This window comes from Arvicola amphibius, chromosome 9 (genome assembly GCF_903992535.2).
Source record: "Arvicola amphibius chromosome 9, mArvAmp1.2, whole genome shotgun sequence".
NCBI classification, from domain to species: domain Eukaryota; kingdom Metazoa; phylum Chordata; class Mammalia; order Rodentia; family Cricetidae; genus Arvicola; species Arvicola amphibius.
The window spans coordinates 91,198,870-91,270,958 of record NC_052055.2 but is presented as its reverse complement, the minus strand read 5'-3'; the positions used below and the strand labels follow the sequence as shown (position 1 = coordinate 91,270,958).

The window sequence follows — 72,089 nt, the reverse complement described above, 5'->3', positions numbered from 1 at the left end:
CACACACACACACACACACACGGTATTGGTTTGGGTGCACAATACACCCTTGGTGGGTCATTCCATCACCTGGACATCTTTAAGATGGGATCACCATGAAATATTCCAGAAATATTCCAGTATTTCCTACCAGCTGCAGAGACACCACTGAAGGTGGACTGGAAAAGGAGTCCTGTTCAGACCTTCCTTAGACTTGGGGCCATGTTGGCCCAGGGTCATGTATAGTTCTCACCAACAGGCTTGGGGAACTGCAGGAGAGAGGGCTTCGCGTAAATGCTGGTTCCAGGCATTTTTCTCAAGGTGCCTCTGTCTTCTGGGGTCCTGATAAGCAATGGTCTTAGGTGCTCTTCCTCCTTGCCACCTCACATTGGCTTTGCTGACTCATGGCTGCCAGTCAACTCCTAGCACATGACAGGTAGTGAATACTGCTGTACAGCTTATGACGCTTCTGCAAATCCTGTCACGAGATTCCACAAAGGTGCTATGGGACCCCTTGAGAGGAAGAAGGAGGCATGTGGGGGGGGGGTGTCAAAGGTTAACCTTAGGTGTTGTTCCTCAGCTACTATCTACATTTTTTTTGACAGGTCTCTCATTGGCCTGGATCCCTCTGGAACTGCAGGCCCAATAAACTCCTTCCCTGAATTGCTTTTTGCCACAGCAGTAGAAATAAAGCTAGGACACATGGTAAAACAATTATTGATTTTGTCTTAATATGATTTACACATGTAATTTAATTCTTAACCATGGCCGCATTGAACAACTAACTCGTATGTTCCTGGAAATTTAGTAGTCAGCTCTTTTGAGGCAAGTGTGAGCCAGCTAACACACTGACCACTGGGTTTAAGATGAGGTAGACTGTGGCTTTAGGTGTTTGTTGTCATGGCTGATCTTGTCTTTAGTCTTTGGGAAGTGCCAGACCGTCACATGCCTTCCCCTATGTCTTACAGCCCTTGGCACTGTGAAAAGCAGAGCCCCGGAGTTCAGCTATAGAACTGCCAGAAGCTGACTTTCTCAGAGAGCTGTTACCCCTACCCTATCCCGTCTATCAGGAGGCATTTGTCTAAGACATAGTCTGCTGCTCTCCCTGAGCTTCTGTCTGCGGCCTGAAAGATGTGAACTTCTAGGGACCACCTCCAAGAGCTAGCAGATGGGAACCATACAGGTCTGGCATGAGGCCAAGCCTTGTAGAGTCAGTGTGGGCAGCCCAGTCCGGTGAGGGGACCCTTGTGAACACAAAAGGAGGAACGCGTTTATGTGGCTATGGGGAAGCCATCATCCATGCTGGATGGAGATTGTCCAGTAAGCCTGCCTACTGTAAAGGTCATGGAGTCTTTTGACCTGACTCAGTGATCTTTGCAAATAAGAGGTCAGAGGGTCACATGCTAAGTCAAGAATGCAAGGAAAGGAGCTAAGGGCAGGCCGGTGGAATCTGAAAACATGACCGAGTGCTACCCGTTGTACAAAAACTTTCTCTGGGAAGATGCAAGACATCTACTTCTTCTTCTACTTCTTCCTTACAAGGCCTCAACAACAAATCAAAATATGAATTTACCAAAAACCAACTTGGGGAATCAGTTTATTGGGCTGACTTATGGACCATGGATGAGAACTTACAGGAGTAAGCAGCCATCCTGGAAAATCTCCATCCAGCATGGACGATGGTTTCCCCATAACCACACCAATGGAATTCCTCCTTCAGTTAACCTTCCCCAGCCTCTATACTCCAGTACCTCCTGAGACACACATGAAATTAGGGTGGAACTATGTACAAATGGCTGTGAGATACAGGAAGGGGCAGTTAATGACTGCTCCACCTTCTACGGGACTATCAGCAGCCAAGAAGCTAGACTGGAGGGGTTTCTTGCAAGTATTCTGATAAGGTGGTGGCTGGTTTGCCAGAACACCTCTCATGTCCTCAGTGTTCCCCTCCATCTTTTTTTGGTCTCTGCTCACTTGGTGCCATCAGTAACACTGATCACTACTGAATTATATCTGCTCCACCCGGTCCTGTGCTGTTCTTCTCCATACATCCCATTTTGTAGCGCTAAGCTTTTTTTTCTTAGGTTTGCCAGTCCCCTGAAACACACGGACTTGGTTTGCCTATGAAAGACGCAGGCACCATAAACTGAGCAAAGGAAAGGTTAAGATCTGGAGGAGCAGTGTACATTACAAATACGTTTCTCACAAGCTATGTGACTTTGGGTCACAACTAACCTCTGTGTGACTTGGTTTCCCTGTTTGCAAAATAGGGGAACAACAGAACCCAAGTCCCAGTTTGTTGGGAAGCTGAGAGAAGGGGTCAGGGAGATGGCTCAGAGGGTGAAGGGCTGACTGTGAAAACCTGATGACTGGAGTTAGTCCCTCAGCCACACGCAGTGTAGACATCCCAGCACCCCTAGGGTAAGACGAGAGGTAGAGACAGGAGGATCAATGGGAAGCCTACAGGTCAATTAGTCTAGGACACACGGAACAGCAGGCACAAGAGTGGCCCTGCCTCAGATTTGTAAAATAAATAAATAAATAGATGGATTGGTTTCCCATCTGCCCTATTCCATACATATACATCCACCTACCACCAGCCCCACTGGGAACAGTGTTTTTTACTGGCTTGGTAAAAACTGAAAGTCATTCTTATATAATGCCAGCAATGTTGCATTATTATTTTAAGGGGAACTGTGGAAGTTGTCACTGGCCGTTCAGGTGTGCTTGCCATTGGCCCACTCCCAGAAGTTCTAAGAATGTGTTGATGTGATGAATACGCACAAGTGTCTCAGCCTGGTGTCGCCCAGAGTAACAGACAAGCAAGTGCAGGACCTTGTGTGTACAGGCACACAGATGCCACAGCACATGTGTGTGGCAGTCAGAGGACAGCCCTGGCTATTGTCCTCACTCTCGATATTGTTTGAGTCAGGGTCTCTTGTTCACCACTTCCCACACTAGGCTTCCTGGATCATAATCCTGTCTCTGCCTCTCACCTTGCTGTGGGGGTCTCAGGATTATGGATGTGTGTTACTGTGTCTGGCTTGACCTAAGTTCTGGGGACATCAACCTAGGTCCTCACACTTTGGTGGCAAGCCCTTCACCCACTGAGTTTTCAACTCAACCTCTTTTCCTTCCTTCTGTCCCCTCTCTGCCTTTCCTTTTGTTTGTCCTGCCCGTCAAGCCCTCTTCTGACTCACTTGTATATCCAGCCTTGTCTCAGACACTCCAGGGGTGTGAACAGATTCACTTTTGAGCTGCACCTCTGTGGACATTCTTAATTCTGTCATCCCAGCCATAGTCAGCATTTCCAGGACAGACTCACCTGCACATTCAGCCGTCATTGGCGCCCCAGACCTCTGCCAAAGATCCTGATCTGCAGCCACCGTGGTGAATCTAGAGGGGGCCACCAGTAGCATCTCCTTTGTCACATGCCACACACCTCATCTTCAGGGTCGGATCCTGGACCAAGTGAAACCTACCTCACTCAGGCCTTTCATTAGGCAATTCCAAACTCAACTTTGAGAGAGAGTTGTAGGCCTTCAAGGTGACAGATCTTTGAAGCTCCTGTCTCAAGCAGTGGTCAGTATGTCTTCATCCTTGTTCTGGTTGGCTAGGCTCCCTGAGCACACATTCAGGGCCTAAATATTGATACAAATTTAAGGCTATTTTTGTTATGCTGTATATATGATTCTACTCTTGTTTAAGGCTATTGCACTTATACAGCTCATTTAACAATGTAATGTAAATGTCTAGTCCTGGAAAGTTATTACTGTTAACTATTTAGTATAATTAAGAAATGCAGATTAACAGTCATCTAACAATCAAATTTATGGCCATGTTAGGTATGTTTTCGAGGTCAACAGAGCTATATTTTAGATAAATATATGGTCTTTAAACACTTCAGAGATCTACAGAATATGACATTTAAGGTGTTTCAGTAACATAAGTCTTTTCATGACAATGTGACACATCTGCTCCTGGCATCACCAGTTTACTTCAAAAAAGGATGATGGGCATTGGAGAACATTCATATGGCATTTGCTTTTATTTGTGGCAAAGCTAGCCACTGGGCAAGACACTGCCTTTCTCTTGTCAGCTGACAACATGCTGTCCAATTTGGACAAGGAGAACACATTTTTTTTTTCTTTTGGTTTTTCTAGATAGGGTTTCTCTGTAGCTTTGGAGTCTGTCCTGGAACTATCTCTTTGTAGACCATGCTGGTCTCAAAGTCACAGACATCCACCTGCCTCTGTCTCCTGAGTGCTGGGATTAAAGGCATGCACCACCACTGCCTGGCTAGAACACAAAACTTATCTTGCCAAAATTTGCCAAAACAAAGTAGTACAGTCCTTCAAAAATCCTGCTTCATAGAAAAGTCTGTCAGACATTCTAGGCCTGTAGGTTGAAGATGGATGCCTCAATGTTGCAGAGGATACTTGGGTGACCGTCCAGGTAGCCAGATGTCTCTGTTGTTTCTATAGTTTTGGAAGTTGTTTTCTCTGCACTTTCTGTTTACTCAGGTAATATTAAATCCTTGTTGGGTCTCTGATGGGGTTGAAGAATAGACAGCTATACTGTTTTCTTTGTTACCAAATTCAGAAAAGAAACTTACAAAAGAGATGTAAAGTTTATAAGGCTAAGAAACATAAAAGTAACTTGTTTATCTAAGAAAATGTTTTAAGGTCTAAAAAGATATTTTTTACATACAAGTTATCATAGAAAGTGGTTTAGGTACAAAACTTTAGACTCACTAAGATAGGATAGATAATAGAAGAACTTCTCCAAAATTGCCAAATGCAAATGGACTAGACATTGTGAATGCAATTCTTACCTGGTAATTGCTCTTATTGTATATAGTTTTACCATGTTATAGTTAAAACCTTTCCTTTTTTATTTGAACAAAAGGGGGAAATGTTGCAGAATATTTGTTTACACTGTGTGAAAATGTGCCATTGTGACTGGCATAATAAAGAGTTGAATGGGCAATAGCTAGGCAGGAGAGAATAGGCAGGACTTCCAGGGGAGAGCGGACTCTGGGAAAAAGAGAGGGGAGATGCCCATGAGATATTGGAGAAGTTGGACATAAGGTTCTGAGAAGTAACCAAGCCATGTAGCAGAATGTAGATTAATAGTGTTATGAATACAGCATGGGGTGGGATTGCAGATCCCATGGTGGGGGACAAACATGCCAGCAGACAGAGGAATGATGTTTATTGGAGGCAAGGTTGTATGTGTGTGTGTGGGAGAGAGAGAGAGAGAAAGAGAGAGAGAGAGAGAGAGAGAGAGAGAGAGAGAGAGAGAGAGCTGCCTCCTTAGAGAAAGGGCAGAAAGAAGAAAGCAGGAGTGGGCAGAGCTTGTCTCTCTCTTTTTTTTTTGGTTTTTCGAGACAGGGTTTCCCTGTAGTTTCTAGAGCCTGTCCTGGAACTAGCTCTTGTAGACCAGGCTGGCCTCGAACTCAGAGATCCGCCTGCCTCTGCCTCCCGAGTGCTGGGATTAAAGGCGTGCGCCACCACCGCCCGGCCCAGAGCTTGTCTCTTAAAGGGACCTTTGCACCTGCATAGAGTCAGGGTCCTGCTTGCCATGTGCAGAGGAGTGACACACTGTTTCAGGTTCCCAATGTGCAGGGCCAAAGTGTGCTTGGATGCTAACATTTCTCAAGTTGGGCATGGTAGGTTAAGGGAATGAGGACGTTGAGTTCACAAGACTGTTTCTTGCTGACCTGGAAGGTATTAAGCATTTTTGGGAGGACCTAAGAAAGCTGAGATGCTAGCCACATCGTAAAGTAGCTTATTATTTCACTTTACTGTCCAGGCTCTATGGAACTCTCTGGAACCTCTTGGGCCTGGTAAAATGTTGGCAGAGCAGAGGACAAGCTTAAGTTTAAGAATTTTTTTCCTTAGGTCTTAGCAATTGAGGAAGGGGGGGTGTGAAGATCAGGAAAAGGTGGAGAGGCTTAGGCTGTTAGGGTCCAATAACTGAGGGAGGGTGCATCTGACCTGTTTGAGGTGAATCCTCCAAGTCGGCTGCCTGGAACTTACAAGAATTCTTGGAGTCTGTGAAAATGTAAGTTTTAGACACATTAACATTACCACTGTGTATAGTCTGCATTGAAATTTACATTGTAGGAACAGCAGTATATTCATGCCAGAAATGACTGTGACAGATGTTTTTTTGCACAATGGAAAAATATCTTTGGGGCCTATGGTTAGGAAACCACCAAAGGGAATTTAAAATTTTCAGCTTGTGGCTCTGATGATAGTGATATAGTGTCATGTGTAGTACTCCCTCAGAGTTGGATTAGTTGAAATAACAAGCTACCCTACGATGTGGCTAGCATCCCAACTTTCTCAGGTACCCCCAAAAAATGCTTACTAGAACTTTATTGATTAACGTTAAGACTATGAACAGTAGCATAAAGAGAGAGGAATCTGGTAACTTGCATTTGTACACCTTTAAGTCACTTTCTTCTACCCTGAAACAGTCTCAGATCCTCACATATTAAGCTGTGTATCTTAAAACACCTTTTCTTTAAACACAGGAATGGTAAGAAGTTATGCTGACATGTGTTTTGTGAGTTTGTCTCTTTTAAATTGGCCAACCTGCCGTCTGTCAAACTGCATCAGAATTCTTGAGAATGATAAGTTCTACTTGAGTTATTGATTAAAAAATGACAGAGACTTATTTGGTGGCTACCTAGACAGCCACCCTGGGGTTCTCCATGGTCATTGAGGGCAGGTCTTAGGACAATGTCCATCTTTTGGCAGGCAGAGGTAGGCCTGCAAGGCCCCAGAAGATCCCACAGGCTTCTGTGGAATAAGGACCCATGGGAGGACTTTATCTTTGTCTTTGGCAGCTCAGGCAGTTGGTTCCCAGTGTCCTGTTGTCCAAGGTCTGAAGAGGGTCTTTGCAGCAGCTGAGGTGAAAGGCAGGTTTGGTCAGTGGCTAGCGCTGCCACTTGTGAAGTGAGTTCTGGGTGGACATTCTTCTGTTCCCATCCATCTTTTTTTTTGGAGGAAATGGGGGTGGTGCCAGGAGCTAATCGGTCTCTCTGTTGTGAAAAGCTTTTTAAATAAACATTTTAAATGCCATATTTTCTGTATCTCTGAGCATATGAGGGCTGTCTATGGGGTATATATAAGCAGACAAACTTTGTCTTTAGTTACTTGTCTTAAGCACACAGGTGGCTAGTTAAGGCTTTCTCTCTGGAATTAATTGCATCAGTACTCAGCATGGTTATTTATAAGATGACTCTTAACTTGTATTCCTCAACAGTCTACAATAGGTTGGCAACTTCCTTAAGATTAGGACTTTACATTACATTCCTGTCAGGTTTAGCCTTAAAAACAATGATTTTGAACAGAAGCTAAAGGATTAGTGTCAAAATAAAACCTTTTAATGAGCTTAGGAAAGAAATCAAGATAACCATTTCATGGGTATCAAACATATTGTTGTTACTTATTTAAATTCTCTAGAAGCTCGGTGTTGAACTCTTGGCAAAGACATGAGTATTTGGCTTTATAACCTTTAATTTTTATGAATATATAGAATATATTTTAAAGCAGAGTTGTACCACATATACAGTAGGTTATAACAGATCTAGATATATATTTTTTATCATCATTTAAAATTACATACCAATTTAAAGTATTTAAGAATTGTTTTCTTAGTTTAGAAGGAAGTACAGTGAACAGAGCTCAATAGGACTGTTTAAAACATCTTCTTAAACAATAATTCTATGAACATATATGCATAATTGAATCTAAGTTGCATACACACATATACACACAAAGAGTTAAAGCTAGCTTATATTCACACATAAAGTTAAATCAACAGTCACATGAATGCTGAGCAAGAGGAAACTGACTTTTCCATCTCTGACTTGCACTTTGTAACAGGCAGACAGGGCATTTAAAGAAAAAGAGAGTAGACAGACACGCATAGGTCTTTCGAGCAAAGAAAAGAGTGGAGAATCAAAGCTGCTTCCTTGTTCACTGGCAGCTTTGATTCTCCACTCTTTTCTTTGTTCAGTCATTGGAGGCAACACCAGCAACATCTCAGCTAACCTTCACAGTCCCTGGGGTGGGGGCAGCAGTGCTAGCCTATAGAAGAAGGAGCAAGGATCCAGTGTACAGCACTTCAGGTGGAGTCAGGTGGGCCTCTGGGAGCATGGCCCGCATCCCTAGACTCTACTCATACCCATGCCTGTGGATAGAAACTAGAGGTCAATACACTGTAATCTTGTAATGACCGAGATAGGTGTCAACTCAAGCTATTTGATGTGAGATTTGTACTCCTAAAACACCTCAGGCTGCTGGAGAAAGACTTCAAGCTTCTGGAGGTGTGTTATGGTTTGAACAGAAATGGACCCATAGGCTCATATATTTGAATGCTTGGTCATTAGGGAGAGGTGCTACTTCAGAGGGATTAGGAGGTGTAGCCTTGTTGGAGCAGTGTAAATGGAGACTGTGTGTTTGTTTCCTGGCCTCCCAAACCCAAATAATCACACAGAAACCATATTAATTAGAAGACTGTTTGTCCAATGGCTCAAGTGTATTCCTAGCTAGCTCTTACATCTTAAATTAACCCATTTCTATTTATCTGTGTATTGCCACAAGGCTGTGACTTACTGGTAAGGTTCTAGCATCCTACTCCTTCAGCAGCTACAAGGCATCTCCCTGACTCTGCCTTCTCCCTCCCTCTATCTTTGTTTGAATATCCTGCCTAACTATATGCTGTCCTGCCATAGGCCAAAGCAGCTTCTTTATTAACCAATGGTAGTAAAACATATTCACAGTCTACAGAGGGGAATCCCACATCAGAGCAGGTGTGACCTTGTTGGAGGAAGTGTGTCATGTGGGGGTGGGCTTTGGGGTCTCTCTCTTCCTGCTGCCTGTGGGTCTGGATGTAGGACTCTCAGCTTTTTCTCCTGCACCAAGTCTGCCTGCACGCTGCTATGATGATGGTGAGCTAAACCTCTGCAACTGTAAGCCAGCCCCAATTAAATGATTTCCTTAGTAAGAGTTACATGGTCACGGTGCTTCTTTCCAGCAATAGAATACTGACTGAGACAGGGTGGCTAGATTTGTAGCTGTGCACTTATAGCTGGTAAAGTGAAAAGGCCCCTGCCAGCCATGGTTTCCCCACTTAGAGAATGAAGGTGGTGCTATGATCTGCAGAGTTGCAGGCCACAGGGCTGACGGTGGAGGTCCCTGTCATTAGTCACCGGTATTGATCTCAACAGATGGACTTTTCTGCAGCAGCAGTTGCTGCTGCCGCTACCTCGGCTTAGCTCGCTTGTCTGAAAAATGCTAGCCCAGACCTAGCTGGCTTGGAGTGGGTTGATTCCCAGCTAAAGTGGAGCCTATGATCTCAGCCTCAGATGTCAACATTGGCAGACTTTTCTGTGCTCATGGAAAGAATATGTGGAAGCTCCTGCCAAGAAGGGGGAAAAACGGATTTGCCCACATGCACCCAGCCCACTGATCTGTCTTCAGAGACAGAATGAGGAAACTACCTCTTTGATCCAAAGCTATTTTTGTCTGCCTCTGAGCAGTGCTTATGCTGCATTAAGAGCATTGTGGGGAAAGGGACCACCAGCAGGCTAAAATGATGATTATCATTGGCTCAGCCCTATAAATGGCATGTTTTGTCTTTGTGGATGGTGCTGGAGGGTCCAGATTTAGGCCACTTGCTAATGGAGGTCGACTGATGGCGTCCCTCCTCATGTGCCATGCATAGGCACTGTCTAGGTTGGGAAGGAGGCTATGATCGTTTGTATTAGCTGTCAACCTGACAAATCTAGACTCACTTGTGAGTTGGCCTCTGAGAATGTCTATGAAAGATTATCTTAATTACATTAATTGATGTGAGAAGACCCACTCACTGTGGATGGAGCCATCTCTCTGGGTTGGTTATACACAATTATACAAAAATGGAGGAAATGAAGTTATGAACTGAGCTCTGGCATTCATGCCTTCACTTATTGCTCTCTGCTCTTGACTATGGGTGTCACATGACCAGTTGTTTCAAGCCCCTGATGCATTCCCTACTATGATGGACTGGACTAATCTGGAATTGAGAACACTAACAACTCGGCTGCTCTGTCCAACACCCTGGTTCTTAGTGTGTATGGGCCTCATCCGATCAGCCAAAGGACTGAATAGAATTGAACAACAGGTACAGACTTGTCCTGCTGCCTGACTGCCTTGATCTCAACACTGGCCTGCCTGGCTGGACTCAGATGTTAGCTTCTCCTGGATCTTGTGCTTGCTAGCTTTGGGCTAACAGTATTGGCTCTCTGTGCTTCATACCTTTAGACAAGGATAGGATTCACACCAGCTGCTGTCCTGGCTTGCCAGCTTGCCAGCTGAAGACCATGGGACTTGTGGGCCTTTATAATCATGTGAACTATCGATCTTCATATATTTTCTTTCACTCTCAAATTATGCAGTACACATATTGCACACACACATGTATTAATATGCACATAGGTGTGCATGGATTCTTTTCCTTTGGAGAATCTCCACTAGTAATATACTTGTTTTGTCTATGACTCCATACTCTTAAAATTCAAAGCAGAGACACAGACTAGAAAGACTTGGGATCTAATAGTGAAGGTAGGTTACCTTTCTATTCCTGTATATGCATGCTCATGTGCACACATAAGCTGGACAGGACTGACAGCATGAAATGGGTTTTGGTGACTGTGTGTGTGTGTGTCTGTGTACATGTGTGTGTCTGTGTTGGGAATGAGGAAAGCAGACATGCTTGTCTGTTCTTGAGGAGAGGATAGACTGAACACTGAGTCTAATTTTTTATTCAATTGCAAATGTTTACATTCTACATTTTTTTTATCTAAGGCTAAGACAGTTAACCTTGTCAAGTTGTTACATAAAAACCAATGGGCTAGAGATAAAGCTCCATTACTAGAATGTTTGCCTATCATGTGTGAGCCTAAAAGTTAGATTCCCAGTTTGCCAAAAGATATTTATTTATACAATTTTCTTCATTCATTCACTATACTCTGTCTCAAGTTATGCCAGTAGGGGCTGTTTCACATGGTGACCTGCTACCAACACACACACACACACACACACACACACACACACACACACACACACACACACACACCATGGTTGACAAGAAAATTCAGCAGGTGAAGGTGCTTGCCTCCAAACCTGATAATCTGAGTTCCAACTCCAGGACCCTGCTGGAGTTGGTTGTCCTCTGACCACATGTATACCATAGCAAGCATACACACACACACACACACACACACACACACACACACACACACACACGTGAAAGTAACATGGAAAAATATATCAGTGTATCTAGGCATGTTTGCACACTTGTGTAATCCCAGAACTCAAGAGATTGGGACAGGAGACTAGCAAGTTCTAGCCAGCACAGGCTACTCTATTAGAGATGTACCTGTCTCAAGCAACAACAAAAGAAGAAAGGGCTGAGTGTAGATCAATAACAGAAGACTTTTCTATTCTGTTTAAGGCTCTGGGTTCAATCCCTAGAATGGAAAAATGAGATTATCTATTTTATCAGCATCTGTCTGTCTGTCTGTCTGTCTGTCTGTCTGTCTATCTATCATCTATATATCTATTATCTATCTACTTATCTATCTATCTATCTTCTATCTTATATAGCAGAGTTTTTCATCACAAGTAACAGACAAAACAGAGGTGAGGGTGGAGAGATAGATTAATTGGTAAAGTATTTGCAAGTAGGAGAACCTGAGTTTTGATTCCCAGTACCCACTGAAAAAATAAAAACCAATAAAAACTGGACATAGTGGTGCACACTTGCAATCCTAGTGCTGGGGAAACAGAGACAAGTAGATCCCTGTAGTGATACTTCATTTATATTTTACTAAATAAAGCTTGCCTGAAGACCAGAATGCAAAACAGCCACACTAGTCAGCTATACAGGTCCGGGAGTGGTGGCACACACCTTTAATCCCAGCAGCCATACTACATAGCTATAGAGGCCGAGAGGTGATGGTGCACGCCTTTAATCCCAGCACTAGAGAGGAATATAAGGCAGGATGAGACAGGAACTCACCCTCTTTCAGTTTGAAGATTTCATAGAGGTAAGAACTCTCTAGTGATTTGTCTGCTTTGCTTTTCCGATCTTCAGGTTGAACCCCAATATCTGTCTCTGGATTTTTATTATTTGGGCTACAGATCCCTGGTGCTCACTGGTCAGTAGGCCTACTCCACCTATTCCACTTAGGGAGCTATATCCTGCACAGGGGACAGAGGGCCACATGGGCTAGTTTATGGATAACTGGAATGGGCCGAGACGTCTAACACTGGACATCCTAGGGGGTATGAGTCAGAACAAAATAGTTATCACCAGATGTTTGGGAACCCGAAATGAAATAGTTCTGTAAAATATAGACAACTCTGACTGGTAGATGTCACTTGTATATGAGTTTTGTATAAATATGGCCTTCAGGCCCAGAGGCCTTAGCTTTTACTAGAGCCTTCTCCAGACTGCCTGTGTGTGTCTGTCTGTAACTCTGTGGGCCTAGCTCTATGCAGCCCGTGTGCGTGCCTGTGCCTGTGCCTGCCTGTGTATGTCTTGAGTGTGCTGCTGTGTGCTGGTGTCTACCTGCCAGTGGCCTTTGCCCAGAGTGAATGAGATATCTTCATTCACCCGTCTTTCCTCGCAGTATCTTCAATCTGTTGGCCTACAGTTCACCCTTTTCTCCTGCCTTGTACACTGGGCCTCACATCTGGCAGCGTCAGCCGGATCCTGAAGAGGTGGACTGGAGCCCTGAATCGCTGGAAACGGAACAGATAGAGCCCAAGAATGTTTCGACTGTGCTGAAAGCTGGCCTCGAAGACACTTGGCCGTGAGAGGCCGAAGTGCGAGTTGAGAGCCAAGGGAAAACCTCAGTGTGTGATTTAGAGCATTAAGTCCCTTTTATCAAATGGGAGGCAATGTAGACGGAGCCCCGGGGAGTCAGTCCTTGCCTGGTTTCTGAACCCCTGGGATAAGAGGGGAAGAATGTCTCGTTAACTGTGAAACAGATGGAGAAATTGACCTCTATCACCACCCATCCCTCTTTAAGGAAGTGCCTACAGGTCCCAAGGCCACAAAACTGGGGAGAACAGTTGCTAAGGAGCTGGCCGATAGCCAGAGTATGTCTGGTATGGACCAATACTGGCAAATTGCCAGAGACTGTGAGTAAATAAACCACCTACTTGTACTTAATACTGATAGTCTGATGGTATAAAAAAAATGCCAGGTTCACCAAATAGAACAGTTTCTCTTGGAGGAAGTGCTCTTGAGAGGGGAGGCTGCCCTGTTCCAGAAACTATGAGCCTCAGCATGGGGTTCTCTTCATGACTGAGGGCATTATAGGGGTGAAGCCAAGGTCCTCAGTTAGGGAGGACTCCAGATAACTGGATTCTTTAAGTTGATCTCACTATTCATTGACCCCTTCAACTAATGTACAAAGGGTGTTAACCCTTATTGACATTGGAGCTGACTGTACTTTGGTCTGTGGGAACCTAGACTGGGGCTGTACATGCACGACCAAGGCCTAATGAGTGACTATGACTGTCTGGCAACCCTAGTCGTATATATCAAAAAAAGAAGGTGGGCATCTGTGGTGGTTGGAAAGAAAATGGCCCCCAAAGGGAGTGGGGTATCATTAGGTACTATTAGGAGTGGCACTTGTTGGAGGAAGTGTCTCACTGTGGGGGTGGGCTTTGAAATTTTTTTTCTTAAACTTTCCTCAGTGTGACAGTCAGTTGACTTCCTGTTGTCTCTGAGTCAAAATGGAGTACTCTCAGCTCGAGCACCACATATTAGCCTGCCTGCCTGCCTGCTACAGTGCTGCCTGTCATGATGATAAGGGACTGAACCTTTGAAACTATAAGCCAGCCACCTCAATTAAATGTTTTCTTTCTAAGAGTTGCTGTGGTCATGGTGTCTGTTCACAGCAATAAAAACCCAAATAAAGACACCATCTGAGGAATGATTCTCAAGGCTGACCTTTGGCCTCCAAAGTCATAGTACGCATGTCCATTTCAATTTCATACATGAATCCATAGGTGTATATAACCACACAAACACACCATCCCATATAAACAGGGGAGGGGATAGAAGGAGAGAGAGAGAGAGAGAGAGAGAGAGAGAGAGAGAGAGAGAGAGAGAGAGAGAGAGAGAGAGAGAGAGAGAGTTTGCTTCTCTGCCCAGGGCAGCGTGGTGGTGTCAGGGCACTGTAATTGTTTTTAGGTTTTAAAGACATTCTCACTAATTACAACAGCAAACATTTGATAACTATTCTTGTTAAAAATTTAAAAGAGCAAATTAAGTAATTACTGCCCAATTCGATTCAGCAGAAAATGGAACATAGGGTCAAAGGGGATTAACTAATTTTAACACACACACACACACACACACACACACACACACACACACACAGATATGCATGATAAAACTCAACCTGACCCCTTGTTCCAACCTCAATAGTTCTGAAACTAGACCATCTCCCCAGAAAGCTGTAGGGTTGATGCTGTCTTACTTTCTTTACCTATTGCTGTGTTAAAATACTACAACAAGAGCAATTGATTTATACAGAATAACTTATCTTACACTTCCAAGTATAATATATTATTGCTGGGAAGTCACAGTGCTGGGAACTTGAGAGACCTGGTCACTTTATATCCACAGTCAAGAGCAGAGAGCAATGAACACTGAGTGCTAGTGCTTGGGTCGATGTTTCCACTCACGTTGGTCAGGATCCCTGCCTAGGGAATGGTGCTGCCCATAGTCACAACAGTTCACATAATCAAGACACCCCTCCAGGACATTCTCAGAGCCTAATGTTAATGGAGATAATCCCTCACAGGTCTACCTAGAGGCCTGCCTCCTGTGTGTTAGGTTGACAGATACTGCCCAGTATTATAACTAGTCAGGATCATGGGCACAGTGAGCCATTCATTACTTCCAGAGTGACCCAGGACAAGGGTCCACAGAGGATGCCTCCCCAAACACAATGGGGTCACCCTTGGTGCCTACAAAGTCATAAGCACCCTGGGGAGATGATAGTAGAAGGAGAATTCTTCCATTGTGGAGACAGCATGGGGATAATTTGAAGGCAAGGCATCAGCAAACATGAACACAAGATGGTTTTATTGGGGAACCTCATGTACATATCTGTATCGAACAGATATTATCCCATGGAAGAAGCAGGCCTCTTCCTTAGCATGCTCCGTTGGTGATTACATTCACACGCTATATGTCCAGAGACTGTGGACGAGAGAATTTAACATTATAATGAACAAGTTTACTTTAGGTCATGCAGAAGAAAGATCCCAGGATTTGGGCTCATTTAAATTCCCGTCCCCCTATGGTTTTCTGGGGAAGGACATCTCTGAAACCAAAAACCTATTTGAAGGGATATTAGGAGTCTTTTTTTTATTACTTTAAAGATAATACCAACGAAAATTCCCACTTCCTCCCCTCCTCCCACTTCCCTCCCACTCCCCCAACAAGATTCTTTTTAAGGGGCAGCAGCTTCTCCTCACAAAGCCTGGGATTTGCTTCTGAGGTCCTGTCTACAGGTAATAGCTTGACGCTATTACCCCAGAGCTGGCTGCAGAATTGCACTCATGGGTACACATCAGTGGGTGATTGCAGGTTGGCAGGATCAGCATGGCCCATCAGATGCCAGGGAGGATGGAAGGCACCTACCAGCAGCAGCCTGGGTCAGACAGACTTAGCAAAAGGGCCCTTTTAGTTCTTTCTCCAAAGCCTGCCTTGGTTTCTCAGTGTCTTGGCTTCCAGGAACCTGGAGCATTCTGGGGGAGGGGAATGGGTTTAATGTGGAAGCACTCAGGATGAAGCTTGTCGGGATTGATTGTGGTTCAGATTTCAGAGCACTGAGGGCAAGCAGAAGAGTCACCAAGTCTCTGAGGGACATTCAGATGAGGTGGCTGGGGTCGGATGCAACGGCCCAAGAATCGAGTGGTTGAAGAGTCTTGTAATTCAAAAGGCTCAAAGGAAGCAGCGATATCCTCAACATTCTGAAGGAAATCATGTTGATTTGGGAAACACTGCACTAGCCCTGTGGATTTTCTCAGCTGCCAGAGCCCCAGCCTCAGTCCCAGAAGCTTCAACCAAAGAACACACTTTCTCATGTCTGTGGGTGATGGAAGTCTGAGAACGGAGGATCAGCAACTTCGGTTTCTTCCTGGGCCTTTCTCCCTACTCAGAGGTGGCCTCTCCGACACCTATACTTATGTACATACTCATTATTTTCAAGGCCACTTTGCACTGTCTGTGCCCTAATTTCTTCTTTTTAACTTCTCTTTTTCTGTGTTGTATTTATGCATCGTATATGCATGTGTGTGTGCGTGCATGTGCATGCATGTGTGCATATCAGAGGAATACATTGAATATTTTCCTTTATTGCTCTCTACCTTATTCCTTTTGAGACAGAGTTTGTCATTTAGCCTGGTACTCATCATTCACTACTATTATTGTTGTTGCTATTATTATTATTAACATTATTATTGGCTTGGCTGCTTGACCAGCAAGGCCTGGAAATCTTCCCGCTTTTCCCCGCCCAGAATGCTGGTGTCATAGGCATGCATAGTCACATAGGGCTTTTAGATGGGTGTTGGGGATCCAAACTTGGGTCCTCTTCTGTGCATAGCAAGCTCTCTTACCCACAAACCCCAGCTCCTACTCGTCGTGCTGGATTAAAGCGCTACTAACAGAGTCATCTTACATTAATTACTTCTTCTAAGGCCATGTCTCCACATAAAAGTCAGAATCTGAGACGGTGGAGTTAGGACTTCAACAATGAATTTGCTGTAGACACAGCTGAGCCTATAACATCAGCTAACAATCACGAGTGGGAAAATAAGACATTTCCAGATGGGCACACGTCTCCAAAATATCACTGCCCAGGCTCTGGGAAACAGGGGTACAATGGGATGGAGAGCTAAAGAGGCTCCCCAGAAGCATGGTGAGGGGAAACCTCTCCCTGGCTGAGTGGATGGCGTGCTCAGGGGCATCCAGGGAGGTTTTGTAGAAAATGGAATCATGGATTAAGCTGATGTAGTGGAATAAAGTGGAAGGGATTTTACAAGCACAGGGAAGGGGTGCGAGGAGTGTGAGGATAATTTGGGGATAAGTACGGACAAAAATTGCCAGATCCAAAGGAAACTTACACTTCCCCAAATTCTGGCAGCTAGACAAAAGGCAGCATTCCTTGGGAATTACCAAAGGAACCAGTTCCCTTATCGCTGGCAGAGGGGACAAAGAAATGGCTGTCTGTCTGTGATGCCTATTAGCATGCCAAAGCTCATGCTGACTTCCGGGATCCCTCGGGATCACAAGTACCTGTTACACATTTCAGCGTCCACGCTGGCATCCTGGCTCTTCTCATCCCGCTCCTTACCCTAAACTCATGGTCTTCCCTGGTCCCAGCTTCTCATCTCTCCATACAACCCTGCTATTTCTGCCATGCTCGCTCTTTCTTTCATCTTCCTCACTTGGTCCGCTGTCTTCCTCTCTTGCTTTCTCCCCGTCTCTCTCCTCTCATTGCCCAGTCCAGTCTGCTGATCATGTTCCGTCTAGTGCTTTCTCTTCCTGCTCTGGACTCTTCCAGATGTCCCTGGCAATACCAAAAACCTTCCTCTTATCACACCTTGGAGTGAGTGGTCATGTCCTCAGTTTATACAAAAAGGAACAGATGTAGTGCAGAATAATTAGGCAGTTTGGTTAAAATGAGCAACAAAAGATGCCAAGCAGGAAAAGAAAACGAAGCAGACGAAAACCTCTAAGCAAACATTAACTATAGGAGAAATTAAAAAGTTGTGTATGAAAGGCTTGGGACTGAACACAATGTATACACTGAATGGTGACTTTATCAAGAACAAGGAGACCTTCTCTCAACTCTGAAATCAAAAGCAAAACTGGACCCACTGCTCCAAGCAAGCAGGACTCTGGTTCACGCTGTCTCCAGGAGGGAGGCGAACAGCGGGAGCGCAGATCCTCCAACCACTAAGGCTGGGGACAGAGGCAGTCTATTTCCCGATTGGCTGACTTTCACTCAGGCTTGATACTGATTGGTTGGCTGCAAAATATCTTCCCGGTGGCCATTGAAAAGGGTTAGCCCTGGTTCTGCTGCTGTGTTACCATGGCTACAACACAATAGGGCTTTTCCCAGGAGTGTGGGAACTTCTGCGTTCTCAGTCCCTCCAGAATTAGGATGTAACTGTGCTGTTGACAATGAGAGTTGGAAATTATGTAACTTGTGTGTGGTCCTTCTGACTGCTGGGGAGTAGATGCCTCCAGGAGAGAGAAAACCCTCCTTCCAGTGTGGGGATGAGGATCACACCCAAAAAGAGCAAAGTTAACCCTGTATGCCATTCCTTAAACTGCTAAATGTAACGTCTAACCAACGGTTTCCTCTGGGCAGTCACATATTATGGGGCCGATCAAGGGCATAGCTACTTGTCCAATTTGTATAGTTGTTGAATGCTTTAAACTTCAACGACTCATAATTTGAGACTATTGTGTATGTGTGAGTCTACATAAACTGCATATGCTTGTATGTGTGTACAGGGGCTCACATACATGTGTGCATGTATATGTGGAGGTCAGAGGTTGGCACTGGACTGCTTCCTCTATTAATCTCCATTTTAATTTTTGAGACACAGTATCTTATTCAGCCTGGAGCTCACGATTTGGCTAGACTGGCTGGCCAACAAGTCCAAGAGGCCGTGACACCTCCTCTGTATATAGGCGGGTTACAGGATCCCACCATTGTGCTACATGGTTCTTAAATGGTGCTGGGGTTTTGAACTCATTTCCATTCCTTTAGGCTTGCAAAACAAGTACTTTACCCATGGAACCCAGACCCTTTTGAGAGCATTTTTTAAAATTCAATTAACTTTTAGAAATTTTTACTTGAAAAATTTGAAAACACACATTGAAATGTTTTTTTATTATTTGAGTTTTGTTTTGATTTTGAGACAGGGTTTCTCTGTGAAACAGTCCTGGCTGTTCTGGAACTCACTCTGTAGACCAGGCTGGCCTCGAACTCACTGAGATCCACCTGCCTCTGCTTCCATGTGCTGGGATTAAAGGCGTGCGCTGCCGCCACCACCAGGCTCTTATTGAAATATTTTGTGATAAAGCACAGGAGCTTAGGCTCACATCCAGAAACAGTGGCTGGATTTCTGTAGTTCCCCTGTGAACTCTAAGGGAAAGGTTCCTCGGACCCAGCTATAGAAAACCTCTCTTAATGATTCCTCACGCTGCCGGGTTCCTCATGCTGCTGGAAAAGCTGAGAAGGGTGAACAGGTTGGCGCCGGGGGGGTGGGGTGGGGGGGTGGATGGGTGTCTGAAATCACAGTGCCCTGTGCTATACACACAGGCACCCAGTGTGGTTCCTCTAGTCAGAAAAAGGGGCACGGACTTCCACAGCCTAACTAAAAGTGGACCCAGCAGCCAGCCGACTGTGCCACCACACAGAAACAGGTAGAAGAGAGAAGGCAGTTGATGAGGTCTGCGGCAAAGAACTATAAATCCTAATGTTTCAGGAAAACAAAAAATGATCACGAGAGAGCTGGGTAGAATGCCCAGGTAGGTGCCTCACAGTAAAGGGGTGCATCTGTGTGCATGAAGGGTGCCATTTCTCATTAGTGAGAAAGTAGCTATAAACCGGGTACTTGGGGACATTCCCTTCCACACAGGACAGTATGACAACGTCTTATTAGGGGAAGATGTCTGTTCTGCCGGATTATAAGTGTTTAGGACAAGCACCAAGCTGAGTGCATGCTCATGGCATGACAGTGGGATTTGAAGGAGTACAGGGAATCATCCCTGACTTCAAGAACAGGCCTTCTCCCAACAGTCTCCAAGAGTGGCCTCTGAAAATGGCCCAATGCTGAGTCCCTGGAGGCCATAAACTGCCTACTGGTCCATTAGAAGCCAAGCAATCCTGGATGGCTCCCTTGCTTGACCTCCAGTGCCAGGGGGCACTAATGGCTTGCCCACGGGCCCAGTTGACACTGTTTCTGATGGGGACTGTCAAAGTGCAGGCAGTAATGAGGGGAGAAGCCTTGGGGAGTCGGCTTTTTATTATTGTAGCACACCCCTGCCATAATTAGATTATGAACATGACAGACTTATCCTATCTTAGAATTTTGAATGACTGTGTATTTGGGGGCGGGGGCAGAAGTCAACCTGGGGTGCTCAGGTGTTGTCCACCTTGTTTCTTTGAGACAGGGTCCGTCCTTGGTCTGAACTCGCCGTGCAGACTAGATGAGCCATAGAGATCCACCTGTCTCTAGCTCCTCAACTACCTTACAACTGTCTGCCATCACATGTAACATTTATTATTATTATTGTTGTTGTTGTTGTTGTTGTTATTGTTATTACCTAAACTCAGGGTCCCAAATTCGGGTCCTACCCGATAGCAGTACCTCAACAGGATTAAGCCAGATAAAAAGCAGCGAGCCTGCAATGTAAGCAGAATGAGGATGGCAAACAAAAATTGCTCCTGGAGTTTTCCTCGGAGTCCAGGAACTGGAGCAGGGCTGGTGACATTTGAAGTTTGTTAAATTCGAGTATTAAAAATTTATGCATCAAGAAAAGCTTTACAAGCTTTAGTGGGGCCTGGGAGATAGCGCACTCAGCAAAACGCTTGTCTTGCAAGCACGAGGGCCTGAGTTCATGCCCAAGAACTCATGGGATAAAACCCAGGAGTGGTTTGTTAGCCCAGCCCTGGAGACCTGGGGCTCACTGACTGCCCAGCCCAGCCGAATTCCGAGTCCCAGGCCAGTGAGACCTTGTCTTCAAACTGTCACTCAAAGTTTACCTCTGGCTTCTGTATGCACACATTTGCATGTTTGTACAAACCCACATTCACACACACACGCAACACACAACACACACAAAAAACACACACAGAAATAGAAAAGAAAAAAGAAAAATAATAACAGGAAGCAGATGAACAAAAGCATGTATGTGAGGATATAGAAATATATGTAAGGTTGATTTATGGGCTAAAAGGAAATAAAAAATGTTAATAGGAAACTAAGTTTGAACTGCAGAAGACTATATTTTCAGGGCTCCTTTCTCTAGTTTGTTAAACTTGAACTATGATAAAAAGTACTGGATATGAAAACACGTGGTTATGTTTAAATAGAAACTTACAGATTTACTTATATTAATGAGTCAAGAGTAAGACTTTAACACAGTGATGAGAAAAAATAGGAATGTAAGCCAAGCACATAGAGAGAAAAAACTGCGAAGAGCAGACATCAAGGAAAGGGGAAGTGGAAAGTGGGACTGCAATCCCAATCAACCAAAAATGTGAGAAAGCACTGTGCCAACAGCCAATGCAGGCAATTCCTCGGCAGACATTACTGACCAAAACTGACTCATGATGAGGCCGAGCAGCTCAGTAGACTCATAACCACCAAGAGAATGAGATCAGTGTCTAACAGTCTGCAGAGGGCTAGGGAGGTGGCTCCCTGCATAGTGAGAGTACAAGCACTGGACTTTAGATCCTCAATTCCCACAATTTCAGCACAAAGCAGGCGGAGATAGGGGATCCCTGGAGGATATTACTACTCAAGTCAGTGAGGTCTGAGTTCAAGTGAGAAAACCCTTCCCCAAATATAAAGTGGAAACAGATTGAGGAAGACCCCTGGCATCAACCTTTGACCTCCACATCAACCTTTGGCCTCCACATACATACTCACACATACATATTCACACATGTACATGTATAGCCCCCCCCCCCAGCCTCACACATACCTATGCAATAAAAGCTTATAAAGACAGTGTCAGCCAGTGGTCTGGGGTGGTAGGAGATACCATACTAACTGTAGGGTGAGTTTTTAAAAGAATCAGGGAACAGATAATCCCTATAATAAGCAAACTGCTCAAGAAGATACAGTGACTGCTTCTTGGCTCATTTTATGAGGCTAGTGTAACCTTGTTATAAAAAGTAAATGAGGATGTAAATAGAGAAAATTACAGGTCAACTATACTCATTAACATAAGTAAACAATAAATGTCACGCTAGCTCCAGTAATGAATAAATGAAATAATGTACTATGACTGAGTTGCTCCTAAGAAAGCTCTAGGGATTCATGTTATAAGACTCAAAGTTAGACATATCTAAGAAGAAGGAACCATAACTGAGAAAATGCTTCAATAACACTGGCCTGTAGGCAAGTCTATGTGGTATTTTCTAAATTAATGATTGATGTGGGAGGGTTGTGCCTGTTGTGCGTGTTGACACCCCTGGATAGCCGGTCCTGGGGTGTATAAGAAAGCAGGCTGAGCAAGCCACGATCAAGCAAGTTAGTAAGCAGCATCCCTCTGTGGCCTCTGCTTTAGTTTCTGGCAGAGGCCGCTTGTTTGTTCCTGGCTGCCCAGACAACGAAATCATCACACAGAAACTGTATTAATTACAACATGTTTCGCCTATTAGCTTATGCATATTTCTAGCCAGCTCTTATATCCTAAACTAACCCATCTCCATTAATCTCTGTGTCACCATGAGGGCATGGCCTACAGGCAAAGTTTTAGCATGCTGAGGAGGCATCTGTTCCTGGTGGTGGCTATATGGCTTCTCCTTGACTCTGCCTACTTTCTCCTCCTCTATCTGCTTGAAACTTCAGCCAGCCTTGCCCTGTTCTGCTAAGCCACTGGCTGAAACAGATTTATTCAGTAACCAATAAAAGCAAAACATAGACAGAAGGACTTCCCTCACCAAGGTTCCTTCCCTGCTCAGATTCCTGTCCTGACTTCCCTCAGTGATAGACTGTTTATTACATGGAAATATAAGTAAAATAAACATTCTCCTCAAGTTGCTTTTGGTCATGGTACTTTATCATAGCAATAAAACCATAGCAAAGACAAAAGGCAAAATTAGTAATTTTACTACAAATAAAAAATTTAGTAACAAACATTTAACACATAAGGAACAGAGGGAGTGCCTTTAAGTCAGTGAATTTGAGGTTTATTCATATAGTGAAATGTCATACTTAACATTTGCATAATTTGTTTATAATCAAAGACAACTGTAGACAGAAGATTCTGTCCCACCCAGACCTGCAGCCATTCATTCCAAAGAAATACACAGAGGCTTATATTAATTATAAACGGTTTGGCCTATTAGATCAGGCTTATTATTAAGTGGCTCCTACAACTTAAATTAACTCATAATTCTTATCTATGTTTAGCTGAAGCATGATTAATAAAAACTCAGAAAGAGAAATTGGGGTTCAGCCTGAAGATCCGAAAAGCAAAGCAGCCAGCCACCGGCTTTCACTTCAACCTCAACTCAAAATGGCGATTCTGCCTCCAGGAACCTCAGAATAAGACTATGACTGAGAGCTGCCCCTTCCCATTTTATAATCCTCTCTAGGGCTGGGATTAAAGGTGTGCACCATTAACTGCCTGGTTTCTATGGCAAACTAGTGTGTTTACTGGGATTAAAGGTGTTTTTGCTGCCTGGTCTATAAGGTTGGCCAATGTGGCTGTTTTACTTTTCTGATCCTCAGACAAGTTTTATTTATTAAAATACAAATGAAATGCCACTGTGTTTCCTCCCTTTGTCTAAAATAGAAAAGAAGGCTATAACTAATATAAGAAAAGCCATATACAGTAAGAACAATAACTTTATACAATATATACAGGCAATAAGTACATCAACAATGTCTAGTGCATTTTCATTTGACAAATTCAGAGAAAATACTCCATATTAATCCTATCTTGTTGAGTCCAAAGTCTTGTACCTAATTTACACCCTATCATAACTTGCATTCTGCATCAGATAAACAAGAAAACTCAACTGTCCAGTCTTCAACTACCTCAGAGACCCAAGAAGGAAATAATAACTGAGTAATCAGGAAATGCAAGCAAGTGACTTCCAAAAAAATGTGAGTAATGACGGAAACAGCTGGCTGCCTGGACAGTCACCCAAAGTTCCTCTGCAACACTGGGGCATCCATCTTCAGTTTGTAGGCCTAGCATATCTGACTGACTTCTCTGTGAAGCAGGATATTTTGTTTTACTCTTTAATCTCCAGATAAGCTTTATTTATTAAAATAAAACGAAATGCCACTACATTTAGCCACATGACTTGGTACCTTTTCTCAGCAAGGCATTCTCACTTCCTCTGCCTCTGACTGGTGACTGACTCTCAGCCTTTCCTCTTCCCAGAATTCTCTTAGTCTGGTTGCCTCACCTATACTTCCTGCCTGGCTACTGGCCAATCAGTGTTTTATTAAACTAATATGAGTGACAAATCTTTACAGTGTACAAGAGCATTGTCCCACATCAGACAATGACAAGTGCTTTGTTCATCATTCTGCCTGAGGTCTTAACCTGTGTACTAGGGCAGGAGCATGAAGATTTGAAAGGAAGAAACACATTTTACTATTTGTAGGTTGTGTGATTAATGTATAGACAAACCTAGAAGATTTTTCAAGACTATTTAGTTGAGGAAAGAGCTCACCCTGACACAGACAGTTCAAGAGAATGGTGATACTGCATTTAGGGCAACACCATAACAATTTTAAATGAAGAGTTTTGAAAGCTACAAACAATTCTAACAATCCCAAACATTGTAATACACTTTGTATAACATTAGGAAGACATGTATGAAACATGTGCAGTGGTGGCTCTGCCTGGCCAGCATACTGCACAGAGGGAGCAATCAGATCACAGACTGTGACAAGTTATCTCACAGAGTAGCATCTCTGCCTTCTTAGAGGAAATTCTAAGACACCACAAAAAAAGCCAAAGTAAATATGAATTAGCAGGGAGTTTCATTATACTTAACAATAACGAACATCGATATAAAGATATTTGTTCTCCTCAAGTTGTAAATTTATTGTTATTCAAATTAGAATTGAAGAAGGTATTATTTCTTGTCATGTGACAAAGTGGTGATTTCAAAATATATGGGGAACTAAGGGCTAAGAATACAAGTAAAATTCTGGAAAATTGATGGGGAATAGTGGTCCTTTAATATATCAGAAATCTAATAAAACTCGTAGTTAAAGCAGTGTGATATTGGCCCAATAGCAATGTGACAGAATAAAGAGAGTCCATAAATAGACCCATGTATGTATGCAAATAATGTTTAATTGGTTGGCATTAAAACCGTGGGGCCAGATTTTTCTATAACCGATTTAAAGACAAGCACTTGTTTACAAGGGAAAAAACAAAACTAGATTTTTTTCTGTGTGTGACTGGTTAGTTTTGGTCAAATTTACTCAATCTAGAGTCACCTGAGAAGAGGACGCCTCAGTTGAGGAATTTCCACCATCACTTGTCCCATAGGCATGTCTGTGGGGCGTTTTCTTAGTTGCTAATTGATGTGGGAGGGCTCACGCCATGGTGGGTGATGCTACCTCTAGGCAGGCGTCCTGGGTTGTATAAGACAGCAAGCTGAACACACCCTGGAGAATGAGGTACCTACATCCTGTCTCAGGGACTGTGTAGGGGTTAGTCCTTCTCCCTGACCCAGATACCTCCCTGACTGTCTCCCTTACTGCCTGCAAACCTCTCCACAGCTCACTTAGTCATTTAAGTGTGACTTTACCTGAAACTGGAACCTACCTTCTGCCTGCACCAACCCAGAGCTCCTAGTCCTGCCAACTCTCCTCAAATGTGCCTAGTACTGATTCTAAAGCACCACATGGTGCCCGTAGCCTATGAAGAGTCTGTTCCTTGCTAACTGCAGCTATACCATGAAGAGATTTGGGCTGATTTCATGTAAGACAGTAGCTGGCCCATCAAATTCATAGTAAACCAAATTATCTTAGATAACTGGCCAATATCTTTGAGGAACATTGGTTAAAAATATTCTCAATAGCTTCTTCTTCTTTGGGAAAACATCAAATGGAGGATGATGCTGGTGCAGCAGGAGGGCTTAAAGCCGCCAGAAATCCAGGATTAGGAGGCCATAGAGGCGGCTTCTGCGGAGGATTCAGGATTTGGCAGCGATTTTAGGGGCTCAACTTGTGGAAGACACTGTGGCCGTGGCTGGGATCACAGGGCTTGTGGAGGTAAAGCCGAAGATAAGGAGTAGATCCTCATCACCAAGGTGGACTGCCTGGTTAAAGATGTGAAGATCAAGTCCCTGAAGGAGATCTACCTGTTATCCCTTCTCACTAAGGAATCTGAGATTATCCATTCCCCCTGCATCCCTAAAGGATGAGTCTCTAAGGAACATGCCAATGCAGAAGCAGACTCAAGCTGGCCAGCAGACCAAGTTCAAGGCTTTTGTCACTACTGGGGGCTAAAATGGTCATGTTGATATTGGTGTTAAGTGCTCCAAAGAGGTATCCACTGCCATTTGAGGGGTCTTCATCTTGGCCAAGCTTTCCATTGTCCCTGCAGAGAGGCTCCTACTGTGTGAACAAGATTGGTGAGGCCCATACTGTCCATGAAAAGTGGCAGGTCACTGTGGCTCTGTGTTGGTGAGTCTCATTGCTGTCCACAGAGGCACTGGCATAATCTCTGTTCCTTTGCCCAAGAAACTGCTGCTGATGGCCGGTATTGATGACTGCTACACATCAGCCAGGGGCTGCACTGCCACCTGGGCAACTTTGCTAAGGCCACCACTGATGCCATCTCTAAGACCTACAGCTACCTTATCCCCAACCTCTGGAAAGAGACTGTATTCATGAAGTCTACTTATCAGGAATTCATTGACCATCTTGTGAAAACTCACACCAGAGTCTCTGCTCAGAGGACTCAGGCTCCAGCTGTGGCCACCACCTAAGTGGTTTTTATACAAGAAAGAGTGAATTAAGCCCATTAAAAAAATTCTCAATAAAAAACTTGCCAATTCAAGAACACATCAAAAAGACTATGCACCATGATCAAGTCAGCTTCACACCAGAAATTCAGGGATGGTTCAGACTTTACTAAACAACAAAACAACTAGAATGAACCACATTTTAAAAAAATGACCACCGAGACAGAAATCACACAATCATCTTATTAGATGCAGAAAAGACTTTTGATAAAATCCAACATCACTTCATGATAGAGGTCTTAGAGAACGCAGAAATATAGAGGACTCATCTTAATATAGCAAAGACCGTTGTGGTGGTTTAAGTGAGAGTAGATCCCATAGGCTCATATGTTGAATGCTTGGTCCTAAAGCAACAGTATTGTCTGGGAAGGAGGTGTGGCCTTGTTGGAGGAGGCGTGTCAATAAGATAGGCTTTGGGGTTTCAAAAGCCCATGCTGTTCTACCTACTGCTCTTCCTTTTCCCCCAGTGCCCATCTCTGCCGCATGCTTGTGGATCAGATGTAGGCTCTCAGCTATTGCTCCTGCACCATGCGGGCTGCCCAACTGCTGCCATGCTCCTTGGCATGGTGGCCATTGACTTACACCCTCTGGGAATCATAAATTGTCAATTAAATGTTTTCTTCTGCAAATTACCTTGGCTGTAGTGTTTTGTCATGGCAATAGAAAAGTAAGAAAGATAGTCATATACACCAATGTCTTGACAAATGGAAAGAAACTCAAAGCATTTCCACTAAAACCAGAAACAAGACCAGGAGTCCACTCTCCTTCCTGTTTAATATAGTTCTTGAAGTCTCAGAGAAAGAACATCTTAAAGTGTCTTTATCTGTGGATTATCTGATTTTATACATAAAAGACTCCAAAGCCTCCACCAGAAAACTCCTACAGCTAATAAACACATTCATCATAGTAGCAGGGTACAAAATGAACACAAAAATCAGTAGCCTTCTTATATACAAACAACAAGCATACACAGAAAAAAGTCAGGGAAACAGTACAGTTTACAATAGCCTCAGAACAAAAAAAAAAAAAAAAACCAACCACCAGCAACACACACACAACCACCACTACCACCAACAAAACAATCTTGAAAAAAAACTCTAAACAGAGAGGTGAAAGACTTGGATAATGAAAATTTAAAGGCACTGAAAAAGAAATTGAAGGAGGTATCAGAAGACCTCCCATGCTCATGGGTTGGTGGGATTAATATTGTGAATATGTCATCCTCCTTGAGCCGAACAGGTCCCTGATGTCTTCAGTCTCAGCTCACCTGCCCTTTAAATCTGAAATATTAAACATGCTTCAGAAATGTGCATTGCTGGAGGGTCTGGGGAGAGGGCTCTGTTGCCAGACAAGGACTTGAGTTTGATCCCCAGAACTCCTGTAAACAGCAGAACGAAAATGAAAACCCAGGTGTGGTTGTGCATGCTGGTAATCCCAGCACTGGGAAGGCAGAAACAGGAGAACCCCTGGTGCTTGCTTGCCAGCTAGCCTAGCTGCTTCAATGAGCTCCAGGCCAGTGAGAGACTCTATCCAATTAGCAAGGTGGATCGTGCTGCACAAACCTAGTTTTACCACTGGTACATGAGTGTGCGTGCCCACACACACAGACACAGATATGAAATGCTTAATGCTGGAAAGATCAAAGGAAAATACTTAAAATATATAACCTCATTCAGACTGGGTAGGAAGAGCTATCATTTTAAATAGCTCTTTTCTACCTTCTTCTTCTTCTCTCTCTTGCTTATATGTATGTATGTCTACATGCTTTGGGCACATGCATATATGGGTAGGTGCCCATGTATGTGGAAGCCCTAGTTGATGCCAGCAGTAGTCCTTAAAATAGCTCACCCACCTCATTCATTGAAGTAGGACCTCTCAATCAAACCCAGAGTTTCCTGATTTGGCTAGCCTGGCTGACTGGCCAGCTTGGTCTGGGATCCCTTGTCTCCACTTACTGAGGCTGGAATTAAGGATGGACCCCCATGCCAAGCAGGGTTTATGTAGGTTCTGGAGATCTGCACACTGGTCCTTATGTTTGCAGGACAAGCATTTTCACCACTGAGCCATCTGCTCAGCCCTCAAATAGCTTTTAATCCAAGGTCAATAGAACTGATGCATCCCACAAGGGCGGGGCCACAGTGGGAATGGGAACCCTTAACAGCCACAGGACGAGGATGAAGGCCTCAGGTCACGTTCATGGATGGGGTCACCTCCAGGCACTGAGTATATTTTTTCTGGACCCTTGCTGGCAGAGACCTTGGAAGTATTCTTGCTGCACAAAGAGTACGGAACAACAGCCTAGCTCTTGAAGTCTCCTGTGCTGGGAATGGGGCCTTAGAAAGCCACATTTTATCTGTAAGATCAGAAGATGAGACCGACGCTGGCGATGCTCACAGCCAGCCACTCTACAGTGTAATTGAATCCCTGCCACGACTCTCTTGACAATACCATACAATTATTCTTTACATCCATAAGTTGCAGTGGGGCCGGGCACAGAGATCCAGGGATGCAATCTTTTCCCTATTAGAGTGCAATTAATTTATTGTCTTGTCTACCAGAAACTGAAGCCCATGCTCTCTGTAATTGCATTAATCAGAAATCATATCTCAACTCCACTTCCCTCTCCAATTTGTCATAGTCATGCTCGGGGTAGGCTGAGGCTGCGGGCTGGCCTACCAGCTCCTCACACAGATGAGCTGAAATGACCTGCTGAGGGCTCCCCTAGGGTAAATGAATTTTGCATTTTCTCAGGGAAAGATTTTCGAGGGTCATAAAGCAGGGTTGTATGGGCTCTGGGAGCCCCCTGGAGGAAACCCTATCTAAGCTGGGGTTTTCACTACTATTGCAAACTGGATCCAGTCAACCAAGGACTATGGAGGGAGGCATCGGGTGGTTCCTATCTCCTGCGTTTCCATACCAATATGGGCTCATTTTCTTTTTTTTTTCTTTTTTTCTTTTTTTTGGTTTTTTTCGAGACAGGGTTTCTCTGCAGCTTTTTTAGAGCCTGTCCTGGAACTAGCTCTCGTAGACCAGGCTGGCCTCGAACTCACAGAGATCTGCCTGCCTCTGCTTCCCGAGTGCTGGGATTAAAGGTGTGTGCCACCACCGCCCGGCAGGGGCTCATTTTCTAAGAGATTTCTTGAACTTCTGGTGTTTGGCAAAACATAGTGGGTTCCCCTGACAAGGTATCTCATCCTTGACTTTGTGGTTGTTCTCAATGGAGGCGGCCTCTGCTCAGAAATTTCTGTTGTAAGGGAGCTCTAGGTTTATAATGTATTAGTCTCACAATAGCCTTCCCACCCATCTACTCCAGAGGGACACGGATGTTTAGAGCTGTGGTTAGTTAGGATGAAGCCAAAACTCCTTCTGCCTGCACAGCTCCTCTTCACAGAATGGGACCCACTCCACACTAACTTTCCTTCCGTTCTCCTGAGATCCAGTCTCCATGAAGGCTGCTTGGGGAAAGTCTCAGGTGGGATGCATAGGGACAGGCCTAGTCACGAAGCTGCCAAACATGGATGATACAGAGCGGAGAAAGCCTTGGGCTTCTGCGTGCTGCAGCAAGAATGGGGGAAGACTCAGAAGACAAGTCTGGAGGCAGGAGATGAAGTGAGATGGTCCCAGGAAAGGCCACTCCCTGAGACTCTGCCCACTGCACCCCGGAGCTAGTCTGAAATGATGGAGCTAGGCAAGGCACAGGGCTGAGCAGAGACGCAGGTGAATCCCCGACGCAGGTGAATGGAGCTAGCCTGCCTGTTTCACCAGGCTTTACTCCTCCACTGTCTAGGAGAGTCGCTTGTCACATTACGTCACAGCCAGGTGGGGGGGGGGCGAATGCTGGCTTTCTCCCTTTCATTCATACTCCATGGGATGGCACACATACAGTTAGTGTGGGCCTTCCTATCTCACTTAGCCTGCTTCAGCAAACATCCTCACAGGTGTACCCAGAGGCCTGTCTCCTAGGTGACCTTGTCAAACTTACAACGTCAGCATGTCCATTTACAGAACGGTTCACTTGTATCTGCTGGCCTCTGCCCGTTGGACTCATCTCATCCTGGTCCTCCATGGTGGGCAGCAGAGGGCTGTATGAGGACACAGGGCAAGCAGGGCCCTGCAGGCTCTAAGATGTGGGATACCGAGTGCTATAGCCAATCTCCTGGCCTCTCAGAGGGTGGCATCTCACTGCTGGGAGACCCACAAGCCTGCTTGCTCCCAGGACTTGGAACTCTGCCAAGCTCTTCAACTGTTCCCACAGTGATGCAGCCCATCACAGAGGTTAGTCCTAAGGGTCCTGGTACCCATAATCCTAGCCAGACACTAATCCTAGCCCTGCTGACTTTTGGGTCTGAGTTGGAGTTTGGCCAGTTTTAGCCAGGTAGCTGATTAGGAATAGCTACTCCGAGGATAAGAATAAACACAGTGTTCTTATAGGAACTAGATCAGAAGCCACTATGCTGCAAGCCAGAATTCCCTTATCTTTCTACAACAGACATTAAAAAAAAAACAGAAAAATTGGAAATGTTTTTCACCCATCAAACTGCTAAGACACCATCTCGGGAGCCCTATTGCTGATGGCTTGGCATATTTCTGAGGGTTTGTCTTGAGTCTAATTTTTGTTCTGCTGAGAGTGTGCCTTTGACAGCATCCATGGTAAGGGTGACCTTGGGTCACAGCTCTTCAGGCTCTTTGGAGACCAGAGTGAAGTTCCCGGGCTGCAGGACGAGCCTCTCCTGTGTTCAGATTCTGGCTCTTCCACTCATAACCTTGGAGAAGTCACGTTGCTCTACTGTTCTTGGGATGAAAGGAGAATGCTGTAGTGAAACAATGCATTCTAATCATGCAAAGGTAAACTGAGTCACTGTGAGACTACAGTGTGCAAAATCTACATATTCAGCAAAGAATATGGGGTCTCTGGAATTCTGAAGACAGTCAATCTCTGAGCAACACGGCCAGCCTGGGTCTGGTGCTGTGTGTTCAGCATTAAGCCAGACTCTCTGTGTAACCTGGGAAGAGGGGAATGGCAGTTTGGAGTTAAGATCTATTGACCCCACCAGGCCTGTGTGTCTGGCTTCTACTTGCAAGGGAGACCTTGACTGAGCAAGCATTTGGTGTGACAGGGCAAGAGGGCCTTCCTGCCTGGATTTGTGAGCCAGCATCCTTAACAGCCTGATCTCAGAAAGCCAGCTTTTGTGCTTTTAGCCAAGGATGCTTTATTCTGGGATGTCAGGACCCTTCAGAACACAGCAGTCCCATCACTGTTTCAGGTCATCACGGCACTGCAAGAGCCTCGTTCTATCACCTCGTTCTATTGCTAATGAGCTTGCGTAGATTTCACAACCCACCTACAGCCTAGTGACCCTGAATGGAGAACATAGAGGGGGAGGCCTTCCAGAGCCCCTTTGCTAGGGGAGTCCTGAGACTCAGAAGCTTATTTCCTGGGGCTTCAGAGCTGCCCTGTTTCAGTTGGCTTGGTGGTGGGTAGCTATAGGACAATTTCCCTTGGCTGAAGCTCTACCCCTGACCCAGGGAGGAGGAAGACAAGGGCATCTCTAGAGGACTTCTCACTGAGGCAGCTGCTTTGAGTTCTGTCCTTTTTCTTCCCATCCCCTAGCCCCCATGATAGAGCTTCTCTGTGTAGCCCTGGGTGTCCTGGAACTTGCTCTGTGGACCAGGCCTCGAACTCAGAGATTCACCTACCTATGCCTCCCGAGGAGTGCTGGGAGTAAAGGCCTGTGTCACCACACCCAGTGTCTCCTCACTTCCTAATTTCTGCCCAGGGTGCTGATGGGCTATGGGGAGAAACACACTTTCCAAGCATCTCTGCTTCTGCCTCTGGTGGCTTGCAGGCAGCCTCTCCCCCTGAAACAGCTGAGGCATAGGAAGAAGCATTGAACACAAATTTTGGCCCAGGACGGCAGCTTAGCAGTGACGTGTGCGCTAAGCACACGCAAGGCGCTGGGTTCTATCGTTAGCTTGTGCCTCAAGAGAGCAGCACTCTTGTCTGCAGCACCTAGATTGGAATGCAGACTGAGTGGGTTCCTCCACCTAGATGACTATGTAAACCATCCCTCCCTTTATCTGAATGGCCTCTGAAGCTTTCTGTTACTGGCCTTGCAGTATGTGCCTCTCTCAGGCCAGTCTATGGGGACAGGTCATCAGTGGTGGGGTTCCAGGCTTGGGAGCTCAACTCTCTTGGTCCCAGTTTCTACATCTCAAGAATGGAATGGTCAACTCTGCCCTGATGGCAAAGCAGTGGGGTTGAGTACCAAGAGATGAGAACGTTTCAGTCCCACGTGACCTCACTGTGACAGTTCAGAAGCTGAGGCTAGAACTAGATCCTATGCTCTACAGAAAGGAGCACTAGATTACCACTTGCAAGGGGTTTCAGCTTCCTGGAATTCTCCAGTTCAGTTTTCTTTTCTTCTTCTTTTTCAATTTTCCTTCCTCTTATTTTCAGGTTCTTTTGTGTGTGTATGTGTGTGGAGGGAGCGTCCCTGAAACTCTCATCCTTTGCGTATCCACACTTCTTGGTCAGGGCCCCAGAACAGACCTAGAGAAGAGTCTCTGAGTGTGTTGATTGCAGGAGAAGTGAGCTGGGATTGTGTGAACATGGTGATGATGGAGTGCAGGCAGAGTCTGTGTAGGGCCCTCAGCTGGTCCAGTCAAGAATTCAGCCTGTAGCTTCAGAATTTCCCTACCAACACAAGGGCACAAGCCTTTTATGCTCCTGTAGCCATGGTTGTCCCCCAAACACCACTCAGAAGCTCTGGAACCCCAATATTTCTGGCTTCAGTGTGGATACAAAGAAGCTGGGAAGGATGGCATATGACTGTGGTCCGAGTGCTGGGGAGGCAGAGACAGGTGGATCCCCAAGGTTAGCTGGTCAGTCCTTACCCAAACTCTTTGATTGAATTAAGCAAGCTTTATTTTCTATCAGTCAGTGCTGTATTCCTAATGAGAGGTTTGAGGAAGTAGCAGTGAATATGAAAGAGAATGGAATCTCTTTATAGCCCCCCAAACTACAGACTAGGGGGCTTTCAAGGGTTTGGGTTTTTTCCAGAGGAAGTTTGGTTACATAGGAACGTGACTGAACATCTCAATTTTTTTTTTAGCATAACATATCTTATTAGGGTGGAGGTCAGGGTTTAGGGTGTGGAACATGTCATCTTCTGGAAAATGGGTCTAGATGGTCAAACCCAAGTTTTACAGAAAATAGGAGTGAACTTCTTTTGACCTTGTAATAAGATGGCTCTGATCTTAGGGTGGAGCCAAGCTGGTCCGTCAACTGGCAGGCCACTGTGTGCCATCAAAGCAATAGGTCCCCTATTTAAAAATAGCTTCTGTACTCCAATTTCTTAGCTCCTTGTCTTTCCTGTTTCTTTCTTTGAGACATCTAGGTGTGGCATGCCATGCTTCTATTGTTTCAACTGGAGCTCTTCTTTGTGTTTGTTAAATCTCCTCTTCTGGAATATTCTTTCTTTCTTAGTTTGTGGTTGTGGTATTGTCCCTCAGCTCTCTCAGAGGGTGTTCCGTGCCGGGGGTGAGGGCACATTCTTTGTTTCTCTTTCTGTGTATTTTCTCCAGTCTAACTCTTTTTGTCAAGAAGGAAGTTTCCTCAGAGAGCTGACCCAAGGGCCAGGGGCAGCTCTGACTGGGACTGTCAAGTGAGTCGGTGTGTGTGTTGCTTGCTGCCTCTGTAACAAAGAGAAGCTTGGTTTTCACTCTCAGTTTTGTAGGCTCTCCTCCGTTAGTCAATGAGTTGGCACAACATGGTGGGAATTCTGTAGTAGAACAAAGCTGCCCCCCCCCTTGTGACTGGCATCCAAAAGTGACCGGTTCCCATTCCCCCATCCCCACCCTAGTGCCCAGTTTACCCAGGAGAGCATGACAGAGAAACCCACAGGGACAGCCCTCCTGAGCTCCTGGGAACACATGGACTCTGGAACAATAGCTAGGGAGCCTGCCTGGGACCGACCTAGGCCCTCGGCATGTGGGTGACAGTTGTGTTGCTTGGTCTTTTTTTAAGGCTCCTAGAAGTGAGATCAGGACCTGTCCCTGGTGCTTAGCTGGATTTGGGGAACCAGTTCCCCATTTGAGATCACCTCGCCCAGCCTCTAGGTAGAGAGAAGAGCTTGGTCCCATCTCAACTTGATGTGCCATGTTGTGTTCAAGCCCATGGGAGGCCTTCCCCTTTCTGAATGGAGACTGAGGAGGAGTGGGGAATAGAGGGGAGGTGGGGGAAGGAATGGGAGGAGAGGAGGGGGGAACTGTGGTTGGTATGTAAAATAAATGAAAAAATATTAAATTAAAAAAAAGTGACAGGAAAGGCAGGGGAGATGGCACAACAGAAAAGTGCTTGCCTTGCAAGCATGAATAATATATGCTTTGAGTTCAGTCCCCAGAACCCAGTTTCAAAAAGCCAGGTACCTGGGGCATACCTATACCCCCCACCCTGTGCTAGGGAAGTGGATACCTGGGGTTCACTAGCCAGCTGGCCCAGACTAATGAGCAGACTCCAGCTCTCATTGAGACATCCTCAAAACTGAGGGAGTCGGTGTGACTGCGGAATGAAGCTCAAGGTGGTTCTGTTTTCCTCACACTGGTGCCTACGTATGCATAGGTGCCAGCACGCGCCTGTGCACCCCTCAAAAGCGACAGGAAGAAGAGGGGCTAGGGTGCCGCCAGTCCTTTTAAAGGACTTATCCAGAGTGACCGCCGGTGGGGAGAATTAGACTGAGTTCAGATTTCTACTGCGCTTGCGGCTTATGTCTCATCTCATGCACTCCACTTTGCTTCCGTAATCTCACTTCCTGCATCGGCTAATCGCGCCCCTCTCCAACCGGACAGTTAGGAAATATTTGTTCCAACCGTATCGTTTCTTCTTCTGTGAGCACTCTCAATCATGGTCCTTAGTCATACTGGCTAAACCCACCAGCGACAGAAAAAGGTTAAAAAAAGATTCTGTACAGTCTATAAATACTGTGAAAAACTGTGGATCAGGGCCCAACTCCTCAGATGGGTCTGCCAGCTGGGCCCGCTGTCGCAATTAAAGATGAGTTTTCCGGCTCTCTGAGTTCGATTTGTTTTCCTGAAGGTCTGATTTCTGTAATAGCATGAACAGATCCCTCCTTGCCTTCACTTTTGAAATCCCCACTACTGCTATCCTGAGGACCAAGCCAAGACCATACCTTCAGGAGATAGTTAAGGTCCAAATTCCAGTGCTGTGCACAGTCAATAGCACAGTCTTAGGGAAAGCTCAGGGCTTCCCTGGGCCGTGCCTGGTCTGAGACTTTCAGATTCAATATCACGAGACAGTCAGGTGTCTTCTGGGATGGAATAATAGGCACATCCTCCTGCAAGATACAGAGTAGAAGGGGACCTTGGGTTCTTGGTCTAGACGTCTCCGGTGTATGATGGTCTGACTGTACACACACTCAGAAGAAATTTTGCTGAACTTTGATGTTTCCCTGTAGATGGAGGTGGAGCTTTTGTTTCTTGACCGCAGGGAAACTAACTAATTGCATGGAAACTTATATTAATTACAAACTCTTTGGCCTGTAGTTCAGGCTTATTTTTAACTAGCTCTTCTATTTAAATCAACCCGTTTCTATTTATCTATGTATTGCCATGTGGCTGTGGCTTTTACCCGTCTGCTGGTGTGTTGTTTCTTGGGTGACTGCTCTGCGTCTCTCTTGACTCCACCTCTCCTCATCTGAGTCCTCAGTTTGACTATTCCGCCTAACCTTGTCCTTCCTGGCTATTGGTCAAACAGCTTTTATTATTAACCAATGAGAGCAACATATATTCACAACCTACAAGAGAGGTATCCCACAGCACTTCTCCAGCTGGAGAGAGGGATACAGTCTGCCTTTGTGATGCTTGGCAGTGTAGTGGCCACAGCTCCTAGTTAGCCACATGATCATGAGGGGAAATGACGGTGCCCCATGGTGGACTACTTGGCTAGGGTAGAGTATCAGAGGCACATTAGACCCATTCTCTGCTTATATGTTCAGCTTTTAGTGGATTTGGGAGATATCCATTATTAAGGAATGCCTGTAGGAGGCACCTTGGGATACTCAGTCTTGATGGTCACCTCGGTGGGATTTAGAATTGGCATGGAAACAAACCTCTGGACATGTCTATAAGGGACTCTGTAGATTGGGTTGAATCGGGAAGACCCATCTGTGATGATATTTTGTTTGTGCTTTAACAGATAAAGCTCGCCTGAAGATCAGAGTGCAGAGCTAGCCACTAGTTAGCCATAGAGGCCCGGCAGTGGTGGCACACACCTTTAATCCCAGCACTTGGGAGACAGAGGCAGATGGATCTCGGTGAATTCAAGGCCACCTTGAGATACACGAGATTGAATCTGTCTAAAAGAGAAACAGAGCTAAGTGGTGGTGGCTCACACCTTTAATCCCAGCACTAGGGAGGTGAAGACAAGAAGGGATATGGCTGGGTGGAGAGAGAGATGTAAGGTGGGAGGAGACAGGAGCTCAGAGCATTCAGTTCGGGGACTTGTAGAGACAAGATCTTGCCCCCTTTAGTCTGAGGATTCGGTAGAGGTAAAAGGTCTCTCTACTGGCTGACTCCTTTATTTCTCCGATCTTTCAGAATTTACCCTGATATCTGACTCCAGGTTTTTATTACTAAAACCAATTAGAATTTGTGCTACACCTACCTTCAATGTAGGTAACACCATTCCACAGCTGAGAGTCCCAGACTGAATGAAAAATAAGAAGCATGCCGAACACCAGCACTCATCCATCCCTGCTTCCTGGCTCTGTGTATGGTGTGACCAGCTGCCCCCTGCTCTGCCACCGTGCTCTCCCAGCTGTCGTACACGGTACGCTTGAACTGTGACCACATGAATCCTTCCTCTCTTAAATCGCTTTTAATCAGGTATTTTGTTATAGCAATGTGAGAAGCGACCGATGCATGCAGGAATGTGTGCAGGAGTGCATGCACTCGTGCCTGCCTGCATGGCGTCTCACAGCTTCAATCACCCTCTGAGGCAGTTGCGGTTGTCCCCTCTTACAGTGAAGAATCTCTGGCATAAGTAGAACACTCATCATTTTTGCCCTTGTAGAGCCGGAAAGGTGGGGAATAGGTCCTCACTTGACTCCTGAAGGGCTGACTCATCTCGAGATTTGTAGTCCAACTTAGAGGAAGAAATGGCAGCTAAAGTGGGTGTTTATGGTTTGGAATTTAGTACACTGTTAAGCCCATGTATGATCTTAAACACTTCACCCAGTTTTATTTTTATGTGCATCCTACTGTTAATATCTATTCTCAGGCAAAGACGTACCGAAGGGGGAAATTTCAAAAAGACCCTGGCAGTTGCTGGAGCCTGTGCAACTTATTAAAAAAGAAGTGCTTCATTGATGTTTTTTTTTTCTTTAAACTAGGCCAATATCAGGACATAAGACCAGATACTCTTCAGTCAAACATACTGTGAGCCCTATAAAGTATTTGACATTTCTAATTACGCTGATATGAACAAAATGGCAATAGGGTGTAACCTGGGGTGATTGTAATTAGATGGGAATAGAGTGGGATTTGGGGGCTCAGCTTGAAGGAAGAATCTCATTTGATTCAGGCATATGTTTTAATACCATGACTGCAGGACTCTGCAGTTGAGACATTATCCAAAAGTGAAGTCATGACAGCTACTGGAGGATGGCCGCACAAAGGCAGCTGGAGCTCCAAGAGGGACATACCGTGTTGAACGAGAGGTTCTGAAGAGCCTAGGATGGTGGCTGGAGCAGGCACTGGGCCTGAAAACACCTCAGGGCTGATGTGCTATGTGGAAGATGAGCATGTTTAGCATGGGTTTGGATACAGCAGGATGATGTGGGATATGGGTTTCACCAGCGGTTTATGGTATAGTTTTAGAAAATGTGTGTGCGCGCGTGTGTGTGTGTGTGTGTGTGTGTGTGTGTGTGTGTGTGTGTGTGTGTACAGGTCTTGTTTCTCAGGTATCATCCACTTCATTCTTTTAAGGCAGGGTCCCTCATTTCTTTTACTTGGAACCGGTTGGTTTGTCTTGACAAGGATCCTCTTATCCCTGCCTCTCCAGTGCTGGGATTACAAGTGCACACTACTGTGCCTGGCTTTTTATGGTGGTTCTGGGGGTCTCACTCAAGTCCCCATGCTTGCAAAGGAAGCACTTTACTGAATGACACATCTTCTCAGCACTCATGATGTATTAAATCCCAGGGAATTTAATGCCGAATGTATGGGTTGGATTTTTGTTTCTTCATCCTGATCCTCATTCTACACTTTCCCAACCAGCTGTGTTCCTGATTCTTGCCCACCACCTAACTCACCCAGTCATCTACCTGCATCCATTTTTTTTGTGTGCCCATCTCTTTATTTTTTTTTGTTTGTTTTTGTTTTTGTTTTTCGAGACAGGGTTTCTCTGTAGCTTTGGAGCCTGTCCTGGAACTAGCTCTTGTAGACCAGGCTGGTCTCGAACTCACAGAGATCCGCCTGCCTCTGCCTCCCGAGTGCTGGGATTAAAGGCGTGCGCCACCACCGCCCGGCTTTTTGCCCATCTCTTTATATACTCAACTATCTATCCACACATTTATCAGTTTGCCATCTATCCATCCGTCCATCCATGCATCTATGCTTCCATTCACTTAACTACTGACCACCCAGTTTTCATCCATCTTTATATTCATGCATGCATGCATCCTTGTATCTATCTTCAAATATGTGAACTCACCATGCATGCATGCATCAATTCCTCTATACATCCATCCCATGCATCTATCCATTTATTCACTTACTTACTGCCACATTCAGTTACCCACCCACCCATGTATCCACCCATGCATCCATGCATGCATGCACCCATCCATTGACTTAGCTCCTCCATCCATGCACCCATTCATTATACAGGCACACATGCACACACACACACACACACACACACACACACACACACACACACACACACACACACTTTCCACCTGCATAGCCAACCAGCCTTTGGCATCCCAGTATCCCAGAAACTATAATTGGTGCTGAGAAAAAAATAGGTAAATTAGATAAATCTCCTGTCTTTAAAGAGCACACAGTTTATTTACAGGAGCCTAAGTGAGAATAGCAAAGATAAGAGAGCTCGAGAGGGAATCGTAATAGGAAGTTTCTAGAATTTTAAGAAGGGTAGAAAAAGGAAGCCAGTGAGAATCTCAGCGGGAAACTCCATGGCAAGCACCTCTGAGCAGGCTAGATTGGTGGAAGGTAAGGAGAGGCTGAATCCTTGATTGGCTTCTCCAGCAGTGCCCGTGGGGACACGTGGCTTTGGGACTGCAAAGGGAGAGATGGAGAAATGATCCGGGTCAAAATGCTCGGCTGGTGTCGGTGCAGGCCGAGGTCTGCAGAGCGTGCTGTCATGGTTGACTGGCTGTTTTCAAGTGCATAGGCAGAGATCAAAGATTAGGCTGCAACCAGGGTGGGTTCAGGGCCGTGGAGCCCCAAGCATCATTACCACTTATGATATCCTCTCCTGGTAATCCTGGAAACCCTTTTCTGCTTCCCCCTGCTATTCTAGGTTCCCCTGCCCCTTCTTACTTGTTCTAGAATTTCAAAAGCTGGCCATAGCCAAGAGTCAATGGAGAAGTGAATTTCCTGTTTGTAAAACAATAGGGATATACAAACCATTCCTCGTGCTTCACTCCGCCCGGCAACCATTTATCTAGATAACGCCTTTATTTATTGCCGCTTCACCATTGCACATTGAGATATATGTGCAAACCGAAGCGCCAATGATTTGCTTGCACACATTAAATGTAGGGAAGGAATACAAAATTGAACATATTAGATTAGTTTGGTGTTAGATTCAATGTTTGCAGCCCCCCTTTGTGCTCCACCACCCCCTCTCCTACAAATCAATTTACAAGACTTTTGTTGGAAATATTGCTTAGTATCAAGAGCTGTGGACAAACCCAGCCATAGTGATCATTCTGTCGCTAGAAGGCAGGGGTGTTGAGCAGGGTGCAGTTCCCTGGCTCCGGTCAGAGTGGGCTTCCTGCTCTTGTCCTTAGTACCCTGTGGCCTTGGGCAAGAGCACAGACAATGTGCATACGCGAGCAATGCTCTAGTATTCATTCACATGCAAGGATGTGTACATGTTCATGTATGTACAGGTGATCATGTGTGTGCCCATATACACGGAGGTCAGTGGTCAACCTCAGGTGTTCCTTAAGTGTTATCCACTTTGTTTTTTGAGGCTGGGCCTCAGTGATTAAGCTGAGGTGCTTAGCCAGTGATCCCCAAGGATCCTTTTGTCCCTGTCTCCCTCTCCAGTACTGAGATTTCAAAGCAAACATCATCACACCCAGTTGTGTGGCATGGGTTAGGACATGGAGTTTTCAGGTTCTGAGTAGGCAGGTCCTTACTGGGTTTCGGTTTCCACATCTGTTCAATGGGGTGATTCTTGCTCTGCTCACTGAATCAGGTGTTAATTTCCCACGAACCTACAAATGTGAAAACACAGCTGTCACTGAATGTGGGGCTCCTGGTATCTAGACTTTGCCCAAGTTTTCTAGCTCGTGTGTGACCTGGGAAAAGTCACTCAGCCTCTTTGAACTTGGGATTTCTCATCTGTAACTACTCTTTCTTCACAGGACTCCTCTCAAGGACGGTGCGTGTATGCGTGTGTGTGTGTGTGTGTGTGTATGCGTGTGTGTGCGTGCGTGCATGTGTGTGCGCGTGTGTGTATGTATGTGTGTGTGTGCGTGTATGCGTGTGTGTGTGCGCATGCGTGTATGTATGTGTGTGTAAGAAGTTCACTGTAACCCTGTAACTTCATAGTTTGCTCAGTGCCTGCAGTACACAGTGGCAATTCTGACTACTTTAACAGAAGACAACATGTAGAAGTTGGAGGATCAAGAAAATATTATTTTATGGATTAGGAAGGGACTCAGAAACGGGGCCAGAGGTAGAGAAGCAGTCTTTCTTTCACTTAGCATTTCCCACCATGCTTTTAAAAGGAGTGAAATGGGCAAATGGCCTGCCCCAGATGCTGGAGAGTCCAAGGACCAGCCCTGCTCAGGTGGCCCCATTTCTCTCCACTCTGGCCCTCGCAGATGACCTCCCTGGGCTTGCCAGGCCTTGCTCAGTGCTGCAGGCAGAGTGTGCAATTAGCACCCAGTGTGCCACGTCTGCCTCTGCCATCCTTCCTGCTGGCCATCGGTGGTCTGGCCTCAGTGAACAGCTCCTTGCTGCTCTGGCAGCCCTCCCCTGTTGCCTGTGGCCATCTGATGAGAGCTCTGAGGTGCCTGCTAGGACCAGCAAGATTGCAGTGTCAGCATTTCTTCAGCTCCTAATAAATTCTCCCAAACTCTTCCTGTAGACAGAAGCGCAGCATGGGGGCTCTCTGGTGGCTATCCTTTGAAATGGAGGAGGGGTGGAGGAAGGAAGAGGCCAAGAGATGCTACACAAACATTGTTCATCCTGTTTTCCTCCCTCATGAGTTCAGGGTCTACACTGCCATGGTACCTGGGAACTCCACCTTCCCTCTCTGAGTTGTGAAGCATCCCCACACCACACCCACTGTTTGCAGCTTCTCCATGTACTCGTATTCTTTTTAGTGTCTGGATTTAGGTTGTGGAGTCAGATGGACATAGCTCACATTCCCACACCCTCCTTTTAGCAAGTGGGACATTTATACATGCACAGAAAATAATGTGCTTGATGTAAACAGGGTCTTTTGTTAGAGAACATCTTCTGTCCATCCTCAAGACCCCAGGGGCATGTGTGTGTATGCTTGGACATGTGTGTGTGTGTGTGTGTGTGCTTGGACATGTGTGTATGCTTGGACAAGTGTGTGTGTGCATGCTTGGACAAGTGTTTGTGTGTGCATGAGTGGATATGTGTGTGTATGCTTGGACTTGTGTGTGTGTGTGCTTGGACCTGTGTGTGTGTGTGTGCTTGGACATGTGTGTGTGCTTGGACATGTGTGTGCTTTGACATGTGTGTGTGCTTGGACGTGTGTGTGCTTGGACATGTGTGTGTATGCTTGGACGTGTGTGTGTGTGTGTGTGTGTGTGCATGTGCGTGTGTGTGTTTGGACTTGTGTGCACATGGAAGCCAGAAGTCAACCTTGGATTCTGTTATTCAGGAGCTATACATCTTACTTTTCTTTTTGTTTTGCGATAGGTTTTCTAGCTGGAACTTGAGGCTCACCGATTCATCTAGGCTGGCTGGCCAGCAAGCCCTAGGGATCTGTTTGTCTCTGCTCTGGGGATTATAAACTACCTACCATGCCTGAATATTTTTTTTCTAATTTAAAAGTTTTTTTTTTTTTAATTTTGTATACCAACCGTAGTTCCCTTCCCTCCCATTCTCCACCTTCCTCCCACCCAAGCCCCCATCCACCCCTCAGAAAGGATAAGGCCTCCCACGGGGAGTCTATGAAGTATGGCATATCAAGTTGAGGCAGGACCAAGCCCCTCCCCTCTGTATCAAGGCTGAGCAAGATATCCCTCCACAGGGAATAGGCTCCAAAATGCCAGTTCAGGTACTGGAGATAAATCCTAGTCCTACTGCTGGTGGCCCCACAGATGGCCCAAGCCATGGAACTGTCACCCACATTCAGAGGGCCTAGTTTGGTCCCATGCAGGTTCCCCAGCTATCAGTCCTGATTCAGTGAGCTTCCACTAGCTTGGGTCAGCTGTCTCTGAGTTTCCCCATCATGATCTCAACCCTTTTGCTTATATAATCAATCCCTCTACCCTCTCTTCAAATGGACTCAGCCTAGTGCTTAGCTGTGGATCTCTGCATCTGCTTCCATCAGTTGCTGGATGAAGGTTCTATGATGACAATTAGGGTAGTCATCAATCTGATTATAGGGGAAGGCCAGTTCAGGTACCCTCTTCACTATTGCTAGGAGTCTTAGCTGGGGTCATCCTTATGGATTCCTGGGAGTTTCCCTACCACCAGATTTCTTCGTAACCCTATAATGGCTCCCTATATCAAGATATCTCTTTCCTTGCTCTCCCTCTCTGTCCCTCCCCCAACTCAACATCCTGTTCCCTCATGTTCTCCTCCCCTCCTCTTCACCCCCAACTCCCAGTTTTCTCAGGAGATCTTATCTATTTCCCCTTCCTAGGGGAAATATATCTCTCTTAGTGTCCTTCTTGTTAGTTAACTTCTCAGGGGTTGTGGATTACGGCCTGGTTATCTTTTCTTTAGTCTAATAGCCACTTATGAGTGAGTACATCTCATGTTTGTCTTCCTGGGTTTGGATACCTCACTCAGGAAGTTTTTTCCTAGTTCCATCCATTTCATGCCTGAATTTTTTTACGTAAACTCCAGTGATTGGATGCAGTTTCCATACTTGTACAGCAAGCACAGTTTCAGGAGAAACCGAGCTATTCCTCCAGCTCTTCTGACCTGGGAACTTTTGAGTGTTCCCTGGTAGCCACATTATGGGTCTGTGGGTACTGGAGAGGCTCCTATAGTTTTTAAATTGTGGACCCTTCTTTTAAGGAGGGTAGACAACATTTATAATCATTTGAGAGTCACTTGTTTACTTCAGTTGCTGGGATACAGTTTGAGCCAGACTGTCTCCTTGGGCTCCTGCTGAAGAGCAGGCGCATACTTCTACCCTGTCTCAGAGTTCCACTAATGAGGAAAGTCTTTGCGCCGTCTCCAAACTGGTCCTGTGCAGATATGAACACTTCAGCGTGGGTTCTGTGAACACACACACACACACACACACACACACACACACACACACAGGAATATCCCCCAAGGCATTAAGAATGAAATCTCACAGAGTCATCCCAAGTCACCAACGAGTATGGCCTACCAGAGCCCAAGGATAGCACATAGGTAAGTGGCCCTCAGGCTTGAGTACTGGTGATAACTGACAGCTCATTCCTTCCAGGACTCTTTGTAGGTGATATGTCTGTGAACGGCATGTTCCCTGTTCCTAGAAACACAGAGCCTTGGACTTAGCCGAGTGTGATACAGAGCCCCCACCTATGCACAGACTTGGAGAGTAGGCATCTTGCTTGAAATGTTCCTCCATCAGAGTATTGGCTACAATGAGGCCTGCAGGGCAGACATTACATAAAGCAACCTAATGTTCCCTGTTTCTGTGTGTGCATGTGTACAAATGTGCGCATGTGCGTGTGTTCACGTAGGTGTGCACATGTGTGGGTGTACACATGTGCTAGCGTGTATGTGGAGGACAAAGACTGATGCTGGGTGTTTTCTTTGGTCTCTATACACTTTACTTATTTGTTTGTTTATTGACTTAGAGTCTCTCACTAAACCCGGAGCTCCCCCATTTGAGGCTGGTAACTCTAGGCATCTGCCTGTCTCTGTTGTTCCCCTTCCATGCAGTGCTGCCCACCCTGTTTGGCGTTTACATAGAGGTTGGGGATCCCAGATCAGGTCCTTATGCCTGTACGGCAGTTACTTTACCAATTGAATCATTTCCTCAGCCCCTTATCATCTCTCTCTCGTGTGTGTGTGTGTGTGTGTGTGTGTGTGTGTGTGTGATGGCTAATCTTGGTTGTCAACTTGATCACACCTGGAATCATCTAAAACCCAAGCAGCTTACCATGCCTGTGAAGGATTTTCTTGACTGGATCATTTGAGATAAGAAGACCCAGCCTCAACCTGGGCCACACCTTCTGGTGGCCTACATGAAAGGATTCGGAAGAAAGAAGATTTTGCTCTTTGCCTGCCTGCCCCCACTCTCACTGGTAAGTTCATCTATCCCATTGCTGAGGTATTCCTTCGCTGGTATTAGAACCTACTTGTTAGGGATTCCAGTGTAGACTGAAGATAGGCAACTCTCTAGGAATCTTCTGGAACTCCAGCTTCAGACTGGGACTAGCGCGACATCGTGGACTGAACAACTACTGGATGCTTGGTCTTTCCATTTGGAGACAGCTATTGTTGGTCTACCTCCTATAACCTTCAAGCCACCATAATAACCCCTTTAATATGTGTGCATGCATGCATGTGTATGTATATGTATATGATGTATATGTATATATGAATATATATGCATATATATGTATATATGTATATATATGTATGTATGCATTTATTCTATCAGTTCTGTTTAGAGCACTCTAACACAGCATATATGGAGGTCAGAGGATGCTCCGTGTCGCTCCTCAGGAGCTGTACACCTTGTTTATTGAAACAGGGTTCTCTCCTTGGCACTCACTAGTCAGGCTGGGCTGGGTGGCCAGTGAGTCCGAGGGATCTGTCTGTCTCTGTCTCCCCAGCAGCAAGGTCACATGGGCATGTGACACAATAGCAGATCCTTCCTTCCTTCCTTCCTTCCTTCCTTCCTTCCTTCCTTCCTTCCTTCCTTCCTTTCTTACTGTAGACTCTGGGAATGCATGCACTCTCCCTGCTGAGAAGCTGCCCTGTGTTTCTATAAGAGACTAAAAGAGCAAATCCTTCAGGGGTGATATGAGGATCCTGAGTATCCAGAATTAGGTGATGCCTCAGCTTTTCCTACCAAGAACTCAGCCTGTGGTAAAAAAGGCTCTCACAGGTCCAAGGCCTTTGGCCTTGGGCCTGGGAGATCTCTTAAAGTCTACCATCCTTGTCCTGTCTTGCCCTCTGTGAGGCTCAGGTGGGAACAAGGCCATAAGGGCAGGGTCGCTCCAGGTCAGGAGTTTATTTTGCTTACTCAGGTGTGGCTAGCTGTCCCCTAGAACACACATGGCCACCCAGTAAATCTCTCTCAGGGCAGGGTGGTTACACACATCGTACTGGAGGCAAAAGCCGGAGGGGGTAAAAACCAGATCGTGCTAAAGCTTCTTGGCACTTAGCTCTTGGGCTTCTGTCCAGGCAGCCCTCACTGTACAATACTCTAAGGACTTCCATCACAGTAGACACCACCCTGCCCTGGAGCTACCTCCGGAAGTCCTCTGCTCTAGCTGCTCTGCTGCTTGGGATATCCCTTCTGCTTCCCCTGTGGCAGCACCTCCTGCCTGGCTCTCAAGGCTCCTGTACCTCAGGCGCGTCACCCTGTCAGCCTGGAGCAGGACAGGGCTGCCAGCCTGTGTGGGAGGAAAGGCCCACACCAGCTCAACCTGACGTATGCTTGTGAACCTGTCTCAACAGCCTGGTTCTCCTATGATTCTCAGCATGCACCCACCAGAAAGACAGCAGCTGAGAGGGAGTTGGGGGGGGGTGGTTCAGTGGGTAAGAGAACTTGTATAATAAATCTGGGGACCTGAGTCTGAATCCCCAGCACCCACATTAACAATTTCAGTCATAGACACATGTGCCTTGTATTAGAATTTTTTTTAAACTTTTCTTGCAGTGAAGTATTCAACCTAAAGAAACTCGAAGGAAGAAAGACTTAGGGACTAGAAAGTTCCTAGTCAGTCTTGATGGAAAATCAAAGCATCGGGAGCTTGAAGCAGCTGGTAAAATTGTGTATACAGTCAAAATAAGACAAAAAAAACCCTTCTACTTAATTTCCTTTTCCATTTAGACAACCTAGGACCCCAGTTGGGGAATGATACCATTCATAGCGAGCAGCCCTTCCCACATCAATGTAATCAAGATAGTCTCTCATAGGCATGCTCAGAGGCTCATATTCAGGGTGACTCTAGACTTTGTCAAGCTTACCATTAGCACTAATCGTTTCTTGTCTGTGACCCCAGTTCGCTGTGATAGAGATGGGTAGACCCCAGGATCTCACTAGCTAGTTGGCCTAGCCAACATGGTGAGCTTGCAGTTCAGTTAGAGACCTATGGAGGGAGGCAATTGAGGTACACACTTATGTACAGATGCACACACACAACCCTTTCCTTCCATAAAGACAGCATAGAAAGAGAGAACGTTGCCATAGACATATTGGAAATATGGCTGTTTCACAGCTGCTTCTTCTAGAGTGAAGCGCCCCCTCCTGGATGGAGGAAGGAGGCTCATGAAGCTTAAGACGCTGAGGAAAAGTAGGAAAAAAAAGGCTAGGGAAGGCCAGAAAGTTCCAAGCCTCAGAAACGCCCCCTACAGGCATATAGAAGCAGGCATATAGAATTGCTAGAGAAGGAGACTCTCCAGTAAAGTTGCCTGCCAGTTGTGCAGTGAGCTCCGGGAATGCAGCTTTTGTGAGTTGACACCTACAGATGCATGGTGTAGGAGGTCCTTCTGTATTTGTGTTGCTTTCATTGGTTAATAAAGAAACTGCCTTGGCCTTTCGATAGGGCAGCACTTAGGTATGCAGAGTAGACAGAACTGAAGGCTGGAAAGAAGGGCAGTAAGGGAGTTGCTATGGAGACACCAGGTCAGACATGCTGAATCTTTCCCAGTAAGCCATGACCTCGTGGTGACATACAGATTTTTAGAAATGGGTTAGATCAAGATGTGCGAGTTAGCCAGTATAAAGCTACAGATAATGGGCCAGGCAGTGATTTAAATGAATACAGTTTCTGTGTGATTATTTCAGGTGTAAGCTAGCTGGGCAGACAGGACGAAAAGCAGGGCCACTCATTCCTGTTACAGATACAGCTGTTTCTGGGGGCACCCATACTGCAGTAAGTAATCTCCATAATGTACTAACTAGTTCATTAAGCTATGTGCATGTCTATTATCTGTCTCCTATCTTGGTTGAATAAACTTGTTCACATCTCCCTAGGTAAAGTCACATAACCTACTTAAAGTCATGTAACCTAACCTAAAGTGACATAACCTGCCTCTCAAGCAGAGGTTAACAGGATAAGTTGAGCTGGGAGAATCAGCTGCACAACCCCTGGGATGAATGATAAGACATGCAACTGAGGTCGATCCCTTGAGGGTGAAACGCTCACAGGTGAGAGCAGTCCCAACAGAGCTACATTTCCCCCTGTGGTTGGTGTGCAGTGACAGTTGCATTCTCCCTGCAATAGCTGATAGAATATGCGGCTAACACCAAGCAGTTGAGAACAAAGCTTCCTTAGATGAAATCCCAGGGTCGCTAGCTTCCTCTATGTTGTAACTATAAATATTCTCCATCCTGCTGGTCCCCCTGGGCTGAGTTTTCCCCGCTCGCCTGTTCCTGAAGCCACTTATAAAATAATCACTCTGAGGCTTACTCCTACTTACATACTCTTTGGGCTATTGGCTCAGGTTTCTTATTAACTATCTCGTACATCATAAATTAACCCCTTTCCATTATTGTATATTTTACCATGAAGCTTATGGTTTGTTACCTCACATCTTGCTTCTTGGGCAGCTACCTCTTGGGCATCTTGGGTGGCTTGCTTCTTCGGCATCTGCCTGACTCTGTCTTCTTTCTCCCTGCATTCAGTTTAGTTTTCCCACCTAGCTATATTCTGCCCTGCCCTCAATAAAACATATTCACAGCATACAGAGGGGACTCCCACATCACTATGTAGCATAGGGTGGTATGCCTCCTTTATGAATGGAGTAGACCTCATAAGTATGGGGACATTCTGGAAAGGCTGACGGACTAGAGGATACATTACAGTCACTGACAGTAGTACATACAGGACGGGATTGTATGAAGGCTGTGGCAGATGTTGTGTGGCCTTTGCGGTGGGCAATGAGACAAGGGATGGGATCTCCATACCCACACACTTAGCTCTAGACCATGCTTTCTTCTTGAGCCATCTTTGCCTGGTAAGAGCCTCCCCTCTTTCATCAACCCTGCTGCCTTCTCCACACTCACTGATCTACACTCAGTCAAAAGACACAGGCTGCCTGAATGGAGTAAGAAACGAAGTCCACCTTTCTGTTGTCTGCAAGAAACCACCATAGCTTTAGGCACCACCTCCTGGAAACCAGCTTTCATAGCTTAGGTAGGTGCTATGCAAGATGCCAAAGAGGGGTGGCAATCAGCAGCCCTCTCTAGCCTGTGAGTTGCCACAGTGACCGGCCGTGCAAGATACCCCTGAAGGTCAATAGTGACACTCATGTCTTGATGGTAACCAACACCTGTCTAATTGGACTTGGGCCCTCTCGACATGCCTGGTCCTGGACACTGAGCCAAATACCTGGGGCTAGTGACGTCATGGATCTTAAAGGAGGATCTACTACCGTCACCTTATCAAACCCGTGCAACTCCTAGCTGCAGCCACAGAAGCGGCTCTTTTCAGCAGACGGAGGTTGTCACGACTGGTGTCATTTTAAAACTTTTTCCCTGAAAGCTTGCTGGACTTTGTAAAGGGCCTTTCTTCATCTATTGAAATAATTATGTGACTTTTGTCTTTAAGTCCACTTGTGTGGTTTATTATATTGATTGACTTGTGTACCTTGAACCATCCAGGTATCTTGGGAATAAAGCCAACTTGGTCATAATGGATAATCTTTTCAATACATATCCGTATTTGGTTTGCAAATATTTTATTGGGGGTTTTTGAATCCTTGTTTACAAGAAATATCGGCCCGCAGTTTTAATTTTGTTGTATTTTTAACTGGTTTGGGTATTACAGTGAAACTGCCTTCATAGAGATTGGAAGTGATCCTTCTGTTTCTTTTTGTTCCCTCTCCTCCTCCTCCTCCTCCTCCTCCTCCTCCTCCTCCTCCTCCTCCTCCTCCTCCTCCTCCTCCTCCTCCTCCTCCTCCTCCTTTTCTTCTCTTTCTTCTTCTCTTTGGAGTAATTTAAGAAGTATTGGTCGCAAATGTTTGGAAGTCTGGTAGAATTCCGCTGTGAATCTATTCGAGCCTGGGCTGTTGGAGGTGGAAGGCTCTTATTATTACTGCTTCAGTCTCTGTATTTGTTATGGTTTGATTAGGTTGTTAATCTCTTCTAAGTCCAACTTTGTTTGGATGAATTGAGGAACTCATCTATTTTAGAGTTTCTAGTTTAATAAAGTATACATTTTAAAGTATCCCTTTACAATAGTCTTAATTTCTTTGGTGTCTGTTGTAATGTTTCCATGTTTGCCTCTGGTTCTGTTAATTTGGGTCATCACTTCCTTTCTTTTAGTTAATTGGGTCAAGAGTTTGCTGATCTTGTTTATCATCTCAAGGATATAATACCTCTTGGATTTTTGTTGACTCTTTGCACTGTTTTCTTTGATTCTTCTTCATTGATTTCTGCTGATTGTATTTATTTGTTTGTTTGTTTATTCCTTGCTGTCTGTCTACTGGATCTGGGTTTGGTTTGTTCTTGTTTTTCCAAATTCTTGCATACATCATTGGTATTCATCTGTGCCTTTTCTGTGTTTTAATGTAGGATCCTAGAGCTATAAATTTTCTTCTTAGGACTGCTTTTAATATGTTACAGAGAGTTGTTTTTTTTGTATTGTGTTTCATTTTCATTTAATTTCAGGGAAAAAAATGGTTGGCTTCTTTTTGACCCATTCATCATCCAGTATTGTGTTATTTAATTTTCCTGAAATTGTGTAGTTACTAGAGATTCATTTAGTATTGATTTTAAGTTTTATTGCATTTGGGTTAGAAAGGATACATGGAGGTATTTAAATTTTTCTGAATTTAATAAGTTTTTTTTTGTGTGTGTGTGTGTTCAAACATGTGGCCTAGTTTAGAGATGCCTCCATGGGCTCTAGAATAGACTTTTTTGTTCTTCGCTCTTTGAACGGAGTTTTTTGTACAGATCTGTCATGCTCATTTGGTGCATGATATCAGTTACTTTTGAGGTTTCTCTGTTTAATTTTTAACTGTATGACCCGTCTACTGGAGAAATTGGGGTATTGAAATCACCTGTTACTGAGTTGGAGTTAACATGTGTCTTTAAGTCCAAAGTGTGTGTGTGTGTTTTAAAATAAAACTGGGTGTGCCAGAGTTTGCCCCATATATGTTTAGGATTGTAATGTTTTCCTGGTTAATTGTTACCTTGGTTAGAATAAAATGCACTTGTTTATATTTTTAAGTTGTTTTAAAGTCTTTTTTTTCATATATCGTATTGGTGACAACTGCTTGCTTCCTGGTTCTGCTGGCTTGGAATATTTGTTCCCATCATTTTGCTTAAAGTTGACTTTTTTTTTGCCACCCATCTTCTATTTATTTATGCATTCTGTACACATGAGTATTCTACTTGCATGCATGCTTGCACGACAGAAGAAGGCATTGGATCCCACAATAGATGACTGTGAGTCACCATGTGGCTGCTGGGAATTGCACTCAGGACCTCTGGAAGAGTAGCCAGTGCTTCCAACCACTGAGCCATTTCTCCAGCCCCATATAGCTGACTCTTATCTTTAAAGGTAAAAATGAATCTTTTGTAGATAATAGACAGATTGAATTCATTAGTTAGTCCATTCAACAAAGTTGTGACTTTTGACTGGGGAGTTGGGACCATTAATACTTAAACTGTTATAGGAAGGTGTGTTGATTGCTCTCATTCTGTTGTAGTTGTTTCTGTTTGTGTTCTTAGTTCTATTTTGTGTTTCACTAATTGTAGTTTTAATCATGTTCTTTCTATAGTCTTTTGTTATTCTTGTTTCTCTCTCCAGTCTGAAGTGTTGCGTTTGGTGTTCTCTGCAGGCCTGATTTGGTGTGCATGATTTCTTGTCCACCGCTTATATTGCAGGGAGCTTTTCTGTCTCTTTCAACTATGGCAGGGAGTTCTGCCGGGTAGACTAGTCGAGGTCGGCCTCCGTGATCTTTTAGAGCTCGAAGTTCATTGTTGTTCTGATGGGTTTCCTTTATATGTGACTTGTGGGGTTATTTTTTTGTGTGTGTGTATTTGTTTTGTCTTCTCTTACTGCTTTTAGAGCCTTTTAATTCTGTATATTTAATGTTTTAACTTAATGTGGCACAGGGAATTTCTTTTCTGGTGTCTGTGTGGTGGGTGGTTCCTTAGTTGCTGAGGTTTTCTCCTATGTTCCTTTTAAAGATCTAGTCTATTCCATTGATCTGGGATTGTTGTCTTTCATCCACACTTTGAAGATTTGGTCTTCTCATGATTTTCCAAAGTTGTTGCATGTTTCTTTGTGTTATTTTCAAATTTCATATTCTTTACTAGAGTGTCCCAATTCATCTTCTTTGTCTTCAAATCCTAATAGTCTACATGATCCGTTATATTCATAACGCTCCCCCACTGAGTTTTCTAATTGAGTTACTGAGATTTTCAATTCGATCTTCACTTCATCTTGAGTTCTCTTCAATATTTTTAACTTCTTACTGAACTCAGTTTCCAAATTCTGAATAATCCTCACAATTTCCTTCAACCATATGTGTATTTGTATTTTCTTGGCTATCACCCAGGCATTTATTGTTATCCTCTTTAGGTTAATTGATCTCCTTTTTTTTTGTGTGACCTTTAAACACCTTAAATCCTTTGATAAAATTTGTGATTGTTCTGTGAAATTATGTGACCTGGTTTTAACCTAGGTAATTCTCATTGGAGAACATGTCTATAGGACTGGTGGGTTTGAGGTCAGCATTCTGTAGTTCCACACTGTGACCTAGGCATGTGGCCCTCTTTCTTTGGTGATGTGTCAGGTGTGAGTTTCTAGTTTGTGTAGAAGCTGTGTGACCAGAGCCAGGCCAGTGAGGATGGGTTCTAACTTCATCAGTCTTCCACTTTCTCACTTCTCATTGTTCTTTCTACGCTCTCCTCTAAAAGTTCAAAAGAAAAGATGCTTATAGCCCCCTTTCTGATAAAATATAGAGCAAGAGGCAGTCCCATACTGTGTTCACTGCCTGGATAAAAACTAAAACATAAAGTTTTAGTTATCAGGACTCTCTGAGATTTGGTAAAGAACTTCAGATCACTCTACTGATAGATAAAGTGGGATTTTCTGACATTTAAAAATAGTTAAGCATCTACCTCTCCCTGGTGATCAGCTCTTAAAACAGGGGCGATATTAAACCAAGATTTCACATGCTGCATATTTTGGTAATTTTGCTTTTTTGGGGGATTTCTTACATTTCAAAGATATAGGAGTGAAAATCCTCTCTCTCTCTCTCTCTCTCTCCAAGAGTGCACCTAACTTAATGTAGTCATTTATTCATGATTATTGGCGTCATGCAATTGTGTTTGTGATTTTGCTTCTAAAAACAATGTGAGAGAAAATTAAATATGCTTCCAGATTCCTAAAATAACCAAGTAGCAATTACATCCAGGTGGTGGTGTATGCCTTTAATCCCAGCATTCAGGAGGAAGAGGCAGGGGAATCTCTGTGAGCTCAAGGCCAGCCTGGTCTATAAGGCGAGTTCCAGGACAGCCACAACTGTTACACAGAGAAAGCCTGTCTCAAAAACTCTAAAGCAAGCAAGCAAGCAAACAAACAAACAAAACCAAAAGCACAATTTACTATATGATAAAAATTAGTATTCTTGTCATGCCTAATTGAAGACACATGTTGAGGGGTGTGTGTGTGTGTGTGTGTGTGTGTACAAACATTTTCAGGATGACCTATTAACTTGAAATTACAGTGTTAGTATATTAATGCGTAGGTATGATTGTCTTTATATCTGTGTTTTCCTGCCTCTCACCATTACTATATCGTTTAAAAATTCTGTTATTTCAGGTGTTTGTTTTGGCCAGGCAGGCCTAGTTAAAAATACGGGCACTGAAGAGTTAACTGTAAAATTTGGTCATTGTAAAATCAAACTGTAGTTTTCCATTTAGTGACTTACGAAAGGCTCCATGTAGACAGGAGATCCTAATCTCTTTCATCCTGTCATAAATATCATTTAGATTTGACTTCCTCTTACAATATATATGTGATAATGACCCATTTCTGTGCTTCAAGCTGTAAAGGGGAATAATTTAGGTAGATATGTCTAAAATGATTTACAAGCTTATGCTGGAAGCAAGAGGCAGCAAAGGAAAGAAGGTCACTTTGAGGCAGGGTCAGTGGAAAGAAGTGTTCAAGGTCATCCTCTACTATATAGTGTCAAGGCCAGACTGGGCTACCTGAGTCCTGAGAGAGAAGCAGGGCCAGGTGGGAGAGGACAGGACATTTCTTCCACCCACCGCCCACATCGTACGTGATATCCCAGGGCCAGTACGATGACTCAGTTGGAGAAAATGATTCCTGCTGAACCAAGTAATCTGAGTTTGGTCCTGGGAAGCCAAACTGGAAGGAGAGCACTGACTGTCCCTAGTTGTCCTCTGACATTCACGCATGTGCTGTGGCATGCACACATATCTACTTGCACCAACAATTTAAAAGCTCGTATCATTGAATTGTAACGCCTTTGTTCATAGTCCACCCCTTAAACAAAACAGAAGGACACAGGTAGAAAATGGAGACACAAATGGGAAACTTTCCTCTTGTAACCATCCTAGCAGGAGAAAAGATACTGGAGAGAGAGCTGGTTGACCCCTCCTTTTGGCTCTCAGAGTCTTGAAACAATGGGTTCCAAAGAGTTCAAGTTTCCCCAGGAATCTCATGTTGGGGAAGGCTGAAGTCCCAATGCTACCCAGGGAAAGAGCTTGTCCCCCTGAAAGAGATTCAACAGGTTTCTGACACCTTACTGAACTGTCTTGCAAGACAGAGGGCTCAAAGACAGATGGAAACCTGCTATCAGCAGAACGGCTTAGCTGTGCCTGCCTCTGGCCCTTATGCTTAAACCTCATAGTCTGAAGACAAGCCGAGGGCAATAGTTCCTCTCTCCAATGTGACCATGCTGAACACACCCCCTTTCTCTGCTTTTCACTGTCTCTTGTCCCCTTAATTAAGATGCTGGGATGGGTAGCTGAGCCTTGCCGGTTGTAACAGTTAAGAGTCTAAAACCTACTTTTGCTTGCCTTGCAAACCCAGACAAGAGATGAAGGAGAGCAGGCAAAGCTGCATTGTGTTTTCCTTGGACATCAATATCCATGGCTCACTGTTCTAAGCGCCGCCCACTCTGGGGGAGGAGTCTTTCTCTCCTTGGTTAGTTCTTCCTAGAGATGTTCTCATAGTCTTGGGGAAAGAGCCATTGATTACCCTTATGCTTGCCCCGGTAACTCAAGCATGCCAAACAGGCTAACTAACCTTCCTGTAGCTGTTGCACATGGTGCTGTCTGTAGCAAACCTTTGGACATCTGAGTACAGGGAACTGACAGACTAATCACATCTTAGTGACTCTTAGAAGTCAGGTCCCTGCGTCCTTGGGAGGATGATCATTCAGTATGGAAAGCAGGGTTGTTCAGTGACCACCTTGGCTTCTGGGAGTGCTCTGGGTAGAAGGGCTCACCCTCATGGAGGACATGGATATTGGAGATAGTCTAGGGTCAAAGGCTCACTGAGGCAGGTTAGGGGCACATGGGCAGAGCCTAGGATGGCTTGTAGCTATTCTCTGACCCACTGAAAAGGAGCTGCCTAAAGTTGCTTAAGGAGTCCTATCTGAGTTGGGCATGGTGGCATACAGCTGTAACCTGGAAACTGAGCTATTAGGAAGGACATTTTGAGGCCAGGTTGGGATACATATCAAGAAAGGAGGAGGAGGAGTTGGGGGAGAGGACAAGAGGAAGAAGAGGAGCAAGAAGAAGAAGTTTGAGTTTTCTATTTCATTATAATATCCGCTGTGTGTGTGTGTATGTGTACATGCATGTGGCATATTCATGTGTGCATGGGTGCCTCTTGCACATTTGTGAGCTTATGTATGGAGGACAGACGTCAACCACAATGCTTCTCAGAAAACAATCCGAAGGGTTAACTATCCACAAGCCTCTGGTGGATTGAGATGCTCAGGACAGGGAGGTAGATGCCATTAAACGCCTGTGGACACCTCTGATTGGGTGACTCACATACCAAACCCACCAATATCTTCTCTTCCAGACTGCAAGGGAACTGATCTGCAGATGGACTCTCTGTCTTCCAAGTTCCCCCTTCCCCACCCTATAAAACCCCAAGCTCCTCCACCCACCCAGCCCCATGTCATGTGTGTGGCAGTCTCTACTTCTTAGAGAGACTGCTGCCCTGTCAATTGTTCTGATTGAGAGAACAATTCTGCTTCTTTATTTCTTTATTTCTGTATCACCCCCACCAGCCCCAATCTAACATCATCTACCTTGGTTTTGAGACAGGGCCTTTCATAACCTGGAATTTCTTGATGTAGCCAGGCTAGCTGGCCTGAGAGCCTCAAGGATCTGCCTGTTTCCACCTCCCAGCCCTGGTGTTGCAAATGCAAGTGATCATACCTGGCTTGATAATGTGGCTTCTGGAAGATCAAACTCGGGTCCTGATGGCTTGTGCAGTGTTCTACCTTCATTTCTTTCGCCGTGATAAAATATCCCAACGAAAAGCAGAACAAACACACCCTTCCTTGCTTGCCTGTTCTTAGCTTTCCTTACTTTCCCACAGTTCAGGACCCCTGCCTAGGGAATGATGTTGCCCTCGATGGTCTGGGTCAATTAACAATCAACAGTCCCCTACAGATATGCCCACGATCTAATCTCATTTAGGTCATCCCTCAACTGACTCCCTTCTCAGCTGATTTGTAGGTGGCTGTGTCCAGGTGACAGTTAAAACGAAGGAGGACACACAGCAAGCGCTTTCTAGATGAACCCACCTCTCCAGTCCACCAGCCCGTCTTAGAATTGCTATCATACTAGAGTAAATTTCCATACCAGGGAGCGTTGGTCTTTCTTTGCAAAGTTGTCTTAGGTATTATAGATTCTGGGCACTTGCACATGCGTGTTAGAACCATAATGTCAACATATCCAAATAGGCCTGCTTGCCTGCAATAGTTAGGAATCTGCTGACGAATTAGAAGAGAACTGACATTAACAATATTGGGTTTTTTTTTCAGCGTGGCTTGAGAGCTTCAAAATCTTTGGTCAGATTTCCTTCTAAGCGTATGATGGCAAGTTATACAAACACATTTGCTTTGGTTTGCCACCTGAGAACTTACTACACTTACTTATCCCATTGGTTGTTAGAATCTTTGTCCCATGGGGTTTGCTACATAGACAATTACGGTATCTGTGAATAGAATTAACTCATCTCCTTCTTTCCAATCTGTGTGTCTTTATTTCTTCGTCTTGTCCCATTGCATTAACTAGCTCCCCCATGCAATGCCAAATAGAAGTGCTAAATGAAGACCTTTCTTGGTCTTGATCTTTGGAGAACATATTCATGCTTTCTCCAGTAAGAGTGATGTTTTTTGTATTGGTTTGTATTGGTTTGTTTTTATCAGGTTTCCTCTTGGATGCTGTGCTCCACTCTCCACATGTGCCACGACCAGAGACTCCCTTGAGCACTGCACTCCCTTCTGCACCAGTACCATTACAGGGAGGTTCTCTTGGGTGCTGAAAAATATTTTGCACCTATACCTTCACATGTTAGATGTGGCACACATCAACACCCCCTCACAACAACACTCCACACATAACGACCATGCACTCATACACACACAGAGAGAGAGCAATAAGTAATTCTTTAAATGAACACATAACTCATAACTCAACAATAGAAAAAGGGAAGTAATAAAATTGTCCTAACAAATTAAAAAGCAGACTTGACTGTCCGTTTTGGGCACCCACTCTCAAGCTCATGTTGAACTGCTTATAACTTGCTTTCCTAGCAAGCATCTCTCTTATTTTGGGGAAGGGCTGTCAATAAACCTAAATCTATTGGAAAGTAATTCTAGTTTTCCAATTCAGTCCTAGCAAAAGTCTAGCTAAACACGTCTTAAATAAATTGTGTAGGCAGGTGCTATGCAGCTGCTAATTTTTTATAAATAATCTGTAATAAACAAGGAATCAAAAATACTCTAGTTTCCTTCTACCAAACCCATTGCCTTCAGCCCAAATGTTAAATCAAGGGACATAGCTCTTACAAAGTAGCAAAAACACATCCATGCATTTTCTTCTTAGGTGTTTTAAAAATTGTTTTATATGTATAGATGGTTTTGCCTCCATGTATGTCACTGCATCATATGTATGCCTGGTGTCTGTGGAGGCCAGAAAAAGGCATTGGATTCCCCATGACTGGGGTTACAGGTAGTTGTGAGCTGTCATGGGCGTGCTGGGGTTTAAAAAATGTGGTATGTGTGCACATGTGTAAATATAAGGGTATACTATAATACATATGTGTGCATTTATGTTGGGGCCAACAGCCAATCCCAGTGCCATTCCTCAGGTGCTATCCACCCAGCTTTGAGACTAGGCTTCTTAGTGTCCTCGAGCTCACTGGTTCCTCTAGGCTGGCTAGCCCCACGGTTCTGCCTGTCTCCACTTCTCCAATTCTGGAATTACAAACTCTGGGTCCTCAGGATGAAACTCAGGGCTTCATGCTTGCCCAGCAGGGGTTTTACTGACTAAACTATTTCCTCAGGTCCCCTCTTCCTCAAAGTTTCCTAGTGTATTGTCACCCGAGATCTCCTCATGTGATGTGCTTCTGCTCTGTCCCTGCTCCTCCATTTCTTCATCCCCTTCAGAGCTGTCTTTCACATCCTCCCTCTCAGCTTGAGCACTAAGTGTGTCCACCCTCTGCCTTCTTGTTCACTCTCAGGTTCTTGGATACAACAATTTCCCCACATTGCCAAGGTTTCGGTCATTTATGTTTTGTTTTGTTTTAACTGACATTGCTTTGAGAGTGTCAAGGACCAGGAAAGCCAACCTAGTATGACGCTTCAAAGGAAGGCATGGCTCCACCACGCCTTCCCATGAGAGGTTCCGGGTCAACTTAAGAGTCCCTTAAATTGCACAGGCAGTGTCTGGAAACCTCATTCTGTCCTTGGAGAATATGAGGATAAGAAAGACACAGGCAGGGACCCGATCGGCTACTTTTCTCCCCTGGGACCACAGGCTCTTTTCTCCCCAGGGTTGCGCAGGTGGGTAACAGATGGAGTGACCACTGCAGGGAAATGGAGAGGAGATGCTCACCTTGTTCATGCTTTTGGAGAGCCAAACCAGCCACAGCAGGCTTCCTTGGGCTGTCGGGTGATGTAGTTAGGGTTTCGCTTGTGCTGATAAAACACCAGAACGGGAACAACTTGGGGAGGAAAGGGCTTATTTCAACTGACAACTTTCAAATCAGGTAACAGCCCATCATTGAGGAAAGCCAAGTCTGGCAGGAAGAGGCCATGGGAAACCTCTGCTTAGAGCCAGGCGGTGGTGGCTCACGCCTTTAATCCCTGCACTTGGGAGGCAGAGGCAGGCAGATCTCGGTGAGTTTGAGGTCAGCCTGGTCTACAAGAGCTAGTTCCAGAACAGGCTCCAAATCCTGTCTCGAAAAACCAACCAACCAAACAAACAAAAAACACCAAAAACCAACCAATCAAACAACAACAACAACAAAACCGAACAGAAAAACCCTCTGCTTAGTGAGTTGCTCAGCTCCTTTTTGTATAGTCTCCAGGACCACAAGTCCAAGGGTTGCCCCACCTGCTGTGGGCTGGGCTCACTCCCATCAATCATTAATCAAGAAAATGCCCCACAGGCCAATCCGGTAGGGACATTTTCTCAATTGAGGTTCTCGCCTTCCAAATAACTCGAGCCTGTGTCAAATTAACCTAAAATTGTCCAGGACAGGCGAGGTTATGGCTTAGACCCTCCCACAGCTTTCAGCTCCTGCCACGCACATTGGATGGAAGGAATCTTTCGGCCTCTGGCAAACACATCCCCTGAGCCAGGGCTTGAGTTCAGAGACGGGAGTGGTCAATGGCTGGCCAGTGGCTCCATTCCCCTAGCACACCCTACAGTACAGTACATTTCAGGTTTGTAGGGGAAACTCCCAGCAGGGCAGCCGCTATCCACGCACACCTTCTGCTCTTAATTAACCCACCAGTGAGCAGCTCTGCCTTCCTCCCTGGTGTGAGTCAGTCCACTTACAGGCTTGTTCATTCGGTAAATGCTGCTGTGTCTCCATACACCAGCCCGCCCTGCACATGCTGGCACAGAAGAGCCTTAAGACCAATGACAGAGTCAGACAGAGGAATGGGTCTCAAGGGACAACCTCTGTGTGGGTGCCCAGGAGGAAGGGACCTGATCTTTCCAGAGGGAGGGAGGCACAGGAGCTCACTGAGGGCAAGGGGGACGGTCCATGCTGGCCGGGGCTCAGATGTGAGCACACAGCAATGCGAGAATAATACCTGGGAAGGCACAGGGCTGCGGCATCCAGATACCTCGGGTGCCTGGGGAACGCAGGCTTCTGGGGAGAAGGAAGAGTTCTTTCCAGGACAGCTGGGGATGTCTTTTCATTATTCCTTTGCTCAAAATAGAATTATCTTTTGAAATCAAATGTGACAGGCGGCCCAGGCATTTTGCCTAGGCCGTCACAGAAACTGGCTTCCACGCCTACGGATACTTTTTTTTTCTCTTCCAAAGGTAGAGGGAGAGGCAGCATCTGAAGGTATAAGAGTAAGTGGGAGTGAGGCTAAGGCAGAAGCCCAAGTGGAGGGGGTTCAGAAAGGTGAAGCGAGGAAGGGTGGGCGAAGGAATCAGAACTATCAGCCGGCTGACATCAGGGCACTGGAGGTGGGAAGCAGCCTTCTTCGTGCTGCTAGCTGGCTGGCAAAAGGCTCCCCAGCGTCGACCATCCTGGAGGTCCCCTGGTCAGACGTGGGCAGAGGACAGAATAGAGGGGCATGTCTGAGTTACAGGCCCCCAGGACAGGCCTCTAGCTGATCAGATAGTGTGTCTCAGGTCTGACTTAGTGTGAGCAGGCACCTGCTGCGCTGAAGAGCAGGGAGGGGAGGAGGAGATGAAGGGGGTGGAGAACACAGGAAGACAGGGAGGATTCTCAGAAAAGCAAGAGGCAGACAAGTCAACAGGCCTGAGAGAAAGGCCCACACCTGGCCAGTCATCACAGCCTCAGTTTCTTTATCTGGAGGAGTCCCAGGAATGCTAGATAACCTTTCGATATTTTGACACAGTATTATCTATAATGTGACACTGGAGAGTCATTCAATTGAGCCACAAACAAAAGTTAAAAAAAATCATTGCAAGAACTATTTCCCTAAGGCTTGAAGTAAGTTTATGGCTTTGGGGTAGGTGGTGTTCTTAGCTTTAATTGGCTATGCAGCCCATGGGCTACAGGTTAGAGAGGTGTCTGGTAGCCCTTCCTACCCTAGTTTGGCAGTGTGGATCCTGGGGCAGGATCTGTGTCACACGATGTGCTTCCCAGCTGCCACATTAGGCTGCCTGTCCCCATCTGCTCTCCCCAGGATGAATCACCTGACTTCTGGTCTCCCTTTGAGTCCCCTGGTATCTGACCCAAAGGCTTGGCTTACACTGTCCACCTGATGACGTGTGCTGGGTGGGTGGATGGATGGATGAGCCCAACAACTAGCATTCTCCACGGATGCTACCAGAGGCAAGAAGGGGATGGATCCCTTCCAAACTTGGGAAACCAAACTCAGCCAGTATGGCATCTTCTATCAGCATTTTGATTGAAGTGGGGAAGGGAAGAAAAGAAGGAGCGTGATGGGGACGTGAGACAGGAACTGATCTCTCACCCTGGAGTCTGGTTGAGGCTTCTCACCAGCTGAGACTCTCGAATCCCAACACAGTTAACAACTTTCGAGGTCTTTTTTTCCCCTCTCCAGCTGAAAACTGCAATTTCCTAGGATTCTCTTTAAAAACCGTCACAGGAAAAGGCCAGGTCTTAACTCCCTGGTGCAACCCTAGCTATCCTGGTTTTACTTTAGCAGGCTGTAATTCCGTCCAAGACACCTCCAGAGCCACCCGTACTCTCATTTATTGAAAGAGAAAAGGTGAATGAAAGAGAGTTTCTCAGCAACTTTTGGCTGAGTAGCTGGAGAACCACCAAGTGTGGGTGATGACTGCTCAGACCTGAAGCAGGGCTCCTCCGTGTTCTTGGGTGCATCATAATTTCTTCCCAAGAGCCTTTGCTATTAACCTTCATGCTTAAAATACACGTTCAAATGTGTGATAATAAACCCTAACTCTCCCCTGCTGCTCTATTCAGAAATTGTTTTCTGTTGTGGCGAAGGATATGGTTTTCTATGAGTCAAGTTCCCTAAAAGATTAAAGGAGCTTCTGGGGACACTGTGGGTGACAACAAGGAGATCTGCTCTGTCCCTAACTTTATCGACAGGGGCCAAGTGCAGGAATTAAAAAGGCCTAAATTTCTAAGGACGCCCAGGACCAAGGTGGACATAGTATCAGATAAGAGAAGCTCAGAGAGTCCCAGAAACCTAAAAGTGGGCAGACAGACAGCACAGCAACCTTTTTGTAAAGGCTGAAAGTCCCCAGATGGCTGCAGAAGGGCCAGCACCAGGGCTCTGTGTGAAAGAATGGAAAGAGGAGAAAAGAAAAAGGTTTCCAAGGGGGACTTTGCAGGGCCGAGCCCTGAGAACGAGCCCACCCCCACCTCCACTGCCTTGCAGCCACTGTCTGCACATCTTCCACCATGAACAGGCAAGATCTGCAGAGTGGCAGAAACTGTGGGGCTTTGTGAAGATTCAGATGGAGTGGCCCTTCGGGGAGCCCTACAGTCCAGTGGAAGCCATGCTACGCAGCTAGGCTCCTGCTTTTTGCCTGGTCTGCCCTGTCCATGTGAGCAGCACACGGCTTGGGGATCGCACCATCTGGCTGTAATGGCGACTCTTCTCTTTGTTATCAGCCAGCTGTGGAGCCCCAGGGACAACCACACAGGCAACCCTGTGATGGGTGGTTGCACTGCCTCTGGGGCATCTGTGGGTGTTCATGCAGCTGCTGACACCTGTGTAAACTCTCCTTGGGCTGCAGATGGCTTTATCAAGATGTGTTAGACACATGTGGACTGCCCGCCTTTTCCCGGGGGCATAGAGCTAATTGCCAGTCTATGGCAGCCAGCTCAGGAGTGCTTGGAAAGCACTAAGCTGATTACAAAAATAAGCGTGGAATACGCATGTTCTTGCAGAAGAAGTAAGCATTTTCTGAGAATTGGTGTGACTGAGCTCAGCTTTTCTTTCAACCTTATTGCAGAAATTGGCCAGGTGACCCTGTCTCATAGCAGTTTCTGCCAGGTGGGACCTTGGTTTGCATGCCCTGGGTTGCACAAAGTCCCAGAGAGAAGGTGGTAGACTCTCTTCAATTTTAGCCGTGGATTTTAGGAAACTCCTTTCAGTGGAGACCTTCTCCCTGTTACAGAGGTTCTGAGCAAAAACCTGGGGCAGTCCTTCCCTGCATGTCATTATTTGATGCTCACATCAGCAAGTATATTAGAAGCAGGCCCTTTCTCTCACCAGCTACCTGCATTCATAGAACTCAAGGCAAGAGGATCAGAGGTTCAAGGCCATCCTTGACTACACAGTGAGTTTGAGTCTTTTGTGGGAAACATGAGACCTGTCTTGAAAAGAAGAGAATAGAGAAAGATGAGAAGAAGCAGGGTTGACTGGGCGAAGCCAGGGAACCCAGAGCATCTGTGGGAAAATGGACAGGGACAGAGTATGGTCCAGGCTCAACTCCAAGGTTACCTCCTCCGGTCTTAAGACAGGCTTCTCTGATGGTCTTGGTCTAGCTGCTTTGATAACCACATATTGATATCCTGCTAGGTCCTGGGCCAGTCTTTGGCTGGGCGAGTGTGGGAGCCCACAGATGTGAATTCATTCCACCTTGACCAAAGGTCAGAGAGTTCAGGCCTATTCTCCTTCAAGGTTATTGATAGGAGGTTTGACCCAAGGTGTGGCTACTAACAGGATGTTTTGACCTAGGGTGTGGTTGCTTGATGCTTTGGGTATTTTGAGATGATTACTTTGTTCCTTGTATCAAGAACAAAAGAAGTCTTTTGGCTTCCTCCTCCTCTTTGGATGGGGCTATAGAAAGCCTATGAGAAATAAATTCATTCAGTATTCACTGGGCTGACCTTCCGACTCTACCCTGGCTCTCTGTCTTTGCTTTTGTATCTCTGTTTTTTTCCTACCTGCCATTTCTCAATGCTCATGCTTCCTTCCAAGCATGGATGAATGAGCTGAATGAGCTGGGCAGGACCTGGCTATTGTCGCCTGGATGCGGGATACAGCCTGCAAGGGGTGATGGTGGTGGACAGTGTGACGAGAGATCCAGGCAGAGGCTGAGCCCATCTCAGGGACCTGCCTCGAAAGAGGAGCAGGGAGGCCTCCAGAAGACATCCTGCATGCTGTTACTGGTGTCTGCTGGCCAGACCAAATGGGCCTGCATGGAATGGGGGAAGTTTGGGTTTCAAGGATTGATCCTTTAGAGAGCTTCAAGCTGGGTGGGAACTGACACCGTCAGGTTGATTTATTTATTGCTGTTATTGTGTGTGTGTGTGTGTGTGTGTGTGTGTGTGTGTGTGTGTGTGTTTGGGGGAATCGTGTGCATGTGCAGTCAGAGGTCAGCAACAGGTGCCATTCCTCTGCCATTCCTCTGCACCATACACCCTGGTTTGTTTGTTTCATGTGGACCGGGTCTCTTACTGGCCTGGAACTTTCCAACTAGGCTGGACGGATTGCCTGGCCACTGAGCCCCAAGGATCCTCTTGTTTCCCCTTCCACAGTGGTGAGGTCACAGACACACACACCACACACCAGCGTTCTCCCATGACTTCTGGTGATTGAACTTGAGGACCTTGTGTTTGTGCAGTATGTTCCGTACTCACCGAGCCACCTCCCCACCGTTTGCTGTGGCATTATGAGGGAAGGAGACTTGGAGGGAGGGCGCATTTGAGACATGGAAATTGTGATGGAGCCAGTGACTGCGATCTCAGTTAATGTGACAGGTGGCCTGGCACTGGGAAGGAGTCTTAGGATGGGTAGAGAACTGTTTAGGAGGAGTTAGGGTGGTGATGTGGTCTTTGATTGGACACAGAGGATGAGCCAAAGGGAGAGGTCTTTTCCAGGAGCGGTGGGAATGCAGGATTGAGCCCTCCTGGGAATCTTCCCTGTGTGGGGTCCAGGTTTGCTGGCTGAGTGGTCAGAAGCTCTGGGGCTTGGCAGCTTAGAGCACCCCACCCCTGTGTTGCAAGTCTGGCAGGCAGAGTGCTAAAATATTTATCACAAACATAAATTGATATTGGAGAACTAAACTCTGAAAAAAGGAAATTGAAAGCAAAGGGAGGGTGGGACCTCTGTATCCCAATTTGTAGCGGCCAGCCTCTGAATATTTCATTAGCTCCTCGGAGTGCTGTGGGGCCAGATGTTGCAGATGTGAGCAGTTCTGGTTATTTACACACCAGTGCGCCTCCCTCGCCGCAGCTCATCATCTGGGGTGGTGTGGAGGTCAGATGCAAAGGGGCTTAAAGAGGGAAAGTGAATAAAACCGGAGCGGGCAGGAGGAGGACTCGTGTCCCGGGAGGAAGACGCGCGTCAAACTGCCGAGGGAGCAATGCAATGTGAGAAACATGTTGAGCATTGGAATGACAGCCAGGAAGAGGATGGTGGGGGTACGTAGAAAGAGGACTGACTTTTGAATGGCTGGATTTTTCATTCTGCTCTTCTTTATATGTGTGTGTAGGGAGAGAGTGAAGTCCTGGGGGAATGTGTATTGTTTGGCATGGACACTGCCATGTCAAGGACTGTTATGGTACATATGAGGGGCAAAACCTTCCCTGGGTGAGGCTCAGAGGGATGGCAAAACCTTCCTCAGGGGTCTGAGTTCAAGTGTTGACAGTGTGTAAAGAACATATTCACCATTGCTTTATCTTGGCACACACACACACACACACACACACACACACACACACGGCCGGAGAGCTGCTCCCCTACAAAGACTGAGCCCACTCAGATTAGCTAAGCCCACCTCCTTGCTCAGCTGCATAAAATAACCCCACCTCTTTGTTCATCTCTGTATAATACCCTGCCTCCCAGTTCAGCTGTATATAATAGCCCACCTCCTTGTTCATCTGTATAGAATAACCTCATCTCCTTGTTCAGCTGTGTATAAGCCAACTCCTTGTTCAGCTGTGTATAATGACCCCAATTCCTTGTTTATCTGTATGCAGTAGTCTTGTTTTCCTGTGCAACCACATGTAATAAAAATACTGAGCTTCTGTGGGCAGCAGCTTCTCTATCAGAAAACACCATTGATCTCAGCTTTCCTGCCTGTGTGCCTGTGCGTCTGTCATTTCTTCATTCCCTTGCTATCCCAGTTAGGTCAGTTTCTAGAGTCCTGCAGGTCAGTCTCAGCAACTTGGACCTTGTGAAGTACAAATCACCATCACCACCACCACGATCACCATCTCTACCACCTTTGCCTTTGCCTCCATTGTCCCTATCCTCACACCCCCATAATTTTTACCATCTTCCCACTCTTCATTTCAGCCATCCTGTCATCTTCCTCCCTATCATCCCCATCACCCCTGCTTCCCCATCTTTATCATCATCATCATCAGCACCACCACCACCATCATCATCATCATCACCATCACAACTGCCTCCACCTCCAACAACTATCATCATCTCTACCACCCTCCCCTTCACCCACATTATCTCCATCCTCATCCTCCCCATCATCTCTATCACCTCCCTCCCCATCATCCCCGTCATTCTTATTGTCTCCCTATTATTCATCCCAATCATCTGCAACATCTTCCTCTCCACCACTCTCATGGTCCCATCTTCCCCATCCCCACCTTTACCACCATCATCATGACCACCACTGCCTTCACTGTTATCATCTTCATCATCATCATCATCACACCATTAACATAATTCATCATTGCTACTCCACCATCACCATCATCAGCAAACCATTATCGTCATCATCATCACCATCATTATGTTTCCATTATTATCTTGCTCTGTTCTTGGCCCATGAACTGATCTACTACCGTAACACAACCATGCCATATAAACCTTTATCATTTCACAGTTGAGGTAACTGAGGGAGAATAAATCGTTGTCCAAGGGAGCCAAGAGTTATTAGGAGACAGAGCCGTTCTGCTGTGCTGCAGGTGTCTTTCTGAGTGAGGTCCACTGTGGTTATAACTATAGTGAGATGTGTCAATCACTGGCAGGAAGCAGGTCTATCACTTGACCATGGCTACTTCCCATGCTTCTGTTGCCGAAGAGTCGTATGCAATGGTTTTGTAAAAGGTGGTGAGAGTCAGGTCGCATACAAAGTAATATTGTTTTGGAGGCAAAGTCCATATTGCTGTTGAATTGCACATAGCCAGATGGCCTTGAACCTCTGATCCTCCTGCTGCTACTTCTTGAGTGCTGGCATAATAGGAATACGCCGCCACACCTTCTGCTGGGATCAAGCCCAGGGATTTCTGAAGGCTGGGTGAACGCTTTACCAAATGAACTACATTCCCATTACTCCAAAGACATTTTGAGAACTCCTTTTGTGCTACGTATTGTACAGGCAAATGCTAGCTTCTGAAGACCTTGAGATAGTTACTAAGAAGCTGTCTCCTCATCTCTGTGGTCTGCCAGGAACCAGGAAGGTGCGTAACTGTCCAGTGACTGGGACCACAAAGCTGCTGTGTCATTTCCCGGAGGCGAGGTTGCAGAGATAGGAACTCAGCGGCAGCTGCTGCAGAGGCTGCCTAGGGCCTGTGACCTCCATCTTGTGACTGTCTCAGACCCTGAGCTGATTAGCAGAAATGACTTGAATTAGTCTCCTGTTGTTTGAGAGCAGTTAGAAAATGGACTAGAGAACATCTTGATCCTTCTAACGTAGCATCCCTGTCAGAATGCATTCTAAGGTGTGAGGAGAAGAGTGGCCTTGTGATTAAGCCACCTACCGCATAATTTATTTCACACACTATGGAGCTCCTCTGATATTTAGAAGCTGTCTATTGTGCTTTTAGCAAAGGCAAAAATGGGGAGAGAAAATGGAAAGAAGTAGTACTTGGTATTCTACTTGGGTTAGTCTTACCTCCTTCCCAAAGCTTTTCTCTCTGGTATTTTCATTATAAAAATGACCCCAAGGGGCTGGGAAGATGGAAGTCTATAAGGTACTTTGTCCACACAAGCATGAAGACCTGAGTTCAATCCCCAGACCCCACCTTAAAAAATGAAATAAAAGCAGGTGGAACATACTTATAATCTCAGTGTTGGTGAATAATAGAGAGAATAGGTCTCTCATTCTCTATTAGTCAGCCTGAATCGGCAAGCCTAGGCCAGTGAGACACTGTTTCAAAAACAACAAGACAAATACAAGATAGATGATAGCCGAGGAATGTCATCAAGGTTGTCTATTGAAGCACACACAAGCCTGTACACACACACTCACACACACACACACACACATACACACACACATCTAAGAAGATCTCAAAATGTCTCTAAGGATGCTGGGAGTCTAACTCAGATGTCATCTGAAATCCTGGGATGCCTGCTTTGATACATGAGGTAGAGACAAGAGAACCACCCAGAAACCAACGAGTCATTTATATAGAAAATATATGGAAAATATAAAATAGCAGACATGACAGGCCCTACTGTGGGACACTTGTCTCAGTGGAACCAATTAGAAACTCCCTCCCAGACACATTAGAGGCTTGTTTCCTAGATGACTCTAGATCAGCAGTTCTCAACCTGTGGGTCATGACCCCTTCAAGAATTGAATGACCCTTTCACAGAGGTCACCTAAAACCATTGGAAAACACAGATATTTACATAATGGTTTATAACAGTAGCAAAGTTACAGTAACAAGTAACAACAAAATTAATTTTATGGTTGAAGGCCACCACAGAAGGAGGGACTGTATTAAAGGGTTGAGTTTGGGAAGGTTGAGAACCCCTGCTCTGGATCCCATCAAGTTGGCCGAGATCAGCCTTCGCAGGTACTGAAGTCCCCTGCCTGAGAAGTGCACAGGTGAGTGAGGAAGCTCCGTGGTGTCCCCTCATGACTGGGCTGCCATGGCTGTGAAAGGCCTGAGCATGGAGGAATGCAGGCATGACAGGTGAGCAGGCCTGGTGTGAAGCCCTCTGCAGCCATGATTTCCACTCTGCTGGGCCTCTGGTCAGCCTGAAGCTCCCTCGTAACAGCCCTCTCTGCTGGTAGACACCTCTAGGCTGCCATTTGTCAACACTAGCCTTTCCTCCAGGACACAAGTGGAGTACAGACCTAAGCAGAGAACTCTCAACAGAGGAATCTAAAATGGCTGAAAGACACTTAAGGAAATGTTCAATACCCTTAGTCATCAGAGAAATGCAAATCAAAACAACTCTGAGATTCCATCTTACACCTGTAAGAATGGCCAAGATCAAAAACACTGATGACAACTTATGCTGGAGAGGCTGTGGGGAAATAGGAACACTTCTGCATTGCTGGTGGGAATGCAAGCTGGTACAGCCCCTTTGGATGTCAGTGTGGCATTTTCTCAGAAAATTACGAAACAACCTTCCTCAAGACCCAGTAATACCACTTTTTGGTATATATCCAAAGGATGCTCAATCGTGCCACAAGGACATGTGCTCAACTATGTTCATAGCAGCTTTGTTTGTCATAGCCAGAACCTGGAAACAACTTAAATGCCCCTCTATTGAAGAATGAATAAGAAAAATGTGGTACATGTACACAATGGAGTACTACACAGCAGAAAAAATAATGACAGCTTGAATTTTGCAGGAAAATGGATGGAACTAGGAAACATTGTTTTGAGTGAGGTAACCCAGACACAGAAAGGCAATTATCACATGTACTCACTCATAGGTGGTTTTTAAACATAAAGCAAAGAAAGCCAGCCTACAAACCACAATCACAGAGAACTTAGACAACAATATGAACATTAGACTTACATAGATATAATCTACATGGGAAGTAGAAGTATAAAAAGATGATATGATAGTTTACATAAGCAACCCAAAAAATTCTACCAAGGGTACTTCTACAACTAATAAACACTTTCAGTAATGTAGCAGGATATAAGATTAACTAAAAAAATTCAGTAGCCCTTCTTTACACAGATGATAAATGGACCTAGAAAGACAATTATCATATGTACTCACTCATAAGTGGTTTTTTAAATATAAAGAAAAAAACAGCTTACAAATCACAATCCCAGAGAACCTAGACAACAGTGGGGATCCTAAAAGAGACATACATGGATCTAATCTATATGGGAAGTAGAAAAAAAAGACAAAATCTCCTGAGTAAATTGGGAGCATGGGGACCATGGGCGAGGGTTGAAGGGGAGGGGAGAGGGCAGGGAGGGGAACAGAGAAAATGTATAGCTCAATAAAATTAAATTTAAAAAAAGAGTATATGGGGCCTGACTTGTTCGTTCTAAAACGTTTGAGTATCCCACATCCTGTGACCTTTGCACTGGTGACTTCATCTGCTGTGGCCTTTCTCAGATATCATAAACTTCTCTTTTGTGAAATATTTGATTACGCTGTGTAAAGATATGTCACTGCGATTGGTTTAATGAAGAGCTAAATGGCCAATAGCTAGGCAGGAGGTATAGCAGGGGACTCCTGGGCAGAGAGACCCTCTGGGAAGAAGAAAGGCAGGGTAGCCGACCAGTTGCAGGGGGAGCAAGAAATGCAGGAGGAGAGGTAGAAGCCATGCATCACATGGCCACATGTAGATGAATAGAAACGGGTTAATTTAAGTTATAAGAGCTAGTTGGACAAGGCTACGATACAGGCTGACCTTTCAAAATTAAGAAGTCTCCATGTCATGATTTGGGGCATGGTGATCCAAAAAAGCTGACTACTCTTCTCTGCAGGGTCACTCAAGATGGCAAGGCTCTTAGTCCCTGCTCACACCCTCTGATCTGCAATTCCCTTTAATTCTTCCTAGTTGAATGCAGCTGATACACATTCGTGTGCTTGTTCTTTTTGTTTTTGTCATCTACAATACACACTGTTGAGGACAGAGGCTTTGTGTGCCTAGTGCCTGAAATGGTTCAAGGCTAGGACAAACAGCAGGTGAATGTCTGAATGGATGACAGAAGAAAGGACGGCCACCTACATCAGGGGAGAAACTGGCAGGGAGGTCAGTTGGAAGAGAACTTTCTGAACTTCAGATTGTTGTGCCCCCCGAACAAGTTTACCTGTGGATAATGCCTATGGTCTCTCCTCAGCCTTTTAGAGGCAGGGTGCAAGGGAATGGGCTGGCCACTGAGGAAGCAGTAGGTTCATGCCACCAAGCATTAGGTCCACACGCTGGGACTATGTATATGGGTGGAAGGAGGGAGTTGACCCTGCAAGTTATTCTCTTCTATGTGTCCCCCTTCCCCTCCCTACACTCATGACAAATAAATAAATGTAATTTTTTAAATTAAAAGCTAAAATGAGGTGTGTTATAACAATGCTGGCCTGCCCTGTCATCTGGGTACTTTGCCTTGTCCCTTTAAGAGACAAGCTCCTCCTCCCAATCTCCCCCTTTCCACCAAGGCAAGCTGATCTGGGCCCTCTTCCCCGCTCCCCGTCTGTCTGTCTCTCTCTCTCTCCCCTGTCCCCCCTCTGCTCTTCTTCTAAAGGGACAGCCTCTGCCTCCCTCCTTCCCCTCCTCTTCCCTCTCTCTTTCTCTGTCCCTCTATCTCCCTCTCTTCCCCCCACACGCTTC

General features: G+C 45.4%; 1 long non-coding RNA gene across 1 annotated transcript; it reads right to left on the bottom strand.

Annotated features, from left to right (window-relative positions):
* Nucleotides 1-33,867: 33,867 nt before the first annotated feature.
* On the bottom strand, nucleotides 33,868-59,794 carry LOC119823421. Its single transcript, XR_005286950.1, has 3 exons — nucleotides 59,547-59,794; nucleotides 36,007-36,171; nucleotides 33,868-34,512 (listed from the first exon to the last, which is right to left on the bottom strand). It is a non-coding gene; the product is annotated as an uncharacterized LOC119823421 (long non-coding RNA).
* Between the last annotated feature and the right edge of the window lie 12,295 nt (nucleotides 59,795-72,089).